Source organism: Sarcophilus harrisii, chromosome 1, assembly GCF_902635505.1.
Source record: "Sarcophilus harrisii chromosome 1, mSarHar1.11, whole genome shotgun sequence".
Classification (NCBI taxonomy): domain Eukaryota; kingdom Metazoa; phylum Chordata; class Mammalia; order Dasyuromorphia; family Dasyuridae; genus Sarcophilus; species Sarcophilus harrisii.
In genome coordinates this window covers 688,833,587-688,886,706 of record NC_045426.1, presented here as the reverse complement: position 1 = coordinate 688,886,706, position 53,120 = coordinate 688,833,587, and the positions used below count along the sequence as shown (strand labels likewise).

Below are 53,120 nucleotides of genomic sequence, written 5' to 3'. Positions count from 1 at the left end.
AACTTTTTATTTTTAAAACATATGCATAAATAGTTTTCAACATTCACCCTTGTAAAACCTTGTATTCCAAATTTTTTTCTACCTCCCTTCCCCATTATCCCCTTCCTTAGACAGCAAGTAATCCAATATATGTTAAACACCAACATCAGTCTTTTGAATTATGGATTATAAGCAATAGAATCTGAGTTCTAGTTCTAGCTCATTTGCATGGGAATTTAGGCAATTCTCTTTCTAGTCTTGTAAGTGATAAAATTAGACTGGATTATGTCTAAGGTCATTCCCAGCTCCAACATTTTATGCTCTGAGTCCTTCCTAGCTGATTCCATCTTCTGAAATCCCCCCCATCTCTGATATTCCATGCTATAAAGTCAAAAGATCTTGATCCAGAAGTAACATTTTATGGTCCTATATCTTCCCTTTCTTATCTTACTGACTAACCCTACATGATATTCCATGTTATAAAGTCAAAAGATCTCGGTCCCAGACATAATATTTTATGGTCCTCCATCTTCCCTTTCTTGTCTTCCTAACTCTGCTCTTCTGATCCAGTACAGAACGATATCACGGAGGCTGACAGCCTTTCTCTTAAACTCACCCTAAACAATTCCTCCTACTTCATTCCTCCCTTCCCATTTTGTCTCCTGATCTCTTCTCTCCTTTGAGGGTGGTACGGCTTGTAGGGAGGGTAGAAGAAGGAGGAAGAAGGAGCGGCAGAGAGGAATATCTCAGTTCCTCTATTGGTGTTCACCTCTGGTCTGAGTTTGAGCCAAAGCAGTCTTTGTGGATGGAAATTCTCCCTGAGACGCCAACCACCCCCACCACTGTCCCCTTCCTTCTCAATCTAAGTCTGTAATTCTGTAACTGGCTGTGGCTGGGCTTTAGAGAGAAGCTAAAGTGGAAGTGGTTAGGGTAGAATGAGCTCAAGAACACAGGGGGAAAGACCTTTGATGATGGGGAGGGGAAGACAGGGAGAGGAGAGAGCTAGACGTTAACGTGCAGAAGATTCTCAGGGAGCCAACCTGGCCAATAGAGCCTTCCCAGATGCTCGAAATCAGACCTTTATCCATAAACCATAAAAGCAATCTTGGCTTCCTCCCAACCTCACCTGTTCCCCCCAAGGACATCTGCTTGGATTTTTGCCCTTTATCACATCAGGAAATCAACCTCAGAGCCTAGCCTCTCAGCCAGCATCGCTCTCAGTCCCAGTTCTAGTAACTGCAGAGACTGAGCAGGGGCTTCAGTCAATAAACGTTTGTTGAATGAATGAATGATTCACTGACTGAATGAATGTAGTTTCAATATCCCCAGCTGGCTACATTGGGAGTCCAGCCAACTTTGCTGGGCAAACTTCCATTTCAGTCTCATTTTCGAGAGTAATAAAACTCATTTGTCTGGGATTTCTTATTTTTACTGGACTTTTGACCTGGTGAAAATATAAAAGACAATAAGACATTTCTTAGTGTTCTAAGAAATGGTGATTTAGCCGGTAGAGGAGAACAAAAGCTCAGGTGACAAATTCACAGATCTGAACGAGAGTCTTCCCTTGGTCATAGGATCAGTTGTGTTTGAAGAGAGTCACTAAGAATTAATTACATGCTCAGGAAAACCTGAATTCAAATCTGGGCTCCAGCACTAGCTGCATGACCCTGACAAGGGACCACCCTGTTTGCCTCAGCTTCCTCATCTACAAAATGGGAATAATGACAAATTTTAAAGTTGCACCACCCAGCTTCTTCCACAGGGTCACTGAGGAAAGGGCTTTGGAAACATGACCTGTGTCATTATTATTCCCTACTGAAGAACATAGGACCACTACGTTGGGACTTGAACCCAACTCCTTCACTTTACAGATAAAAAACCTGACACCTAGGAAAGTAAAGTGATTTGCCCACGTAGGAGGCAGTTAGGGAGCGTCAGAATGCTTAGAGTGTTAAGTTGGAGTCTGGAAGATCTGAGTTCAAATCCAGTCTCAGACACTAGGTGTATGATCCTGGGTAGGTCACTTAATCCAGTTTGCCTTAATTCACTCGAGAAGAATATGGCGGACCACTCCTGTGTCTCTGCCAGAAGACCCCCCCCACAGAGTGTGGGACACAATTAAAAAAACAAAATTATCTTTCTGGGCCTTAGTTTCTTTGCAAAATGAGGGGAGAGAGAGAGAGAGAGAGAGAGAGAGAGAGAGAGTGTGTGTGTGTGTGTGTGTGTGTGTGTGTGTTGGGGGGGAGGTAGACTGGGTCAGCTTCAAATCTGGGATTCTGTGACTTTTATGGGCCTGTTTTCTCATCTGTCAAATAATGGAGATGAACTGAATGAACCCTGAGGTCCCTTCCACCTTGAATTCTTTTGATCCTATGATCTTTGAAGGATGACTATAATGTCAAAAGAAACTGAGCAGGACAGAGATTAGAGACCAATTCAATAATTTATTAAATGGAGAGAAATACTGGGACCACTGGATCCCAGGGCTAGACGAGATTATCATCTCAAAGGGTCTAGCCCCGAGTATCGGGACAGCAAGCCTTTTATGGAATAACATTACAATCACATAATGCAGAGACCTAGGTGGGGATAGCCTCATAGATGGAGGTTACTGATATTCTAATGATATTAAGGAATGTCTATAACACCTTTATCTCAACCTTTAAGAGGGGACGGTCATAACCTTAAGGCAGAATACGAAATAGGACAAATGGAGGAACTGGTCACCCCATTAAAAGTGACCTTTGGCATTATATGACCAAGCACCAAGACAAGTTTCTTAACTATTTTCCAGTGATTTCCCCTTCAAACTCCCTATCGCCTTTTCCTTCCTGCTGCCCAGGACCCAAGCATATGTTCCCTCAGTGGGGCAGGCGGAAGTTGAGGGAAGGAGGGGGTGGGGGAATGAGGAGGAATGGAGAAGAGAAAATTCAGGAAATGAGGATTTTGGTGGAAACTTCAGGAGCCTCTTGGACGGAGAATGTGTCTCACAGAGGAAATGACAAACAAACTCCATCAGTAGAGATCAGGACCAAAAAAACTCTATAAACAGTGACTATAACTATGTACATGAAGACGTTAACAATGAAGTCTCATTATACACAGGAGAAAAGTTCAGAAGGGGGAAAATGAACAGCATGATTTTATTATTACAAAGGCAGTTTTATACATGACTTGAGTGGGGTGTGCCTGTGTGTATTAACATTTTACAAAGTTATTTTAAAAGTTCATGCCTAAAAATCCCCATAAAAACAACAACAACAAATAATAAAATTCTTTCAGAGTTCAAGGAAGCAAGAGAGCTGGAAACTTTCTGTTCTACATTTGCCACCAGCAGGAGGCTGGCTGTGGGAATCAACTAGAGCCCGAGTTCTGAGCTTGAGATCCCAGGGACTCAGTTAACTCTTGTCTCTCATGTGACCCACATGAATGCTTAGGACATGGGAGCAGGAAGGGCAGGTAAGAGAAAGCCTCAGAGACAGATGACTTTTTTTCCCTTCCCCAAAACCCTTTCCTATGCTTTCTTCTGTAAGGCCCTTAATGCTCTCCAAGCCTTCTGAAGTCTGTCCAAACACTACTTTCTCTCTGTGCCTCAGGAGCTGGTCCAGATGATTTCTGAGGGTCCCTTTGGGTTTCCAATTTAGGATCCTGCAGTGGGCTTGTGTTTAAGTCAGTGATTAGCTGCTGTTTCCAACACTGCTAGCTAGGTGAGGTAGGATCACCATACACAATGTGCCTCAATTTCCCATTCTGTAAGATGCAGGGATTAAACAAGGAGACTTCTAAGATTTCTTCCAGCTTTTCACCTGTAATGTCTGAACCCCTATTTTGCACAAGAGGAAATAGAGGCACAGGGAGGTTAAGGTGACCTACCCCCCCCCCCCAATTATACTATGCTAGTGGCAAAGATAAAACTATATTGATAGAACTTCTGAAGGATAGGACAAATTAGGACAAATTCCTGCTTTATATCACTTCAGATCTACAAGCTATGTGCCCCTGACATGTCACTTAACCTTTGCCTGCCTCTGTTTCCTCATCTGTAAAATAGGATAATAATAGCACACACCTTCCAGAGTTGTTGAGGATCAAATGATATATTTGTAAAGTGCTTAGCAAATCTTAAAGTACTCTATAAATGCTTATTAATTGGTTTCCCTACTTTTAGGTTTTCTTCTTTTCACCATCTTTCACTCATCTGCTAAACTAATATTTCCTTTTTTTTTTTTTTTTTTAAATTAAAGCTTTTTGTTTCCAAAACATATGCATGGATAATTTTTCAACATTGACCCTTGCATAGCCTAGTGTTCTAAATTTTTCCCTCCTTCCCCTCTCCCCCCAGATGGCAAACAATCCAATACATGTCAAAGTATATGTTAAATTTAAGATATTAAACTGATATTCCTAAAACACTGATCTGATCATGAAACGTTAATATAAAATACAAACTTCTCAGTCAATCAGGTTCCCACCTCCAGTCTAATTACTCCTTTCCACAAACTCTTCATTTCAATTATCCTGGCCTGCTGGCTAGTATCCAGAGAGGGCCTCTGTCTCTTTGGGCACGCAGGACTCCCCCATGTATGGGATGCACTCCTCTCACTTCCAAGCACTTTTAGCCCAAACATTCCCTCTCCTTCTCCTTCCTTTCCCTCTCCCTCCCCCCAAGCTACAGTCACTAGCTTCTGCCCTCTTGAAATCGTATATAACAGATCAGGAAGCCATCTCATCCAGCTCACTAATTTTACAGATGAAGAAACTGAGGCAAAAAGCTGTGACGACTTGCCCAATAGTTACATAAGTAATGGAGTCAAGTGGGTTCAAGTTCACGTCTGATGTCCGCTTGGGGAAGTTATTTTTCCTCAGTTTTCTGTAAAATGAGGCGGAGGGCCTTTTAGTCCAGCTAGGGCTTCTGAGGTCCCTCCCATCTCTGGATCCAAAGAAGCCGAGTTTTCTCCGACCCGACCCGACCCTCTGCGCGCGGAGCAGAGCCGAGCGGCCGGGCCCACGGTCCCGCCGGTGGTCAAAGGGAGCTTTGCAAGCCGGAGCTTCAAGCTACCTTTCACTGAAGCCGGAAATGAGCGACCGTCCCGTAGTCACATGGCTTGTCTAGCTAAGAAAGGTTGTAGTGGAACTGGACCCCAGCGCCCGGCCGCGGGAGGGGCAGGACTCGGACGCGCAGGGACGGTGCCCTGGCGGCACCCAGGTACTGTTCATTAGGGTCCACGCAGACCCTTGAGTTCAGTCTGGACTTAGAGTTCCGCGGTACCAATGGGCCTCCGGGGCTGGGGTCTCTTTAAGAGCGGAAAGCCCCCTCCCCATTTCCCCGGAGGAGGGGCGGAGAGGAGGCGGAGTCCCCAGAGAGGCTTTCAGGGCGCGCGGAGGGCCGGCCGGGCAGGTAAGAGTTAAAGGGGCGCGCCCGCGGGTCTGTCCGGCCTCCCTCTCCCTCCCTCTGGTAAGGCGCGGGGCGGAGCGGCCACGGTTGCGGAGGGGGCTGGGCCGCGCCGCTGCCACCCGAGCCGAGCTGGGCGAACAAAGCGTCCGTCAGTCCGTGCGTCCTTGCGTCCGTCCCGGGGGCTGGAGCCGCGGCCAAGCGAGGCGTGCTCTGGAGCTCCGGCCGGGGCATGGCCGCGCCCCTCCGGCCGGCCCCAGCCCCAGTCGTGGCCCGGGTCCCAGCCCCAGTCCCAGCCCGGATCCCAGCTCCGGCCGCGGCCCCTGCGCGATCGGGACTTCCCCTTCGGCGGCTCTAGCCGGAGCCGCCTGCCAGGTAAGAGCTTGGGCGAGGGCAGCTCCCCGGGGCCGGCCATTTCCAGCCCAGCTCCTGGCACCCCGGGCCCCGGGCCAGGTGAGCAGGACAGATTCCCCAGCCCGGAGCCCGGAGCGTGGCCTCCCAGTCCCGTGGGGAAGTTGAGAAGGTAAACAGTGCCGAGGGTCCCCGGGCCTAGGCGGCTCGGGTGGGCTTCCCGGCCACCGGGGGACCCGGGGGACTCTCCCGCCGGGCTCCGCGGGCTGCTCTCTATCCGAGATGACACCTGCAGGCCTGGCAGTCTGGAGGAGCCGGGTCAGGAACCATCCATATGTTAAGAGGGAGCGAGAAAGTTTTCCGAGCTCCGTGTTGGGGGGCAGATCCCTCGCGTCCATCGGAGTTCGGGCGGGAACACGAACGCCCCTCTTTTGTTTGGGGAGCACTGGATGCTCGAGCCTTCCAACTTTGTTGCCCTCGACTCTCACGCGGGACAAGGAACAAGGGAAAAAATGAAGTCTACGGGGCTGGTGTGTGGGAAGAGATCGGCTTCGAAACTCCTTCCAGCTCCGAAGGTTGCCAGGATTCTAGGCTGTGGTGCCAGGCCAGGTTCCTCTTCCTTGTCCTGGAAACTGGGGGCTGTTGGTGATCGGCCAGTAGGATATGGGGCAAGGTACAGGTACTTACCTGGCCACTGTGAAGTTCTAGGGATGCCCTGGGACTGTGGTCCCACTTCCTACACAGGGGTGGTGCAGTGGAAAGCCGTCTGTCTGAATTTGGAGCCCGAGGATCTGGAGGTAAAGTGCCTTTTCTCTGTGAATTATCAGCACTCTGGCCCCTCACTTCATCCCCAGTTGTTTGCATGTTCTCAAACATATTCTCCAATGTTTGCATGTCTTTTCCTTCTCTTTGGATCTCAGATCTTCCCGGGTATCTGACCATGTAGTAAGCACTTATACATTTATTGACTGACTGTCTGACTGCCACTTACCATCTTCTTGATCTTGGTCCAGTCATTTCTGCCCAAGAAGTCAGAAGTCACTCTTGGAACCTTAATTTCCTCATTTGTCAAATGAATGGATCACAGCTTCTTCAACTTTTTTCTCTTGTGATCCCTTTTAGCTTGAGAAATTTTTACAAACCCTGGGTATGGTATATAAAATAAGTATACAAATCAGACATTTACTGATAGTAAATCATAATTTTGTGACTGCCACGCTTAGTTATGCAGTCCCACTCCAGGTTAAGAAGCTTTGGATTAGATTAGTTGTTCTCAAGGTCTGGGGTCTCTGTTGTCTATGTATGGACATATGTACAATTTTAAGAGTGTAAAGACCACTTTGGGGCCAAAAGTGTTGAGAACCACTGTATGCAGGTGATAGAATTGTTGAGTTGCAGTGGACTATTCCCTGCATTTGGAGTCAGAGCACCCTTGTCTTACCACCCAAGGGTCTTTAGGCCTCTATTTGTTCCAAGTGATCCAATGTGATCATCCCCTTGTGGGAATTCAGTCCTTGACCCTGGGTTTTAGGGGGAAACTGAAGGCTAGAATAAGTGCCATCTATGTGGAGAATCTTTGACCCTGGAATTGGAGGGACTTGGGAATTCTTAGGTAAAAGGTGCTCCTGTGTTTCAAGCAAAAGGAAACTATAATAATCTCAGGTGAGTGTTGCAGATTTGGCGTTAGATTAAATTGCATTAAATTGTCAACTCCTTGAGGGCAGGAACTTTTTGCCTCTTTTTGCATCCCCAGTGCTTAGTACAAGGCCTGGCCCAGAGTAAGTGCTTGACAAATGTCTGCTTGATTTGGCCCTGGCTCTGTCTTGCTGTGTGACATTAGGCAAATGACATAAATTCTTTGAGTTTTTTTTTTTTTCCTGGAAAGTAGAGTTGGTCAGATAACTTGATCTCTAAGAATTTTACCAATCTAGGGCTGGGATTCTCTGTGATCTTTGCCTCTCTGGCCAGGGTGGCTAATGAATAAGTGAGTACTGAGTAAGGACAGCTCTGGACTTCTTGGAAAATAGTGGGTGACAAACAGGAGCCTCTGAGCCTGTCTTCCCGTCATCCCATCTTCCATCTATCAACTTGACTTCTTCCTGTCTCTGACAAATTATTCCCATTCTCTGGCAAGTGTCTTCCTAAATAGAATAAGAAATCTGTAGATCTAACCATTAAATTGTTCCACTCATTATGTGACCTCAGGCAAGCCATTCCATTTCCTTAGCTGTATAGTGGGGAGAATATTAATTATTTACTCCTCCTACTTACCTCTTGAGACAGCTTGGATCGGCTGTGAGCTTAGTCAGACATGAGGCTGACCCACACTGACTGGGTGACCTTAGCTTATAATAATTATTTCCTTTCTAATTAGGGGAGACGATATGCATGTACTAGATCCTGATCTTCTATTAGCTTCAGGTGTGTGTGTGGGAATATGGTAGAGAGGGGAGGGGAGTTCACCTGTTCCAAAGGAATTATGGAGCTCAGATGGCATGGATTTTCGATGGATCTTTGGCACGCCATAGTGTACAGGTTCTGGACCTGGAAGTGCTGGGAACTCAGGAAGACAGTTTTTGGATGGGACAGATTGCCTCTCTCTGCCTCAGTTTGTTCATCTCTAAAAGGGGATGATAATAGCATCTACCTCCCAAGGTTGATCCCAAGGATCAAATGGGATAACCTTTGTAAGTCACTTTGAAAACTTTAGAACAGTATAGAAATCCTTGCTATTACTGTTAAGTCACCTAACCTTCAGTTTTCCTCATCTGTAAAATGGGAATGATACTAGCATCTCCCTCCCAGGACTATTGCAAAAATCAAGTGAGATGTTTGTCAAGTGTTTTGCTCAGTGCTTAGCATATAACAAGCCCAATATAAATGTTAGCAATTATCATTATGACTACTAGCTGGCTGGCTAACTTCTCCCAATCTCATTTTCCTTACTAGAAAAATAGATATAATATTAGCACCTGCCTTCCAGAATTGTGAGGATAAATTAGATGAGATCTGTAAAGTGCTTTGCAAAAGCTATGTAGAAATGCTAGTTATGATGATGATATAGGGCTGGAAGAGACCCCAGATGTCCTCAAGATAAATCCCCCCATTTTACAAAGGAGAAAACCGAGGCCCACAGAGATGAAGTGCCTTGACCAGAGTCACACTCCTAAATAAGGCTTATTCAAATATAAAACTGGTGCTTTTTGTTTGTATTTTTTTAAGCCAGGCAAAAGAATGTGGCGGTTTCTTTAAGCCACCTGAATAACAGTCTCAATCACTGCCTTTGGTATGAGGAAAATTATTCCCTGGCCAAGTCTTGAGAGGCTTTTAAGTGAATTATAGCTCTTAGGTAGACCTGGTTTCCCAGGATTGTGAGATATAGAAGGACGGGAGATTTTGGAGGCGCCCATCATTTTAGAGGGGGATTTGTGACTGACAGGCTACCAGCTACAGTAATGATAGCTCTCCTTCCCAGAGGCCATCAGGTGTGTGAAACCCTCAGACACATTTACGACTCCCAGCCTCACTTAGGGGGCATGTTGCTGGCTGGGTGGAGTGAGCATTTATTTTCCTCAATTTTATTTTCCGTGCTTCAAATTGTGCTCAAATTTTATCTCACCCAAAAGGGAAGAGGGAAGAAAGGGGGTTTCTTTTTTTTTTTTTTTTTTTTTTAATAGCCTTTAATTTACAGGATATATACATGGGTAACTTTACAGCATTAACAATTGCCAAACCTCTTGTTCCAATTTTTCACCTCTTACCCCCCCCCCCACCCCCTCCCCTAAATGGCAGGATGACCAGTAGATGTTAAATATATTAAAATATAACTTAGATACACAATAAGTATACATGACCAAAACATTATTTTGCTGGTACAAAAAGAATCAGACTCTGAATTATTGTACAATTAGCTTGTGAAGGAAATCAAAGATGCAGGTGTGCATAAATATAGGGACTGGGAATTCAATGTAATGGTTTTTAGTCATCTCCCAGAGTTCTTTTTCTGGGTATAGCTAGTTCAGTTCATTACTGCTCCATTAGAAATGATTTGGTTGATCTCGTTGCTGAGGATGGCCTGATCCATCAGAACTGGTCATCATCTAGTATTGTTGTTGAAGTATATAATGATCTCCTGGTCCTGCTCATTTCACTCAGCATCAGTTCGTGTAAGTCTCTCCAGGCCTTTCTGAAATCATCCTGTTGGTCATTTCTTACAGAACAGTAATATTCCATAATTTTCATATACCACAATTTATTCAGCCATTCTCCAACTGATGGACATCCATTCAGTTTCCAGTTTCTAGCCACTACAAAAAGGGCTGCCACAAACATTCGTGCACATACAGGTCCCTTTCCCTTCTTTATAATCTCTTTGGGATATAATCCCAGTAGTAACACTGCTGGATCAAAGGGTATGCACAGTTTGATAACTTTTTGAGCATAGTTCCAAACTACTCTCCAAAATGGTTGGATTCGTTCACAACTCCACCAACAATGAATCAATGTCCCAGTTTTCCCACATCCCCTCCAACAATCATCATTATTTTTTCCTGTCATCTTAGCCAATCTGACAGGTGTGTAGTGGTATCTTAGAGTTGTCTTAATTTGCATTTCTCTGATTAATAATGACTTGGAGCATCTTTTCATATGACTAGAAATAGTTTCAATTTCTTCATCTGAGAATTGTCTGTTCATATCCTTTGACCATTTTTCAATTGGAGAATGGCTTGATTTTTTATAAATTAGAGTTAATTCTCTATATATTTTGGAAATGAGGCAGAAAGGGGGTTTCTTACACGATCTACCTGGAATAGCTAGGGAATGGACCGGCATCATGGTATTTGACTCTGGAGTCAGAGGCCCTGCGTTCAGATCCCCCCCTTTGCGTTCCTGGATAAGTGCGTTTACCTCTCTGGGCCCCAGTTTCCCCAGGTCTCTTGTAGTTCCCAGAGCTTCGATTAGCTCTGGTCATACCATTAAGAATTCAGATTTCTTTTATTCCCATTTTATAGAGAAGATTGAGACTGTAAATGACAGCTAGTGTCAGAGGCAGAATTTAAACCAGATTTTTCTTGGTTCCCAATGCTTGATGCATAGTAGGTGCTTAACAAATATGGGCCGTTTGAATTCATCTTCATACAAATGGGGCAGTGACTGAGTATGGGCCCAGGAAGCTTCAGCTGAGAGTTCTCAGTATCTGGCCCAGTCCTGGGGCAGCATCCTGAGACCTTCTGAAGTCATTGGGATGCTCAGGGACTCGATGCTGACCCAGTAGTGTTCCTTGGCTCTCTGCCACTGGCCTCCCCCTGGACCTTACATCCTCCTCAGTGCCTGTTTTGTGAGTAGTTGGCCTGGTTTCGAATTCCGTGGCCCTGTGGTTTCCGTGGGAACACAGCAACTTGCTAAAAATAATGTCTAACCAAGGAATGGAAGCCATATCTCCTGCTTGGACCCTCTCAGGGAGGGAGGGTTGGGGAGCGGTCTATTTTGAACTATGGGTTCCTCTGGGATCTAGCTTCCTTTTGAGCTGAGCTAGAAAGCTATGGCTCAAAATCTTCCCTGGATATCCTTCTTTAAAAAAAATTAATTTAACAGTCATTCAGTTGTTTTTTGGTTGTGTCTGACTGTGTGACCCCATTTGGTAGACACTGGAGTAGTTTGCCATTTCCTTCTCTAGCTTATTTTACAGAAGTGGAAACTGAGGCAGACAGGATGACGTGACTTGCCCAGAGTTACACAGCTAGGCCAGATTTAAATTCAGGTCTTCCTGACGCCATACTTTGCGGCTCTAACCACTGTACTACTTAACTACCCAACAAATGTATATAATCAAGCAGAACAAATTCCTTCCTGCTCCATGGCCAAAAGTGTATGGGTCCGTTATCTCTCAGTCATGTGGATCATATGCTTCATTATCTTCTGGTTCTTAGAATCGTGGTTTATCATCATTTGGCATCTTTTGGCCTTTTTGTTTATTTATCATTCTTTTTGAGAATGGCTCTTCCTTTCTTGCTCAGGCCCTTGTTCCCATCATTGATGGTCATGGAAGCTTTAACCTTATTCCTGTTTCCAATCTGGACTCGTTCACTCCTCCTGAGGAGTTTGGGTCACTCTCTTCCCTCCCCATACCCCTAAGCGTGTCTTTTATGAGTTAATTAGTGACACAAGATAGGGGGTGCAGATATTCTTGTTCCCCTTTTATGGATAGTAACTGAGACTCAGTGAGCTGACCTGTCTTGCGTGAGAGCACAGAGCTAGTTTGGACCTGAAGTGGGGTTTGAACCCAGGTCTCTTTTGCAAAATTGTCACGACCTTTTTTATAGTATTGTCACTCTGCCTCTGCTGAGAGGCTCCCTCTCAGCTGTTGGACTTATGGCCCTTGATCCCTTGAGTCCTGTTAGCCCACGCCCACTTAGCATTCGACTCTGGGAAAAGAAAAGTTTTCATGGGCTCGTGGATTGAGAGCCGTACAATGGATGGTGAGAAAGACCAGAGAATGTAGGGGACATTACCAGCATAACACAGGTGCCGTGTGACAGGCCTGGGATAGGAACCAGAGCTGAAAGAGTTAGAGAGAACATAAATCATCTGTAAGTCAATCAATCAGTAAACATTAATGAAGTGCCTACTGTATACCAGGTAGTATGTTAAGCACCAGGGATACAGAAAAATAGTTCCTGCCCTCAAGGAGCTTTCAATCTAATGGTGGAGATCATTCATGAAGACACAAATACACATGCAAAGTGTGTGCAGGAAAAATAGGAAATGATTAAGCAAAGGAAGGGATTGGAATTAAGAGGGGTTGGGGGAAGACTTTCTGGAGGAGGTGGGATTTGATTGGGACTTAAAGGAAACTGGAGAGGTCATTAATTGGAGCAGAGGAGGGAGAGCATGGGGGGCAACCAGAGCAAGAAACGGAGAACTTTGCTCACGGAACAATCAGGAGTCCGGTAGACAAGTATTCACTTAAATACAACTCCCTGGTGTCATGGTCTCCTTCAAGAACAAAGGTCAAACAACAGCAAGTGTGTAGTAAGGTGTAAGAAGACGGGGAAAGTGGATGGGGTTAGATTATGAAGGGCTTTGAATGCCAAACAGCATTTGTATTTGATCCTGGAGGCCATAGGGAGCCATGGGAGCTTATTAATTGGGGAGGTGTGTGAGCTGTATTTTAGGAAAATCTCTTTAGTGGCAGAATGGGGGAGATGAGGCAGCTGCTGCAGTAATGCAGGGGATGAGGGGCCTGCACCTTTGGGATGGCAGCATCCAGAGGGGAAAAGGCGATGCCTTCTAGAGATGTTGCAGAAGTGAAATCAAGAGGCCTTTGCAATAGCTTGAATATGGTGGAGAGTGAGAAATCCAGGGAGATTTCTCCCACGGGGACTGGGAGGAGGCTGCTGCCCTCCGCAGTAATAGGAAGATGGGGGGCGCAGTTAGGAGAAAAAGAAAATAAATTCCCTAACCCTAAATAAATTCCCTTTTGGACATGGTTGAGTTTGAGATGTCTGCTGGACATCCTGTGTAAGATATCTGGAAGGCGGTTAGAGATGGAGATGGGATGGGTAGATTTGAGAATCATCAGCAGAGATAATTAACTCCATGGTTGAGTTTGATGTCTGCTGGACATCCTGTGTAAGATATCCAGAAGGCAACAGAGATGGAGATTAGAAGTCGGCAGAGACGGATATGGGATGGGCAGATTCGAGAATCGTCAGCAGAGATAATTAAATCCATGAGAGTTGATGAGATCCCTGGGTGCAGTACTCCAGAGAGAGGAAGCGCTCTCTATGGTGAGAGCAGATGACCCAGGAGAAATCAGTGACAGTAGGAGGAGACCCAGGAGACAGGGTGGCTTGAAGATCCTGAGAGATCTTGTCCAGGAGGGAAAGAAGGCAAGAATAATGAGAACTGAGAAAAGGCCAGTGGGTTTGGCTACTAAGATCTGGTGCTGAGCTTGGAAGCCAGAACCTAGAGAGAAGGAGAGGTAAGGAAGCGAAGGAAGGCACCCACTGTAGACGGCCTTTTTTAAATTTTAATTTTTATTCTTTTAGTGGGTGAGTAAAACATTTATTTGTTTGTTTGTTTGTTTTGGTAATAGCTTTTTATTTTTCCAAATACACGCAAAGGTAATTTTCAACATTCATTTTTGCAAAGCCTTGTGTTCCAAATTTTTTTCCCTTCTCCCTCCTGTCCCCCTTTCCCTTTCCACTTTGACAGCAGGCAATCCACTATGGATTAAATATGTGCAATTCTTCTAAACATATTTTCATATTTGTCATGCTGTACAAGAAAAATCAGAGCAAAAGGGAAAGGAAAAAAAACACTAGAAAGGAAAAAAAAAAAGCAAGCAAATACCCCCACTACCATCAAAATAAAATGGTGAAAACACTATGTTTTGATCCACACTCAGTCCCCATAATCCTCTTTGGGTGCAGATGACTCTCTCCATCACAAGTCTATTGGAACTGGCTTGAATCACCTGATTGTTGAAAAGAGCCATGTCCTTCAGAGTTGATCATTGCATAATCTTGTTGTTTCTGTGTGTAATGTTGTCTTGGTTCTGCTCACTTCACTCAGCGTTAGTTCTTTTAAGTCTCTCCAGGCCGTTCTGAAATCATCCTGCTGCTCATTTCTTATAGAACAATAACTCAATATTCCATTACCTTCATACTCTGTAACTATTCAGCCATTCCTAGCTGATGGGCCTCCACTCAGTTTCCTTGCTGGAAAAAAAGGCTAAAATAAACATTTTTGCACACGCGAGTCTCCTTCCCTTTATGATCTCTTTGGGCTACAAGCCCAGTAGAGACAGTGCCGGATCAAAGGGAACACACAGTTTTATAGCCCTTTGGGCATAGTTCCATATTGTGTAAGGGCCTGTTCAGTGTTTAGCTACAAAGGGCAGATGACATACCAGATGATAGGTGTCAGGGCTGGAAGGGTCAAGGGAGAGGGGAGATGTGGGTGTGTTTGTGGGCGGCGGGGGAGGAGGCACTGGAGATTAAGAGCCAGTGTAGGAGTGGAGATGACCGAGATTGCCATCCATTCACGGGCCTCTTGGGGAGGCAGCTTTGCACTTGGACCGAAGCTCCTGGGCAGAGACTCCATGGATGGGTGCACATGGCAATCCAGTCCATTTGGCTTTTATTAATTGCCTGTTTGGGCATAATGGACACTAAGGAGAAACAAAATGTTCACTGCCCCTGGGAAGCTGAAAGTTTGCTAGGAAATGGGGATGATACCCAGGTGAGATAATTGGGATGAGAATTGGTGAGAACGGAGGCCAGAGAAGGTGCACTGGAAAGGTGCAGCTGATTTGAGCCTCGAAGGGGGCTGAGGAATCTCAGAGGCAGAGAGGAGGAAGGAGGATGGCTTCTAGGCTAGGGAGCCCCTGGTGGAAGATGGGATGGGGAGATGGAATCCAGAGTTTGGGGAACAATCAGTTTGCCTGAAAAGTAGGAAGGTGTGATCAGAAATTACAGGAAACAAATCTAGCAGAGTCGACGAGAGGCAAATTGGGAAGGGTGCCATGGATTTGGAGACAGGAAAACTTGGTTTCCAAACAGTCACCAGATACCTTGTTATTTAGTCTCCCCGGATCCTACTGTCCAGTGGGGTTTTCTTGGCAAAGGGTTTGTCTAGAGTGGTTTGCCATTTGTTATTTAGTCATTTAGATGTGTCTCTTTGTGACTCTGTGGATCCTATTGTGCAATGGGGTTTTCTTGGCAAAGGGTTTGTCTGGAGTGGTTTGCCATTTCCTTCTTCTCTAGCTTATTTTTACAGATGTGGAAACTGAGGCAAACAGAGTTAAGTGACTTGTCCAGAATCACACAGCTAGGAAATGGGATTTGAACTCTGGTATTCCGGTCTCCAGGACCAGTGCTCTATCCACTGAACCACCTCGATGTGTGATCTAAAGTACGTCAAACTGTCTTTCTGACCCTCAATTTCATCAGCTGTGAGGCAATGTTTGCCAACATCCTTTCTAGTTGTAAGCCTTCTTATCCAAACTGAACAATTCAGATTGTATCCTAGCTGCAATAGGGAGCCAGTGAATCTTCTTGAATAGGATGATTATTTTGTCAGTTATGAGGAGGATGAGTTGAGGGCCTGGAAGTAAGGAGACGAATTTGGAAGCTGTTGCATTAGTCTGAGAGAAAACCTGGACAAAGGGTGGGAACTACACGAAAAGAAAAAGGAGTGAGATAGGAGATAGATGGGGCTTTCTGGGGGAGGGACTGTGCCTCCAGCACCAGGTTCACAAGCTCAGACCTCCACTTTTGTTCCTCCTTTCTTCCTCCCTCTGTTAGCCTCAAGAAGCAGGAGAAGGCTCTCATAAGCTCCAAGGAAGAAGGAAGGAAGGTCTAGAAGGATGGATTGGTCTACACTGTGAAAAGGGAGGAGAGAGAAGAGAAAGGAAGATCACTCATGGGTCAGATCAAGGAGGTTATTGCTGTTTTTGTTGTTTAGGCTTGGAAGACCCAGGCGGGTTTATAGATAGTCAGTGGATAAGGAGAGATACAAAGATGCAAAGAAGAGAGTGAGACCGTCTTTCAGAGGAAGTAGGAGGGCCAGGAATTAAAGCCATAAGTAGGGGGCTAATCTTGGTCAGAGATCAAGGCCATAAGTAGGGGGATAGCCTTGGCCAAGGATCAAGGCCATAAGTAAGGGGCTAGCCTCAGTCAGAGATAAAAGCAGGGGGCTAGCCTCAGTCAGGGAATGAGGCCATAAATAGGGGGCTAACCTCGACCAGGGATGGATATTCTTATCTTAGGGGTTGAACAAAGGAAGATGTTTCTGATTCTGGCTGGTAGAATAAGAAACAAGCAGGTGCTCTGAATACCTCCTGGCTTGTAAGCCAGGCCTTAAGGCCTGTAAGAGGTCAGGTTGTCGGGTCGAGAGGGCAAGCCCAGGCCTCGAGCTGTTCTCCACCTTGCCCTCTACTCTTCTCCCTTCAGTATTTCCCTCTGTGATTTTGGGGTTTCTAATCCCCCTCCCGAGGACCTTTTGGAAGAACTACTCTAACTTTCCTTTGTGGCTTCAGCTGCTGTTCCCATCTCAGCGGTAGGAAGGCCAGCTGGAGTGGAGGAGAGAGTAGTGTTGGAGTTGAAGGCATGTGTTTGTGTGACCTTGGCTAATTGGCCCCCTCTGGGTTCCATTATCTGTCATTATCCATCAAATGTGGAGAATGGGTTTGGAGTCTGATCCTCTAACCTCTCTGGGGGCTAAGTCTCTAACCCTAGTCTCTTTGATTTTATTTGTTTTTCCATATCTTTGGTTTTTACATCACCTTCATTTCTCAATATCTTCCTCCCTATCCCCACTTCCAGAGAGCCTTCCCTCATAACAAAGAACAGGGGATCGTAAATGTGCTGGGAAGGCGCTCTCTGCCCACGTGGGACGACAGCCCCTTCTTGCCTGGAGAACCAAGAGGATAAGGGTTACCCTGTTAATACGCATTAGGGGGTCCTGGCTGGCTGATTTTGTGTCTGCTACACTGTCTCTCAAGGAATCAAAAAGAGAAAAAAAAAACAAAAACAAAACACAGTTCTGTGAAAGTCGTAATTCATCAGCTAAGTCTGACAGTGGAGGCAGAGTCCCACACCCAAAAGCGCCCTCCTCTGAAAGTCATGACCCTTCTGCCCTAATGAAGGACTTGGGAGGGGCGGGAATTGCTTCCCTTTCCTTGTCCAAGGTTCTCTCCATTTTTGCCGCCTCTCCAGGAGTAGCTAAATGTGCTGAAAAGACCATCTACACTGGGTATGTACAGACCCTTTCCTCTCCTTTCCCTCTTTCTTCTGACCTTGGCATCCCACCAGAACCCCTATCTCCAGATCTTTGGAGAAGGTCTCCCTTCTCTGTTTCCCAGAGCCCAGTTTTGTGAGCCAGGGCTTGGCAGTCATGATCAGATCTGATTAAAGATCCTATCCATTCTGTCTCCTAAGATATGGATGGGGCTCGAGGGGCTACGTCCCCACTTTGAAGTTGATTCCCGCCCCCCCTGAAATTTTAAAACTGATATCTCATTCCTGATTGGCCGTTCTGGATGAAGGAAGAGCAAGACTTCGATTTTGTCTTTTAAGATATGGATGGGGCTTGAGGGGCTACATCACCACTTTGAAGCTGGTTACCCCCCCCCCCCAGAAATGTTAAAACTTTTGTCCGACTCCTGACTGGCTGTCCTAGATAAGGGAAGAGCAAGCCGTGTTTCCTTGACAACCCTGATTTACTACGAGAAACCAGAATGCAGATGATGGGATGGATATGGGTGCACTATCCTAGTCCAGGCTCTTATTATCATTCTAATTAGGCAGAGTTTTTTTCAGGTGATAGCTGCTAAATTCTTTTTTATTATTATTTTTAAAACTTTTTCTTTTCAAAACATATGAGAGTTTTCAACATTGACCCGTGGAAAACCTTGTGTTCCAAGTTTTTTCTCCCTCCCTTCTCCCCCTCTCCCCCCTGCCAAACATCAAGTAATGCAATATGTTTTAAACATGTGCAATTCTTCTACACATAGTTCCACCATTATCATGCTGCTCAAGAAAAATCAGATCAAAAAAGGGGAAAAAAACGAGAAAAAAAAAAACCAAAAAGGTGAAAAAGTTGTGATCCACACTTAGGCCTCTCTCTGGGTGCAGATGGCTCTCTCCATCACAAGACCATTGGAACTGGCCTGAATCACCTCGCTTTTGAAAAGATGGCAAATTTTTTTTAAAAGAAAAGGTCTTTTTTTTCAATTAGACTATTGTAATAACTTCTGCTGTATGTCAACTCCAACCTGTCTTTCATGTGCTACCTTGCCAGAAAAGCCTTCCTTAGTTCCTGTGATTATTCTGCTTTGAGATCTTCAGTGGCTCCCCGTTGCCTCCAAAGTAAAATTTTATTTGAAGTTATATATATATATATATATATATATATATATATATGTATAAATTAAATTATAAAATTCTTTTACTGGACATTTGAGGCCTTCTATAACCATTTGCCATCTTGCCTATCTAACCAATTCTGACCTGGCAGCCTAGGAAACACCTGGTCTGGCCTGAACCAAATTAAAATATAATTGGGAAAAACTTGGGAAAATAATAAAAAATCCAACAAAACATAGGTAATGTTATATTTTAAAGTCAAGTCAGTTTTTGGCAGCAGGAGTCCTGCACAGTTTAGAGACCTTGTTTTTATTTGGGTTCGACATCGTAGCTCTGCCTTTTTAAACTATAGTTCACAACCCCATCTTATACATGAATGTGAGGGTTGGGAAATTGTGATTTATTAGCAGGAAAGGTTTGATCTTATTTTATATACTTATATTTCTGGGATGAAATCTTGGGTGAAAAGGGATTGTGAGTGGAAAAGGTTTCAGAGACTCTGGTGTCTGAACTTACCCCTTTTCTCAGTGTGGAATGGCTTTTCTCTCCATCTCGGTCTGGTGGATGTCTCTCCCTCATTTAGACTTGTGCAGGAGCAGCTACGTAGTGCGGTGGATAGAGTCGTGGCTCTGGAGTTCAAATGTGGCCTCAGATACTTATTAGCTGGACAAGTCACTTAATCTCAGTTGCCTTAATTAAAAAAAAAAAAAAAAGACATATGCAAAGGCCACCTCCTCTTGGCAGCCTTCCCAGATCTACCTGGTTGGGAACCCCTTTTTCTCTCCATACCTCCCATGGTTCTTTGTTCTCTCTTCTATTTTTGCTAGGGAATGTCTGTGTCTTAGTTGCCTTCTTGATTGTAAGCATCTTAAGGGCAGGGACCTTCTTGTTCCTCTAACAGGACACTCCATCCACCTTGACGTTCCAGGTTAGTCCCTGGCTGTGCTTCCGTACCTGGGATGCCCTCCCTCCTTATTTCCAGCTTTAGTCAAGTCCCAGCTAAGATCTCACTACTTCCAAGAAGCCTCCCCAAGTCCCTTCTTTCCACAATTATCTTCCCTTTTTCCTGCATAGATCTCTTGTCTGAACAAAGTTCTTTATGCGTCATCCCCACTCAACCCTCTCTGCCCCCATTAGATTGGGAGCTTTCTGAAAGGAAGGACTCACTTTTCCTGTGCCTGGCATATAGTAGATGCTTACTAATTGTTTGCTGCCAGAGATTCTGAGAGATAGGGCTGAGGTGGATGGGCAGAGTCCTGGGCAGAGACTTAAAGGAGAAAGATCAGGGTCAGGAGCTGGGAGGAGGCTGGTTGGAACAGTTGATGAGGAGGAATCGGCCCATAAAGGCAGACTGCATCCAGATGGTGCATTTTTTTGAGAGGCAATAGTGAGCCTTTGTAGCTTCTTAAGGGAGTGGTTGTTTTTTAAGTGCTTAATCCAGGGGAAGCCCTGGTTTCCTGGGCTGGAGCTGGGAGGAGCCCTTTCTTGGAATGTGGGCTTTAAGCAGGTGTAACCTAATGGGAGGCTCCTGGAGGTTGTGAGTTTGAGGAGAGACTGGATGACCAGTCAGTTAACAATAGGATGACCTATTAGTCAGGGTCTGCCACGCCAGAGATACAAAGACAGAAACGTTTGGTCTTCCAAGAAGGTCCGTCCTAACGGGAGGTAACAGCATCTGCAGAAGGAAGGGGCTCGCCCGGGAGGGTCCCAGAGTAAGTGTTACAGGGGTGGGGGCATGTGAGGAGGGGGCCGCAGGCGTGGGGCACTGCCCAGTGATGAGGACCTGCCTGCCGGACCACCAGTCAGTGTGTGGGGGAGAGTTATGTGTTCTAAATAGCCTAGAAGTTGAGGAGTTACAGACCGAGGGGAGGAGATGACTGGGGACCACCAGGACTTCCCACTCTGGGCAGTGTCAGAGCTGGGCTTGTTGGGGGGTAGGCTGCCTTCACCCTCATTGGGCGAGAAGAGTTTTATACTTGACTGAATGTGATACAGGCTGTGGAGAAGAGCAGGAAACTGTAAGAGTGGGGGAGAGCCATGGGGAGAGGGGAGCCCCCTCTCGTTGTGATGTGGGTACTATTATTGACCCATCAGCAAGCATTTATTAAGTACCAACTATTTGCCAACCTCTGGAATGGGAGCAGGGCTCCAAGGAAAAAAATTACTTTTAGGGAGTTCACAATCCATCAGGGGAAATGAGACATGTACACCTGCAAGTGTATATGAAAACTAAAGCTTTTGGTATATTTATTATATTACATTTTCTTATTATATTTATTATATTGCATTACAAATTATTACATATTTATGATATTACATCATATTAAATATTGATTATATGTCACATCCTATTTATTATATTTATCATATTACATTCTATTATATTAATCCTATTTTATATTGTTTCATATTGTAATATATTTGCCTTGTAAATATGATGTTGTTATATTGAACATTTATTACATTTCATGATATATTATAACATATATTTATTGTTACATATTATATTGTACATGTGCTACATATTACATATTTATTATATCCTACCTTATATTGTACATTTGTGAAAAAATTACATTATATCATTTTATGTTATACATTACATTACATATATACATTATATATATATACACCAAGTACATAATATATGCTTATATATTGCATTACATTTTATGTTACATCATATTTGTTCTATTCTATTCTACTATTACATATTACATTATGTTGTATAATTTATCTCTATTTATATGAATATATATTATGTTATTTATCTAAATATAGACATATATATATATATATACATATTACATTACAGTATATATTTTAATCTAAATTTATATTGAAATATATTGACATTATTTATCTAAATATATATTTATATTATTTAATCTAAATGTATATTATATGTTTTTATCCAAATCCATACATTCACTCATTTGCTTCTCACAGTAACCCTGGGAGATGGGGAATCTGAGCAGAGCTTAAGTGACTTGCCTGGGTTTACTTACCTAGTGAATGTGGGAGGCAGAACAACAGTGGCATCCCAGTGAGCTGCCTGATTTTATGGGGGGGCCCCAGTCCCTGCAGGGGTCCAGGGGGTTACTCCAGAAGGTCCCTGCCTTTGAGATATTGCTTGAGCCGAGCTCTGAAAACTCTTCCTAAGGAGCCCGGGTGAGGAGGGAGGGTGGGGGAAGGGAGCTGGCAGAATTCTGGCTCCTGCTTCTTGGGAGTCCAGAATTGGGCCAGTCCCCTCCAGGGAAGGACGGGTGGGGGGCAGGGAGGGAGTGTGACCCCTGTGTAGAAGAGCAAGGGTTTGTTAATTAGCTAGGAGAGACAGACTGCCCCCAGTACCCCCACCCGTTCCTCTGGACTTTGCTGGGGGGTAGGAGGAGGTGCCCCCTGGAAGCCCCAGGGCTCACTTTGCCTTCTCTTGTGTGGCTCCCTGCTCAGGACTAAGGTATCTCAGGTGAGCAGGGAAGCAGGAAGCTGGTGTGGGCCCCCCAAGGGCAGTGGTTGTGCCTAGGGGTCCCTGCCAGGAGCGGAGCATCCCTGGGAAGGGAGGAGGGGCAGGAGCGCCCGAGTCAGGGAGGCCCAAAGGCTCCCTCTGGCTCTGTCCCCGCCTCTCCGGCGACCTTGGGCCTCTGCCCGGCCCTGGGAAACGTTGGAGATAAGTCGACTTGTCTTTGTTGCAATTTCTGTCCCTGCCTACGGTCGGGCAGGAAAGGGGGCTGGCCACAGGGCCGGCACCATGTGAGTCAGTGCCCTCAACAGGTCTGGGAATTCCTGCCATCCCAGGTCGGCCCGGGCCGCCAGGCCCGACTGTCTCATAGGGTCCCCTCCTGGCCTTCTAGAGTTCCACAAGGAGATGGAAAAGAGGGCTTTGTGGCCTGGCAAAGGGAGTGAAGTGCCTGGCCATTCCCTTCTCCAGCCTATTGTACAGATGGGGCACACAGTGTCGCCCAGCTGGGAAGAGTCTGGCTCAGGAAGATGAGAATTCCTGACTCCAGGCCTGGTGCCCTCACCCCTTCACCCCCTGGCTGCCCTGAAAAGGGAGGGGGATATGCCCTAAAGGGTGCTCCCTCTCTTGGGAGCTGGTGGAAAGATTATTAGCTACTTGGGGGAGCCACTTAGCAGCTCCGGGTCTCCGTGTCCTCATCTGTAAAAAGAAGGAGGCTGGACTGGATCGCCGAGAAATCCCTTCTGTCTGTGGAGAGCTGGTTAATATGACAGCTCTCTGGGCCTGGGTCTCCCCAGGGCGTAGCACAGTGCCCGGCACATAGTAGGCCCTCCCTCTGGAACTTAGCCAGGGGTCTTCAAGAGTTCTGGTGGTCCAAAGAGTCATCCCTTAAGTTTGCCGCTGAGCTCAGTGTCTGGCACATAGTAGGCCCTCCCTCTGGAACTTAGCCAGGGGTCTTCAAGAGTTCTGGTGAAACAGAGTCTTTCCTTAGGGTTTGCCGCTGAGCTCAGTGGCACATAGTAGGCACTTAACCGCTCGCTGCTTTGGCCAGCCTAGTCACCGGGTCCTTGGCAGCCCAGACAGACCAGTGCTCAGCCAACGGCTTGTCCCCCTCTGGGCTCACCTTTGGATGTTGGGAGGTCAGGGATGAGACAGTCTGAAATCTGATAAGTGAATGGATAGAAAGTGTCGGATTCAGAGCTTGGATATAAAAAGCGAGGAAGCCCCAGTCCTTGGGGAGCCCCAGGGGAGAGGGTGAGCAGAGGGCGAGGGGGGGAAGCCCCTGGGAGGGGGAGGCAGTTGGCGGGGGGGGGGCGGGGGGGGGGGGATGGTGTGGCTGCTGCAGGACAATGGTCTGCCCCGAGAATAACCAATCCTCTGCTACTTTGCAAAACGCTCTTTGTGTGGGCTCCCATGTGACACTCAGCCTTGGTGCCTTCTCATGCTCATTTTGCAAAGGAGGAAACTGAGACTGAAGTGAACTTGACTTTTCCAGGGTCAGTCAGTTTCTTGATGCTTTATTAAGTTCTGGCTGTGCACGAGACGCTGTGCAAAGTACTGGGCCCGGGGAGAGGCAGGAGCCCACTGCTGCCCTGGGGACTCACGGGGGAGAGCATGGCCCAGCCGGGAGGGCTTCCCGGCTCTCAGCCCAGCATCCTGGGGCGTGTACCAGCGGCCTGCAGGAGGGGGCTCCGCTTTTTTATGGGATTCCTGGAGAAAAAGTCCAGAATAAGTCACCGTCCTGTTATTTTGTGTTTAGTTTTCTGCGGCTGCTCCTTATCAGTGTCCGGGCTTTATTTGTTGAAATGAGTCAGCGGTCTGCTGCCTGGTCTCTCCCCTGAGGCTGTGACTCAGCTGGCCAGGTCTGCAGCGTAGGCCCTTCCTGGCATGAAGCAGGGGCAGGGGCAGGGGCCGGGGATCAGCACTGAATTATGGGGTGCAGAATGTTCTCTCTGATGCTGTTATGTGGGCTCATCTCAAATCCCCAAACAGTGACGGGCCGAAGGCAGTCAGGGTGGGAGGGAGCTTAGAACATAAAATAAAAGGGTTGGGAGAGAGCTTAGAACAGGGAGTATCAGGGTAAGAAGGGACTTAGAACAGGGGATGTCAGGGTGGGAGGGGGCTTAGAACAGGGGATGTCAGGGTGGGAAGGACCACTGCTCCAACCCCCTCATTTCTCCAGGGGGGGCAGCTACCCCCAGAACAGGCTTGGACTTGTATGGCTTCCACAGCATGTCTGTGAAGGAGATGGTCCAGGGCCTGGGTTTCCTGACTCCCAGGAGGATGGTGTGTCCGGCTCCACACAATTTTTAGCCACAGGGGACCTTAAATCCTCTTGTGGCGATCACCCCACTTTCTGGCTGATGGACAGGAGGCATTGAGGGGAAGGTTACACGAGTGACTGAGGAAGCGAGTCAGGATCCGAGCCCAGAGTCAGCTGTGTCCGGGGCTCTGGCCACAGACTGGCTGCCCGCTGCCCCGTGTCACGGCCTCCGCAGACCGTCTTTTCTGCTCTTCTCTCCCCCCACCAGGTTCCGGGCCGCCATGAAGCTGAACGAGCGGAGCCTGGCCTTCTACGCCACCTGTGACTCGCCGGCGGACAACACGGGCTTCCTGTACAAGAAGGGCGAGCGCCACACGGCCTACCACCGGCGCTGGTTTGTGCTCAAGGGGAACATGCTCTTCTACTTTGAGGACCGAGACAGCCGCGAGCCGGTGGGCGTCATCATCCTGGAGGGCTGCACGGTGGAGCTGTGCGAGGCCGCCGAGGACTTTGCCTTCGCCATCCGCTTCGCGGGCTCCCGCTCGCGCACATACATCCTGGCGGCCGACAGCCAGCCGGCCATGGAGGCCTGGGTCAAGGCCCTGTCCCGCGCCAGCTTCGACTACATGCGGCTGGTGGTGCGCGAGCTGGAGCAGCAGCTGGAGCGCATGCGGGCGGGGGCCAGGCCGAAGGCCGAGCCCCTGGTGCCCCCCCGGCGGGAGCGCTCGCTGCCCTCGGGCGGCCTCAGGGAGAACGGCTGCGCCGTCTGGAGTCAGGAAGCGCCCAGTTTGCCCAACGGCTCCCTCCCCAGGACAAGCCATGAGGGAGGCCCCCGGCCCCCCCCGCTCCCACCCCGCCGGAAGCCCTCCCTGGGCAGCAGCCCCGCCCCCCTGCTGGTCCCCGAGACTCCCTTCACCCCAGGGACCACCACTTTCTCTCGGCTCCACGACTGGTACGGCCAGGAGATTCTGGCCCTGAGGAGGGAGTGGCTGCAGAGCCGGGGCCAGCTGTGACCCTGCTGCCAGAAAACTGGGGGGCTGGGAAACTCCGGGTCATCGGCCCCTGTGGCCCACAAAGGCAGGGAAAGCTCTGATGGAAAACTGGGGGGCTGGGCTGGGAAACTCCGGGTCATCAGCCCCCATGGCCCACAAGGGCAGGGACAGCGCTGCCAGAAAGCCCCTAGTCTGAGACCCCCCCGAGAATCCGTCTGTGAGAGCCTTGGCTCGAGGTCGTCCGGATGGAAACATCGCTTCTTCCCCTCTGACTCACTGGGGTCCCTGACCGCTTGTCTGAGGCTGGGCAGGAGGCTGCGGGACCGGGCTGTGGGTGCCATTGGACACTCCATCTAGGAGCCAGCAAGACTAATCTTGTGGGGTCGCCCAGCCCAGCTTCTGCCTGGTCACTCCATCCAGGACTCTGCAGGACTGGCCCTGTAGGGCCACCTAGCCTAGCTTCTGCCCAGGAGGCTGCAGGACTGGCCTGTGGGGCTTCTCAGCCCAGCCCCTGCTTGGCCCTCCATCTAAAAGGCTGCAGGACCAGTCCTGGGGGGGCCGCCCAGCCCAGCCCCTGCCCAGGAGGCTGCAGGACCATCCCTGTGGGGGCCGCCCAGCCCAGCCCCTGCCCAGGAGGCTGCAGGACCATCCCTGTGGGGGCCGCCCAGCCCAGCCCCTGCCCAGGAGGCTGCAGGACCATCCCTGTGAGGGCTGCCCAGCCCAGCCTCTGCCTGGCCACTTGATCCGGGTGAATGAGGGTCATGCTCTGTATGTTGCTCCCTCCACAGCCAGGCTGGGATTGGGCCCAGGGCCCCCCTGTCGCCTGTCCCGGCGGCCTCCATTGTGATTTCCCTTCCTCCTGGCCCTCTTTAAAACCCTTCTAGGTAGGGAAGCAGGGAGGGTGGCTGCGGGCCGGGGACCCCCACTCAAACGGTACAGCGTGTGTGTCTGTGTCTGCGTGTATCCAGTGCGTTGTTTACAAAGCATCCTCACCACTCCCCGAGGGGCCGGGTTTCCAGTTCCCATCCTCTGGTGCATCAGGAATCAGGGACATCATGGGTGGGCGGGTGCTCCCCTCACCCCCTGCTTCTCACTCAGGTCATCTGAGGGGTGTCTGTGTCCCCCCCCCCAATGGGCCACTTCCCCCCTCTCCCAGCATCACTAGGAAAACAGTTCTGTCACTGGACTCCTCCCTCAGCCCATTTTATTGATGTGAAAGTTGAGGCTCAGGGAAGGAGTGATCAGAACTAGAGGAGACCTTTGACCTTTGACGTCACCTAGTCCAAGCTCCCGTTTTACAGCTGGGGGGCTAAGACCCCATCACGAGTCTGGCAGGGCCATAGCTACCATTACTGCAAGACCTTAACAAATATCCGTTATCATGTGATCCTCATGACAATCTTCAAGCTGGGTGCTATTGTCCCACCCATTTTACAGAGGAGTAAACTAAGGCCCGTAGCGGTGGCAGGGCTTGCCGGGGTCGTACAGCCCCCTGACCTCTTACTCTGTTATGCCCCTGGCCCAAAGTCATAAGGAGTAGAGATTCCTGGTCTGATCTCCAAGCCTGTGGTCCCTGTGCCTCAGTTTCCTCCCTTGCTGTTTTCCCTCTGTTCGGTGCTGGTTTTTTCTCCGGCCGGTGAGAGGACAGCAGGTGGTTGGGATGTGCCGGCAGCCTGGGTTAGGTTGTAACAGTAAGGGGGTCCTGAGGAGGGGGAGCCCCGCTCCCTGACTCCGGAGCACAATTCTTTCAGCTCTTTAAAGAGATTAACGTTTCTTCAGCTCCCCTGAAGAAGCCGTATGGGGACTAAGGTAGAGAGGGCCAAAGCTGCCTCTAGAGTCTGAAAGACCTGAATTCAAATCCCGACACACCCACCTCAGTGCCTTCAGGTAAACCTGTAGCTCCTTGTCACTGACCTTCTGGGCTGGGGAGCCCCCGTACTGACCAGCGGCGGCCTCTGACCCTGTGGCCCCCTGCCCTCCTTCGGACCCCGGCAGGCTCCACGATGCTGGGAGAATGCCCGGGGCAGGACCCTGACCTCTCACACCTCAGTCCAGCCCCCTGCCCGGCGGTCAGCTGCCTTTCCTGATGTCCCCCTCGCTGGCCGGTGGAGCCGGGCTCCCTTCTAACCCAAGGCTTGCCTTCCTACCTCCTGCTGTCAGTCTCCGTCATTGTGCCTGCCGCCAGCCTGGGGTTGGGCTCCGGAGCTGGACAGTTCCCGACCTCTGGGCCCTCACCTCAGTCCTTCTCCAGCTGGACGATAGCGGATGGCTGGTTCCTCGTCCTTAGGAGTCAAGGCCAGGGAGATGAGCGGCCGGGGAGCCTCGGGGGCGGTGCCCCAGACTGAGACGCCAGGTGACTTTCTGAGGCAGGGGGACCCCCTCAGCGATGACATTTCAGGTGTGATACAAAAACACAAGGCTTAGGGCTGTGTCATGCATGGACACTGACTTCCCAGGCGGGCCCCGGGGCTGCCCAAAAAAGCCCAACAGGGGGCTTCTGGAGGAGGTGAGTTTTGTCACTGGGGAGGTCGGGCCGGCCTCTGTGGGGAACACGCTGGAGGTTTCTGGGTCAGGTTCAGAGCCAGTGGCTTGGGTCCCAACCATTCAGCTCTCACATGAGTTGGTGAATCCTAACTATGGTTCCCCAGGCCACGGAGTTCAGGGGAGGGACGTTTGTTCTGACTGGATGGTCTGAAAGAGAAGTCTAACCCCCTCCCTTTACAGAAAAGGAGACTGAGGCAGGCAGGGATGAAATAACTTTCTCACAGTCACCCAACCAATAAGTGTTTGAGGTAGGATTTGAACTCAGGATTTTCTAATCCCGATCTAGACCTCGTGATACCTTCATTCAGGAGGTGCTGGGAGGGATGAGCCCCGGACCGGGGTTTGGGGGCAAGGCCCCATAAGAGGCTGGATGCCGTCCCCTCCCCGGGTTTCGTGGTTCTGGCATTGGCAGGGAAGGTCTCCTGCCGGGACTGCTTCCATTCCAGCTCGCCTGCGGAGACCTTCAGGGCCTGGCTCTCCACCATCTCACTGCTGGCCCAGTGGGAATATATGAAGCTTAAATTTTAAGTTTTTTTAAAACAATTTAGGGCTTTCCCAGGTACTTTATGCTTGGTGGGATTTCTTCCCTCTCTGGTCCATGTCCAGTAATTGGCTTTGCAAGGGAATATTGGGGCTGGATCTCCTTAGAGAAATCCTTCTGGGGGGGCATTCATTGGGAAGAAAGGAGTTGCTGAAAGCCCCCCAAATCCTCTTTTTTCTCTTCTAGAGACCTTGGAACAGTGGGGGGGGGGAGCGTTGAATTAGGGGTTCCCCTCTCTCCCTCCAGCTGTCTAACCACAGTTTTCAGGCACTTCAGATATGGACCCCATTTTGCAGATAACTCCCTGAGGCCAGAGAATAAAATTGCCATTCCCTTCTAGGTTTGTAGTCTGTATGAATCCCGTTAGCTTGTGGGACCTCAGTTAAATCCGAGAATTTTGCTTCCTCAGTTTCCTTAATTGAAAACTAGGGGGTGGGGATGGCATGCTCCTAAAGCCCCATTGTGCTCCAGACTAGACGTAGGGTTCCAGGGATGTGTCCTGAGTCCTGGGGTGGGTTAGACAACTCTCTAAAGCTAAGTTGCTCAAGAGGTACTGTCATGGGGAGAGAATTTCCACACCTGGGAGTTCCTGTACAGCTCCAGCCCTCATCCCTATCCCTAGGCTCGAGGGAAGGCTCATGGCCGGTCTCCTGGTACAGAAGCACTGTGCTCCCCAGGGGGTGGGAGCTGGGCTGGGGCTCCCGGCTCTGCCCTCCCAGATACTTCAATGGGAGCACCAGCCGGGAGGAAGTGCCTTCTGGGGACAGGTTGGGTCTGGAGGGGGAACCTGAGGAGGCTGGGAGTTTCCGGAGAGCTGAAATAAAATGACCTGTGTGAAGAAACGCGTTTGTCATCTTTCCATTCAAGCCGCCCTTTTTCCTTTTGGGAAAAATTGATGGTCTGTCTCATATATAGGAACTTGGGAGTGGAGCCACCCATTAGCAAATAAACTTCAGTCATTTCGGTAAACTAAGCACCTGCTGTGTACCAGGCAGAAGACTCTGTCTTCAGGTTGCTTACAATCTAGGGAGAGATAAGCTAAATAATACAAAGCAAGTTTGACACAAGGATGAATTGGAAATAATTTAAGAGGGAAATCCCTGGATTTAGTGGGATTAGGGCCTTCAAATCTGCTTGGAGTCGAGCATTTTTTTTTTTTTTAAAGCTTTTTATTTTCAAAACATGCGAAGATAGTTTTCAATATTCATCGTTGGAAAATTGTGTTCCGATTTTTTTCTCCCCCCTTTCTCTCCATCCCTTCCTCTGGATGGCAGATAATCCAATATATGTTAAATGTGCAATTCTTCTAGACATATTTCCACAATTACCTTGTTTCACAAGAAAAATCAGATCAAAAAAATGAGAAAAAACAAAATGCAAGCAAACAACAATAAAAAGGTGAAAATGCCATGTTTTGATCCACACTCAGTGCCCATGGTCCTCTCTCTGGATGCAGATAGTTCTCTCCATCACAAGACCATTGGAACTGACCTGAATCGCCTCACTATTGAAAAGAACCATGTCCATCCCAGCTGAGCATCATATCATTTTCTTGTTGCTGTGTAATATGTTCTCTTGGTTCTACTCACTTCACTTAGTATCAGTTCATGTAAGTCTTTCCAGCCCTTACTGAAATCAGCCTAATCAAGCATTTATTAAGCACCTACTGAATGCTGGCATTGTAGATACAAAGACAAAAAAAAGGGGTCCTGCCCTCAAGGAGTTTGCAAACTGTTAGGGAAGACCAGAGCATGCTCCTCAACTGTATCTTATAAGTACTTTTTAATTTTCTCATCATCTCGTTAGCATGGCAGCTATGGGGTTCAGTGAATAGAGCTCTGGGCCTGGAGTCAGGAAAGCCTGTATTCTAATTGAGCCTCAGATACTCAATAACTGGGCACTGTGCAATTCACTTTACTCCATGCCTCAGTTTCCTCATCTGTAAAAATGAGAAGAAAATGGCAAACCGCCCCAGTGTCTTTGCCAAGAAAACCCCAAACAGGGTCGCAGAGAGACTGGACTGCACCATGAACAATTAATGATCTCGTTAGACTGGCAGCTCCTTGAGGACAGGCCTTTCTTAGATGAGGCAGCTGGGTATACCAGGGACAGAATATATAGGACCTGGAGTCAGGAAGGCCTGAATTCAAACTTATCCTGGAAAATTGTTTACTTTCTGTTTGCCTCTGTATTCTTCACTGTAAAATCGGGATGATAACCCTTGTAGGATTGTGAGGATCAGATATTTTAATATTTGTACAGTGCTTAGCACAGTGCCTGGCATACAGTAGGCACTCTATAAATGCCCATTTTCTCCTTATCCTTTGTATCCCCAATAATTATCAACAGGGCCAGGCATATAGTAGGTGCTTAATACATGCTTATGGATTGATTGATATTGATTAGTATTTGTATGCTCTATCATAATGCCTGGCTGGTTCATGTTGATTGGTTCTTTGAGAGTGATGACTTTTTTTCCCTTCATTTTCTTGATATCTACTATAAAATCTGGAACACAGTAAGTACTTAATAAATGTTTTGTGAGTAATTAAAGAATGGACTAAACCTTGAAGCTGAAGGCTTTGAAGGCCACAGGTTTTTCTTAACTCCAATTCAAATATATGTCAAGTGCCCTCTGCAACCCTATGCCAAGGGAAAGAGAGTCTCCATTTCTCTATGAACTTGCTCCTGGAGGATAGAATTTGTGCATTGATAAGGAAATATGAGGTAATTGGAAGAGACTGAGAAAAACCCCTAAAAATTGGGAGGGGAAAAGGGAGGTGATGAGGATGGGGGAGTGTTCTGAAGGATTTGGGCAAAGGCATGGAGGCTAGAGATGAGTCTGGGGAAAAGTTAATGAGCTAGTTAAGAAGAACAAAATATGAATGAACGAATGAATGAGAAAACACTTGTTAAGCCCTGAAGACATGGAAGTGAGACAGTTCTTGTCCTCTGGAGTTTTTAGTCTAACTGGAGGCAGCCTACATAAGAAAGAGGGATTTGGGAGTGGAGACTTAAAGGGCAATTGTTTCTGGGAAGCCCCTCATACTCCAGTCTGAACTAGTCAGCAATAGAGTAGAATTTTAAAATAGAGTCCTCTAATTGGTGGAAGAAGTGGAGGGAATAGAGGCTAGGGACCCAGCAGACTAGCCTCTGGAGGCTGGGTCCCGAGGTTGCCCTTCTAGGAGGGGAGTAGGATAAGCTGGCTGATGTGTGATGGGCCAGCTACACATCAGGGATGTGCCATGGGTCGGTGGAGTTTGTTGGGACATGAGTAGGATCGGGTGAAGGAGCTGCCCTTGGAGATGCAACAGGTGTTTATTAAATACCTACTGTGTGCTAAGTACTGGAAATACAAAGGCACACAAAAATAGAGTTGACAGTTTAGCCTCAAAGAGCTTATGTTCTTATAGAGGATTGAGGATGAAAAGGAACTGTTCCAAGGTAACTCACAGCTCCAGATCAGATCTTACCTCTTTTATGTCACAGGTAAAGTGATGCAACTTTATTCTTGGGAATAAACCAGTTTATTCTTGGGAACTGCTAAAATGAGAATCACAATTGGGTCAGTCTCCCAGACTGTTTTGTTAGCATCTTTAAGGACAGTCACAATTTTTGACATAATCCTGATGGGAAATTCAGCTTTCCCAGACTGTCTTTAAGACAGTTTCAACATCTCAATACAAATCCTTGTTACTCCTAGATGCCGCCTCTGGTTCCCTGAAACGTGTACTCTCCAAAATTAAGGCCCCCCCATTCATTCATGACTCTGCATTGTATTTGCTTGAGCTTGGATGTGCCCTGCATGTAATAAAAGCAAAATTTCTCTTATCTGTGATGGGTACCTCTGTCACTCTTGTTCCATGTCATGAACCGAATCTTCATTACACTATTTTTATGTTATAATAATGCTCTCCCAAATCTATTTTATGGTACCATTTCTGTTACCTTTGTTACCACTTCACCTGGAGGGCCGTCATCACCTCTCACCTGGACTTTTGAAATGGCCTCCTAAATGGTCTCCTTGCCTCAAGTCTGTCCCCAAAATGATTTTCTTAAAGTACGTTTTTGATTATGTCAGACCATGCTCCAACTCAATACAGCTTGCTATGAGCTAAGCACTGGAAATACAAATGCATACAAAAAGAAAGACAATGCTTAATCTTAAAGCGCTTATATTCTAATGGATAACTGTAGATGAAAAGGAACTGAAAAAAAATATAAATACTACCTCTCTGATTTTATGGTCCCCTTTGAGAAAAAACAACAGTTATATCTATATGGGTAGCTATATATGTGTGTACACATATATACACACACACATATATATACATATACAATATAAATTGTGCATGCTTTTTAGCATGATATTTTCAGTAATGTTGCCAGATGCTTTCAATGAGGATGAACACGGCATAAAGGTCAGCTAAGGCACTGATGGGAAATTATTAAACTTGAAAAGGCTAAAGACCAAGACTAAAGTGAAGGGAGAGTTGTTTGCAGTTATGGCAGTGATGGAAAATTATTTAACTTGAAAAGGCTACAGTCCAAGTGGAGGGAGAATTGTTTGCAACAAAGACACTGATGGGAAATTATTTAACTTGAAAAGTTAAATAGACCAAGACTAAAGTGGAAGGAGAGTTGGTGCATGGTTTTTGGTTTGCAATTGATTGTGTACTGAATGCAACCTCTGAGGCTGAGATATAACAAAGTATGGATCAATTCTCTGTTGTTTGTGCTAATTTTGACCTAACAACATAAAGAAAACAGTTTCTCCACCAGCCAGAAGCACACCCTCCATACATGAAACCATTGGTTACAACTAATCCATTTGTAGTTAAGTTCATTTGCCTTGGCAGTATACTTTCCAGGGACGTATACATAGGTGATGGGGTTGATCCATGCATTGCCAGATGCATGTTCAGTGTTTGGGAGGCTCTGAAGGGAAGCATGTGAGAGAAGAGATATTAGACTGATCAATAAACTGAAGATCCACAGAGCCATTGTTCTGATCTCATTGTCGAAACCTGGATAGTCTACGGCACTGTCAAAAAATGGAATCGCTTCCATTTGAGTTATCTGGGGAAGATTCTGAAGACCCTTAGGCAGGACAGGGAATGGACAGTGATGGAAGCAGAATTGAGGTAGCTTAAAAGAAACATGAGATGCGTAAATTGAAAGCCATCTCCACTCAAAAATTCATACGGACTATTTGCACCTGAACTGTGGTAGAGACTTTCAAGCTCATGTTGGTCTAATCAGCCACAGTTGGATGGATCCTACCTTGACCCCAACATAGTGGTACCAAGCACAAAGGACAATAACCAACCAATATATATACATCTCCCCTGCTAGATTGAATGTAATCTGGGAGGGAGGCAGAATTTATCTCACTTTTTTTGTATCCCCAATACCTAGCACACAATGGTGGATGTTTAATATGCGTTTGCTGATTCATTGAGAATTATTCAAGAAAGGGGCACAGAATGACTTTGTTACAATCTTATTAAACCTAACATAATAAATCTCAACAGTTGGGCGAGTTAGAGTTGGGGAGGAGGGAATCAGTTGAGTAAATTAAATCACCCTCTCCATTTAAAGGAAATGTCAAGATGCTAAGCCTTGAATACATATGATACGTTTAACATGTGAGAATACATTTGGATTCTTCACTGGATATGAGCAAGACCTACTAGACATTGCCTTGAATCAACCAAAGTATTTCAGTTAATTCTGTTTGTTCAGTTAGTTCAATTAGGTTCTGATTAGGTGAAGGACTGGGTCACACCTGAAGAGCTGATTGTGATGTTGGGGGGGGCGTCATTCAGAACTTAAAGGACTGGAGATTTTTGAGAGCTGGGCAGTGAAAGGAAGGAGCAGGCATACTGAGAGCTGATCCAGAAAGAATCAGCAATGCAAGTGAAACAAGAAGGAAATAGGGAAGAAAAGGGAGAGGTCAAGGAGGGACATGGTCCCTCCCCACAGGAAAGTCAGAGAGGACTACCTGAGCTTGGTACAGTTGGATCATCTCCTTAAGCAGTATGGAAGTTGCTCTATCCACTCTGGTGTCCACCTGTTTGTAGATATGTATTCTGTCACTTCTTTATCAAATATCTCCAGTAATCTGAGTTTTCCCTCAACTACAAAGAGGCCAAAGGCTTTGTCATTCTTGAGTCATTTCAGTTATGTCTTAACCTCTGCCCTAAACCCTATTTGGGGGTTTCTTGGCAGAGATGCTGTAGTGATTTGCCATTTCCTTCTCCAGCTCATTTTATAGATAAAAAAACTGAGGTAAATGGAGTAAACTGACTTTTTTTGTGATTTTATTTGGGAGTTTCTTAGCAGAGATAGTGGAGTGGCTTGCCATTTCCTTCTCCAGCTAAACAGGTAATCTGATGTTTTTGTGATCTTATTTGGCAGTTTCTTGGCAAAGATACTGGAGTGGCTTGTCATTTCCTTCTCTAGCTCATTTTACAGATGAGGAAACTGAGGTAAACAGGGTAAACTGACAGTTTTGTGAGATTATTTGAGGGTTTCTTGGCAGAGAATTTGCTATTTCTTCCAGGTAAACAGGATAAACTGACGTTTTTGTGATCTTATTTGGGGATTTCTTGGCAAAGATACTGGAGTGGCTTGCCATTCCTTCTCCAGCTCATTTTACAGATGAGGAAACTGAGGTAAACAAAATAAACTGATGATTTTATGATCTTATTTGGGGATTTCTTGGCAGAAATACTGGACTGGCTTGCCATTTCCTTCTTCAGCTCATTTTACAGATGAGGAAACTGAGGTAGACAGAGATAAATTGACTTGTCCACAGTCACACAGCCAGTAAATATTGAGGTTCGATTTGAATACAGGTGTTCCTGACTCCAAGCCTAGAACTCTATCTATTGTGCCAATTGTTTCTATTCCTACTTATTTATTTCCTCCCTTTGTTACATTTTCTCCATTTAAAGGATTATAGTTTTTTTTTAAGGAATCATAGAACTAGAACAATTTCAGAGATCATCTAGTACAATCCCTCAGTTTTTCAGAGGAACAAACTAAGGTCCAGAGGTTTGAAGGGACTTGCTTAATAATAAAATAGGAGTATATATTCAACCCAGCTCTTCCAATCCCAAGTCACTGTAGCACACTGAAAAGTTGCAGCCCCATCAAGTGTTAACTTGGGGGGTAGATGACCACTGCCTGTGATGTCCAAGGAGAGCTCTGTTTCCATGGCATTCGTCCCAGCGCTGGAGAAGCTAGCTGATAGTCATTAAAAATAAATTCCCCAGCCTTCTCTCCCTGCACCTTGTAGCAGACAAATAAGCTTAAATTCCTAGTGAACATATAGATTTATTAATTTATCAAGAGTAAAGCCCCAAGCACGGGTGTGGAAACTACAAGCAGCTATACTGTCTGGATCTATGTAAGGTCACTTTTCTCGTTAAGGAAACAAAAGGACGAAAAATGGAAACACTAGGCCGGCTAATCCCCTTCTAAAATGGGAAGTGGGAGTCAATGGCACATGTAACCAGAGAGGTGTATTTAATCCAGAGAAAACTAATTGAATTGTGACTCAAATTTAGAGTTGTCTTCCCATTTCTCCTAATAGTCCCCTTCCTTTCCAGAAGGACTCAGTTTTCCTCATAGGGAAAATGGAGGGGTGGGCAGCAATGGATGTTTACAGAGTGAGGGGGATAGTATTGTTAAGGAATAAATTCTTTGATGGGGAGGTGAGCACTAGAGAAATTATGAGTAGATCATTTTTTTTTTGGTTTGTCTGTTCTTTCTCTTAAGAGGAAATGGATTCAAGATCTGGATTCAAATCATTGATATATGATTTTGGGGACACATCCTTAAAAATTTTTAAGATTCTTCCTCTGAAAAAACAAGGAGATTGGACTAAATGACTTCTAAAATGGCTACCAGTGCTGACATTGTTTTCTATATGTTCTGAAACCCATTCTAGCTCTAACATTCCATATTCTAACATTCTCGAGGGGGTCTCCCAGCTCTAAGTTTTAGCACTCTGTGCATTAAGGCTGACAGGCTCCCATGTTGCCAATGCTGATCAGGGAATCCAGAGATTTCAACAGGAGCATTGAGGGATTAGGAAAAGATGGGGAGGGGGATTAAGCAGAACTGGGCTACCACTGTCCTCAGAGGCAGAGCAAGGTTCCGTATCGTCTCAGAAAAGTTTCTTAGGCTTAAGATTTCAAACCAGCCCTGGGACAGAACTCCTGGATTTATCATTATTAATTATTATCTAGTTTAATTATAATTATTATCCTCAACATCATTATTAATAATGATCATACTTAATATAATTATTAATATCACTCCCTACCATATTGTTAATAATACTCATCATAAATCAGATTATTTGTTATTCATTACACGTTTTTAAGTATCTGCTATGTGCCAGTCACTGTGCTTAGTTCTAGGGATAAAATGACAAAATCGGGATTAGAGATTCTGAGCTGGAAGAACCTTAGAGACCATCTACTGTAATTATATTAGCTAACATTTACACAGTGCTTTATAAGTTACAAAGCACTTTACAAATATTATCTCATTTGAGCCGCACAAAACCCTGCAAGGTGGGTGCTTTTACTATTTCTACTTGCAGCAGAGATGAAGGATCTTGACTAGGGTCACATGGCTTGTAAATACCTGGATCTTCCAGATCTAGCACTATCCACTGCTCCACCCAGCTCCTTTACTCTAATCCCTTTATTTTTACAAGATGTGAAAACTGAGGCCCAGGAAGCAGATCCAGATTCAAAACCATATTGCTTGTACTCTAGCCATCATCAGACAACCTGCTCATCTTCCTCCCTTTCAGGTTCACCTTTCTGGGTTCCCTTATTAGAATGTAAGCTCCCTGAGGACAGGAGCTATGTTTTGATTACTTCTATTTGTATCTCTGGTATCTATCACAGTACCTGGCACATAGGAGATATCTAATAAGTGCTTTATCATTCATTCATTCATTCATTCAAAATTTAGAATCCTTTCTACTGAATTTAAATCTGGCTTCAGACATTCACTAGTTGTGTGATTCTGGGCAAGTCACTTCATCCTGTTTATCTCAGTTTCCTTATCTGTAAAATAAGCTAGCGAAGAAATGGCAAACCACTCCAGTATCTTTGTCAAGAAAACCCCAGATGGAATCATGAAGAATTTGACGTGACTGAAAGGGCTGAACAACTACTGATAAATCTATTGCTTATGATTATTTTTCCAAATCTACCCCTCAATTCAGAACTTGGTCTTTGCTTGGATCTGGGGTTTGATTTTGGGGGTTTGATTTTTCTACAAAGCTTCTCAAGGAGCATGTGTTCTTGAAGGAGGTCAGGAGAGGTGGAGTGAGATTTATTACAAATTGAATATGGATAGGCCATGGAGAATGGATTTTTTTTTGCCTTAAAACATTTGCATTTGTAATAAATCATAGAAAAAAAGTAAGAAAGTGTACTTTTTTTCTTCCAACTTTTCTCGATGCCCCTGAACTCTATACTCTAAAAGACTACAACCTGCCTAGCACCAGATGTAGAATTATTTTGTTTACAATTATTTTCTCTTCAACTTGTTCTGTTGTGCCTTAAAAAGCAGAGCTAATAGATTGGGGAGAAGTTGCAAAGTGACCAATTTAGTATGGCGCTCAGGAACAACTCCCTAGCATTCAGAATTGTCCTACAGTAGAATGGACAGCAAATAACCCAATATACATATATATATATATGTATATTGGGTTATTTGCTGTCTGAGTGAGGGGATGGGAGGAAAGGAAGGAGAAAAAATTTGGAACGCAAGGTTTTGCAAGGATGAATGGTAAAAACTATCTGCATTGGGGCAGCTAGGTGGCACAGTGGATAGAGCACCAGCCCTGAAGTCAGGAGGACCTGAGTTCAAATATGATCCCAGACACTTAATACTTCCTAGCTGTGTGACCCTAGGCAAGTCACTTAACCCCAATTACCTCAGCAAAAAAAAAAAAAGAAAAAAAATCTGCATTTATTTTGAAAATAAAAATCTATTATTTAAAAAATAAAATTATGTAGATACATTTAAGCTTAATCTGTGTTATTAACACTTTCTTAAAGTCTAAAAACAATCCAAAAATAAATCAAGCCCTGAGTTGTAAAAATTTCTTCTATGTAAATAAAAACTCATATTGAAAATTTAACAATTCAGTTCTCATAAGCAATCAGATCTGACTCCAGGTCACCCCACAACATCCTCCCAAACAGGTGATTCAGGATCTGCTTGAATACCCTCCAGCAGAGCATCTGTTCCCTCCCAAAGCAGTCCATTCTACTGTAGGACAATTCTGAATGCTAGGGAGTTGTTCCTGAGCGCCATACTAAATTGGTCACTTTGCAACTTCTCCCCGATCATTGTTAAATATTTACCAGGATACTTCTGTGGATTCCTTCTGGATGGATAAGGTGGATGCTGAGGTCTCTGTCAATGCTTAAAAATTTCTGATTCCCCTGATGTTAGCTCTAAATGTATTCCTTTGGAGGTAAAAGGAGGGAACCAGTTTCTGGAAGATATTTGGCTTGATTGCAATCATTGGTTCCTATTCCTGCTTTATCTTCTGTCTCCAGCTCAGGAGCTTTGCTATCCTGGCCTTTTAAATATGGTTGACTCTTGTCTGCTTCTGAGTGAGAGGTGTGTGTGTGTGTGTGTGTGTGTGTGTGTGTGTGATAATAGAAGCAAAATGGAGTCTTGGAAAGAACACTGGACTTATGATAGAAAGGTAGGGGTCCAGCACATTTGTACAATCAGTTACTATAGACTTTGAGGCTAGTGGATCTCTTGAACTTAGGGGTTCTGAGCCTCAGTGGGCCAAATCATTGTACAGTTGGCAATTCCATTATTTGGGATCAATATATGAGGTCCTGAAATTGAGACCTCCAGATCACCTGTGGGAAGGTGAATGAGTCCACCTAATCAGAAACTCAAGTCAGTGGTAGCTCAGGCCCATAAATGACCCCTGCATTTCTATCTAGAGTGAAATAAGAGACCCAATCTTAAAAAAGATAAGGATTCATTGATACCATCAACATGGAAACTTTCTTGCACGAAATTCCCTCCATCCATATATCCGTACAGACTAACAGCTTATTGGTAACTTCTGGACCTAGAACAGGAGTTCTTAACTTCAAAATTGTGAATTTATTACATTTAAAAATATTTTGATAAATATTTCAATATAATTAATAGTCTTATGTATTTTATGCAGTCAGAAACATTATTTGGAGAAAGAATCCATAGGCTTCATTTAGACAAAGAAGACCATATTACAAAAAAGATTAGAGAGAATTGTCTGGGATGTTAAGGTCCCTTGTTGAAGACCTAGTTGAATGGCTCCCTAACCCTAACTCATGTTTCCTTTGAAACCAGCCTCCAGCTGTTCCATATTTTCTGAATCGTTAATATCACTGTTAAAATATACTCTAGTGTAATATGATCCAATGTTCTAATATAGCCCAAATGATTTATTATCAAAAAACCAATGGCTCATTCAGAGGCAGGATGGTTTAATGGAAAAAGAGCCAAATTTGGGATGCTGGACATAGAGTCACAGGACTAGAGCTCAAATTGCAGTCTTGTCATTTATTAATAAGTTGTGTCACCTTGGGTGAGACATTTTCCCATCTGTAGAAAGAAGGGTTTGGGCTAGGTGACTTCTGAGTTTTTTTCTAGCTTAGATTTGTAATCCTATGATTCTCATCACCCTACCTGTATGACTTTGATGAGATTATATATCATAAGAGGCTTAGTTGAAGGAATTGAGGTATTTAGCATAGACAGAGAGAACATGATAGATGGCTTCAAATATCTGAAGAGAGCCATATAGTAAGTACCAGAGTCAAGGTTTAAACATATGTTTAAATATGTATGGAACTACCTGCCATCTAGGGGAGGGGGTGGAGGGAAGGAGGGGAAAAGTTGGAACAGAGGTTTTAAAAGCAAGGATCAATCTTGAAAAATTACCCGTGTATATGTTTTGTCAATAAAAAGCTATAATAAAAAAAAATAAGTGGAATGCAAGAATAAGCAAGCTTCTGCTGTTATTCATCCTTCATTTTCTAAGAGACCCAATGATATCATGGGGTGATGTCTTGACCTAGGATAGCTACATTTGAAAGGAATAGATAAGTGCTTTAAGGTCACTTGTGATGGGGGTTGAGCCATTCTTTCATCTGAGATATTCTGTTACTCTCAGTTTCACGTTCGAAGATGGATCCAACTGATTCTCTTGGACTGTAGGGGATAGACAGAACTCAGAACAGTGGGTACAAGTGCCAAAGTGGCAAATTTATCCTTGATGTAGAGAAGAAGTCCCCAACAATTCAAGCTGTCCCCAAATGGAATGAGCTCTCTTGGAAGGACCTGGGTTTGCTCCCACTGGAGGTAGTATTCAAGCAAAGGCTGGATAGCCACTTGTAAGGTACATTATAGTGGGAATTCTCCCAAGTATACACTGGACTCAATGGCCACTGCTGTCCTTACAGATGCTGAAATTCTATGGGGAAAAGGTGTAAAATGGAAAGTTTGGGGGATTGGACCAGATGAACTCTAAGGATTCTATAGCTCAAAATTCTATGTTCTTCTTCTTTTTTTTTTTTTTTAAAGTGGAATGCAATTTATACTCTTTTTGTTATTGTTTGCTTGCATTTTTGTTTTTCTTCCCAGGTTATTTTTACCTTCTTTCTAAATCCGATTTTTCTTGTGCAGCAAGACAACTGTATAAATATGTATACATATATTGTATTTAACATATACTTTAACATATTTAACATGTATGGGACTACCTGCCATCTAGGGGAAAGGGTGGAGGGAAGGAGGGGAAAAGTTGGAACGGAAGTTTCTGCAAGGGTCAATGTTGAAAAACTACCCATACATATGTTTTGTATATAAAAAGCTATAATAAAAAAATTAGGTGAGATGCAAGAATAAGCAAGCTTCTGCTGGTGTTCATCCTTCATTTTCTAAAAGACTCAGTGACATCACGGGATGATGTCTTGACCTGGGATAGCTACATTTGGAGGTAATAAATAAGGGCTTCAGGGTCACCTGTGATGGGGGTTGAGCCATTCTTTCATCTGAGATATTCTGTCATTCTATAACAAACCAAACATATCCTTCCAAACTCTGCTCGAATTTCAGTCTTGAACTTCCCATTTCTCTGGCAAATCTCTCTCACTTAAGCATATACTTTAGCTAAGCACTCATAGTTTCCTTTCCTATTTATTTTTTGCCTGTATTTGTCATATTGTTGAGATCATGTCACATGAGGACTGGTGGAAGGCACCTATTTATAGGACTAGGTGCTTCTTAAAGAATCATAACAGAAACTACAGATCTGGAACTATAAAACACACTATAGACCTGAGTCCCTCCTGTTACAGAAAAGGAAACTGAGTTCTAGTAAGGTTAGCCAACTTGACCAAGACCACACCTGTTAATGTCTTGGCAGAGAAGTCCTAGAGAGTTGTCTCTGAGGTAAAGAAGTTAAGGGTGAGAGCCACACATGAAGTACCAGAGTCAAGATTTAAACGGGTGCTTTCTGGACTCCCAGTCCAGCATTCATTTGACTCCCCAACTGTGCCTCTATTCTATATGTGTGTTCTGGGGGGAGGTTCATGTTTATTTCAAAAAACTTTCATTGCTCTTAATTAACCAGTATTTATTAAGACTCTATTACATGCCAGTCACTATACTAAGCATTTTACAAATATTATCTCATTTAATGCTCACCACAAACCTGGGGGATAGATTATTATCCCCATTTTATAGGTGAGGAAACTGGGGCAAAGAGACATCAAGTGATTTACCAAGGTCACACAGCCAGCAAGTGTGTGAGGTCAGATTGGAACTGAGATTTTCCTGACTCCCAATTATCTATGGCGACAACTAGCTGCCTCTAAATACTAAATTGTTAATACGCTATCCTTGCTGCACAAATGTGCGAAAATGGCTGGGCTGGGTTGGGGAGGGAGAGAAGATAATTGGTTCAGGAATTGAACATGATGTATTTTACCCATATTATAGAATGTCAGGGCTGGGAGGGGTCTTGGAACAGGGGATGTCAGAGATGAGAGGGGTCTGCGAACAGGGAATGTCAGGGCTTGTCATCTTGCTCCCTGACTGGCACGGAGCTCTATCAAAGTGTAACTCATCCCAGCCTCACTTTGTCTTGGGGGTCCAGGGGTCCTGAAAATAACACTTACCCATATTCAGGCACCAGGAATCTCCACTGCCATAGCTTCCTGCCTCTCAGTGGGGTCAAGAGCTTGGTTAGCAGGGCTATGGTCCCCCAGCCCCATCTCCCAGCCAAAAGAGAAGCACACAGCCCAAAGTTATTATACAATTCTGTATTTTTAGTGGCTTGTTTACAGAACTTGTTCATTTTTAAAATTTTTAACAAAGTTCGTCAATCTCTCATAGAAACTTTTTTTTTTTTCCGTACAGTACATGAGGCCAACGGAAGGTGTTCACAGGCCCACTAGCTTTGAGTACAACAGGATTTCCATGTTCAAAGACCATACTAAGTGCTTATTCCAATCCCGTTCCACTAAAGCTAAGGCTAGCACTCTATGAAGAGTAGTTTGCATGTATGTCTAGACCTCAGTATAGTGTTGGTTTTGACAGTAAAAATAGGTCCATTTCCATGGTTTGCTTGGTTCTGACGGGGCTATGGTCATGAAACGAAGGTGGTCTCTCTACTCCAGGTTCATTCCTTTTGAAAATCGGTCACTGTTAACTACTGCCAGAATATAAAAATACCTTCATTTGGATAAAAATGTATACAGTGGAAAACTCTTCGATGCATAGCCTGGGTGTGTGGAAAGGTTCGGTTTTCCCCGTCAGGGTTCGCCTGGGCCATTTGGTGCGGAGATTCTGCCTGGATGGCCGAGGGGCCTGTGGCCAGATGTGTTAGAATCATGTTCTCTGGAACAACCTTGTCTTCTTGCATCCTCCCTGTGGCATTCTGGTGCTTTGACAGAGTTCTTTCATTCCCTCCCTCCCCAAAGGCCCTCATCAGTCCTATCTCTTGAAGGCATTCAACTTTCCCTGCCTCTGGCTGTCCTGATTTAACTTTGGATTCAACCAATGGATCAGACAGTCTTTTAATGGAGAGGGAAAAATAATTTAAAAAGAAAATGTCAGTTCCACATGCCACCCATGTGGGGAAAACCCAAAAGAAACCTACAAAGCTTGCCACAGCTAAGAAGTTGGATACCACTCAAGTGGAGATGCTGACTTTGACTTTGATGGTCTTTGAGAGGGAATCTGGGGAGCAGCTCTTGCTTATTTACCCCTCCCCACTCTGGCCTCTGAGATGATGTCACTATCAAGTCACAGAGGAAGGGACCAGTCTATCCTACTTTCTGTGTTCTCCAGATCCAGTTCTCTAGACCTATATTTGAGTTTTGAATGCTGTCCAGCTGCCTCAAAACAAGATAGGTTTTCAGTTTCTTAGTCTAGCCCCAGGGCTAGAAGGATGATGAATTCTGTGGCTTTATTAAAAGATGAGAAAGGAGAGGATGATGGTGTCTCATCCCAGGGAAGGATAGAATTACGGCGGCATCTTACCCTGGGTACGCCCCAACTCTACTGGGGAAAATCTCCCAGATGTCATAACTGGGATTCCAAACTTGTGGGCAAAGACCTGCCTAAGCTTAGGTTTTATCAGTCTCTGTATTGTCTCCCTACTTCCTGCCACCCTCTCCCCCCCTGGGCTGGGATCCAGCCTTCTCTCCAAGCCCTTTGCCCCTTACCCACCTGCACTCATACACGGGGTCGCTCTGGGCATTGGAAAATGTTTTGTCCATGGACGGTGCTTGGCTTCTGTGGATTGCAGGTTTCTAACTAGAGGAAGTGTAAGGATTTTTTTTTTTTTTTTTATGTACCATGCTACATCTCGTTCGGGAAGGACTACTGCCGACATTTCTACAACATATACAACGGCACATGACATTCGGTGTTACAAGGGGTTTCAAAAAACATACCACCAGAACGAAATATATACTCGATGGCATCAAAGTTTGCATTTAGAGTCTTTTGGGACTTTTTTTTTCCTTTTTTTTTTCAACAGTCTTGGAAAGGGCAGTAGTAATGCACTGTCTCACAGACAAATATGGGGGGAAAAAACCCGCGCTTCAGAAGTAACTCCATTTGGTCAGTCTCATAGTGCTTTGTGATGGCTTTGAACAAATGTCTTCTTTAATCTCATCCAGTGGCAAACTACAAGACTTCAGAGACCGCCTGTCTCCGGACAACTGCTACATCGTCCTGACTTATAGCTCTCTTGAATATCAAAGCAGCTTAAACCATTAATAAATTCGAAAGGATCCTTTATTAAAATAGCTAAAAGAGGTCTATAAATATTTTCTTTTTTTTTTTCTTTCTAAAAGAGTTCTGAGTTTTCCCAGCAAGGATGGAATGGGGCTGAGCCCACCGCCACCGCCTGCAGGGACGTTGGTCAGGGTTGAAGAGAAGGCCTGACTCTGAAACTTCCCCCCTCCCCAACCCCCTCAAAATTTCATGGAATTAAAAAAAAAAACCACCCCCACAAATCACAGTCCACAGATAGAGTTTGATAGTTCTACTTCGTCCCCCTCCCCTGATCTCATCTCCCTCGGATGGAGGGCCTTGCCGCCTGAAGGAGTCTCGGGGAGCGGGCTCTGAATTTCAGAATTCCCACTCCATGGCCTCCTCACGGTTGGCGGCCCTCTCCAACCGGTGGATGATGTTGTTCAGATTGGCCATCTTCTCGTGCCGCCGCTGGGTGCTGGGGTTTGGCTTGGTGCCAGGGGGCAAGGCCCCCGCCGTCTCCGCAGAGGGGCTGGAACTCGGCACTTTGGCAAGGGTGGCGCCGGGCGGGGAGGGAGAGATGGGGGCCGAGGAGGAGGGCACAGGTGACACGGACATCAGGAGGCCCGGAGAGGAGGCAGCGGAGGGTGAGTTCAGGGACACCTCAAGGCTACAGCGGGAGGACTCAGAGGTGGATTTAAAGCTGATGGGGTCGGGGTGGAGCCGCTCCCCATCCTCAATCTCTTGGGGCAGGTGGAGGAGGGGGCAGTCTGGGGTGGCGGGTGCCTGGTGCATGCCGTTACCATGCAGGAGGGACCCCGGGGTCCTCTTCGGATCTTCCAGGACTGTGGGTTCTGGCACTTCTTCTTTGAGACTCGGGCCCTGGCTCTGGCCCATTTCTGCCTCCCCCGAGTCCTGAAGCCCCGAGTCCCCCTCTGCTTCCTCCGCCTCCTCCTGTTCCTGCTTGATCACGATCAAGGTCTTGCCCTGGGCAGGGAGAGGGGCAAAGCTGTCGCTGACACCCTGGACCTCAAGCTCCTGCACCGCAGGTTTCTGTTCTTCAGCCTCTGAGTCTGGGCTCGGTGGGGTGGGCCTCTGGTGGGAGTTGCTGGCTGGCGGGAAGCTGGGGCAGCTGCTCTGTTCCAGATCAGTATCGTTGTCCTGGGTGCCCTCCACCAGCATCTCTCGGCGCATCCTGGACCTGTGGCGGAAGCAGAACGTCAGTGGGAGGGGAGGCTGTTAGCCCCCCGGCCTTTCCTTATCATGAGCAACAGAAGTGAGAGGAGCCGGAGGCATTAAGTTAAATCTGCCACTTTCTTCAGCAAATAAGTCAGATGATTAATTATTCTACTATAATTGATTTAAACCAATAAGTACATTTGTAAAAAGCACTTATTAGGTGCCAGGGACTGGGCTAAACTTGGGCCTACAAAGAAAGGCAAAAACATGAATCCTGCTCTCACAAAACTCCCAATATAATGATTTGTACTACAGAACAAGAGGATGGCCAAGCTGGGAGGAGCCTTGTGTTAGAGCTGGGAGGGCACTTAGAACAACTAATGACAGAGCAAGGAGGGGACTTAGAACAGGGGATGTCAGAGCAGGGAGGGGACTTAGAACAAGGAGTGACAGAGCTGGCAGAAGCTTTAGAACAAGAAATGTCAGAACTAGAAGGGACAAGATATTTCAGAGGTGGGATGGGATTTAGAACAGGGGATTTCAGAACTTGCGGGGGAGGGCTATAGAACAGGGGATGTCAGTTAGCGGGGATCTTAGGACAGGGGATGTCAGGGCTGGGAGGGGACTTAGAATATAATATGTTAGAGCAGGAAGTGACTTCAACTTTCTCATCTTACAAGACAATAAACTCAGGCTCAGAAATGAAGGGATGTGACCAAGGTCATTGTGCATGAACACTGTGCAGATGCTGGGCTGGACCCCAGTCTTCTACCCCCCAGTTTGGGGCTCTCTCCACTGCCCTCAAAAGCCATTATAAATTGCCCCCAAATGGGCTGACTGAAACCAGGAACCCTGAGCAGGGGACCATGAGATTGGTCCATCCTTTGCCCATTTCTGCTTAGCTCCCCAGGGGTCTGGGGGAGTATCCTGTACTTGCAGCCAAGTTTTCATCTGGGACCTGTTTCCCTGCCCATCCTGCTCAGATCTGGTCAGGGGATGCAGTATCTTCATATCCTTATGAAGGGCATTCTGCTCCATTTGGAGTCATGGTAGGGGAAAGGCTGGACTTGGGACTGGGCTGACCTGGGCTTGAACACTGCCTGGGTCACTAGAACCCAAGGCAGGCCACTCAGGGTGCTCCTGAGAGAGCGATGGGGGGGGGGCCTCTGAGCTTCCTTCTAGCCCACCACTGCTGCCTCTTCTGACCCAGAAGGTCCCCTTCCGCCTTTCCTTAATGCTGTCTTTGTCCTTTGCCCTTTTAATCAGAAGGATCCCCTGGGATGGGGAGAGAGAATGGCTTAGGTGAAAAGCTTCCAAACTGACTTGGGGGTGGTTGGTTGTCTAAGACTCCCAAACTATAACCCAAGCCCCTTCATTGCCCAAGAAGATGCGAGTACTGTGACCACTTGGACCACTGAGCTAGGGACCAAAAAGTGATCTCAACGGGATGGATCTGATTTCTCAATTACAGGGCCTGTGCTACCTTCTCTGCCTTCCCACCCTCACCCCCCTATTATTATTTATGGGAGAAATCACCAAATCAATCAATCAATTTATTTATTTATTATGAGGCAAGTGGAGTTAAATGACTTGTCCAGAGTTACACAGCTAGTAAGGCTGAATCCAGGACTGATGCTCTATCCACTTTGCCACCTAGTGGTCCCTAGCAAATTAGCAAAGCAAATTAAAACCTCAAAGCCCTGGGCTCAGTAACAGAAGAAAAGAAATCTAGTTCTAATCCTCACTTGACCATCCCATTCATTCTTTTGTCCAATGACCCCAGTTGCCCCCTCCTCCTTTCATTTTTACCTGGCTGCTCCCACTCCCATCCTTCACTTTGTCCCATATATCCATTCTTTCAGCTCTCACTCTCTCATCCTTCCATCCTACGCATAAGCCATCCCACTCGCTCCATTCTCAGGATTTCAGCCTTTCCTTGTTATTCATTTAGACACCCTTCCCCTGCCCCTCTCCTCATCAGAGCCATCTCTCCATGCCCTGACCTACTTTCTCTATCCCAGTCATTCTTTCCTCTTCTGACCCACCCCCCCGACCTCACCTCCCCTCCTCCTCCATCCCTCCAGTCACTTGACCTAAGTTCCCACTTATTTATTCCATCCTCTTTACCCCTTCCTCCTGCTCCCCTTCTTCCATCTCCTGTTCTCAGTTATCTGCTCTTTTCCCCCAACTTTATTCCCCCCCCTCCAGTTCACCCAAATGCCCCTACTCCCTCTGCCCTGTCCATTCTTCTCCTCCTGACCATAACTGGTCTTGCTTTTCCCATATAGAATGCTCCATAGGTTTGCAAAGCCCATAGCTGGTGTTTTATAAACCTTTTAGGTACCTAGGACAGAGGAGCAGTGAGTGAATAGGGGGTTGGACCTGGAAATAATCGGACCTGGCTTCAGATCTACCTCAGACACTATTTATTCCTCCCTCTCCTGAACCCATCACTCTCACTTATCTGGTCCCTCTATTCCCTCCTCTGTCTCAATGACCCCAGTCTTCACTGATTATAACATTGATCCCTGACTCCCATTTTTGGGTCCCCTCCATTTACCTTTATGGCGTACAGCCCTCAGTCTTTCTGGTTCTAATCATCTCCACCCTTTCCAGCATGACCATCCCTCTCTCTCTGACCTCAGCCACCTTTATTCCCTCCTCCCGACAGCGGATGTCCCTCCCCAGCTTCTCCACCCCCTTCAGTGCTGAGATCCCCAAATCACCTATAATTGTGGAACCAGTTGATGACGGTATTGGTTTTGAGGTTAAGCTGGAAAGAGAGCAGCTCGATGGTCTGTTGGGATGGGTAGGGCTCCAGTTGGTAAGCCTTTTTTAGGGCCTCCTTTTCCTCGGGGGCCAGGACCACCCTGGGCTTCTTAATCTGCAGGAGGCTCAGGTCCTGGGGCTGAAGTCCCGGGCTGGGGCACTCGGAGCGCGTGATGGGCGACTCGCTGTCGGAGCCGGTGCTGATGAGTCCGTAGCGGCGTTTCAGGTAGGCTGAGGGAGAAGCCCAGGCCAGGCATGTTGATTACATAGCCATCCTGATCCCCCAGAGCTAATTCTACCTCTAGGGACTCAAGAATATTAAGAATAAAAATAATAAAATGGTTTCTTCCCCCTTTCTCCTTTAAAATGTAAGCTCACTGAGGGCAAGGTCTTTTTGTTTTTGTGTCTCACCTGTGCCTAGCATACAGCAGACACTTAATAAAGGTTGGACTGGTTTTGGGCACTGGACCTGTGATGTCACTGATGGGGGGAGCTGCCAACGAAGAAGATCCATCTAGCATGGCCACCGAGCTGTAATTTACAGGTTGGAGGAGCTGTCCAGGGCCCATATGGCTAGGGAAGGCAAGGGGCAAGCCCTGAACTCGGGTCTTCAGAGGCCAGATTTCCATCCACTGTCTCACTCTGCTTTTCGGATCAGATTGTTATGGATACTGTTTCTTGAACTGAATCAGAACTGGGCTCAAAACTCAAAGGAGGAGAATGGGTAAATTTCCTTTGGGAAAATGAGCAGCGTTCTTAATGACCTTAAATTACTTCCTGAAACAAGAGTAATTTTTTTTTAGAGAACATTTTCACAATCAGGTTGTGAGTCACAGGATATTGCAGTCTCTGAAGGAATTATGAGTCTCCCCAAAGGCAATGGGGGTACCATGGTGGGCCTGAGGACCCAGCAGCAGATATCTCTGTCTCTATCCATCTATGTTTCTATCTGTCTAGTTTACCACTCTATTTGTCTATCCATCCATGCTTCTCTATCCAATCATCTACCTGTCTTTCTATCTATATATACATCATTAATGAATGTATCTATCTCTCTAGTCAATCACCTTTCATCTATGGATCCACCATCAATCAAAGAATCTATCTATTCAAGCCTGTATTATCTTTCTATCCATCATCAGTCAGTGGATCTATCCATCTTCTTTATCCAATTATCCCTATCTATCAATTCACCTGGCTAGCTACTTATCCCTCATCAATGTATCGATAGTCATTTATCCATCTCTCTCATCGTCTACCTACCTATTTATTTATCCATCGTCAATCAATGTATTTATCTCTCTGTCCACTATTAATGCAGTGATCCAATAATTATCAATCAATTATCCAAATCCATTATCAATCAACATGTCTTTCTATCCAGCCATCATCAATGTATTTATAGCTATCCATCTACGCCTCTCTATACAATCAATTAGCAATCCTATCCATAATCCATCAGTGTTTCTCTCTATTCAATCATCTTGCTATCCATCATTAATCAATACATCTATAATTTCTCTATCCAATCATCTATCTATCCATAACCCACCCATCTATCCATCTTCCATTCTCTATTTCAAACAAGATGTGATTTTATCTGCATAGGGATCTTCCTGTGAGCAAACTTCCTCTAACAATATAAATCAGTAGCTGCTCTTCACCTAATCTCCTTAGAGAGCTGTTTGGGCCATGGAGAAAGTTCTGTGACTTGCCCAGATAGAATGGGTCAGAAGCAAGACTAGAAGTAGGCCTTTCTGTGCCCCAAGACTGGCCTTCTCTTCACTGTACCACTCTGCCTTTCCAAAGGTAATCATCAGGAGAATAAACACCTGGAAAGGGAAGGATAATTAAGGGAAGTGTCATGAAGTGTAAGTGAGGTCCAACTGATGTGGAACACTCCTTCCTTCTATCTTGGAATTCTTTGAATATGAAAAGGCCTAGAGAGCAGGGTCCCTTAACCTAGGGTCCTCTAGATTTCAGGAGGTCTGTGAACTTGGATGGAGAACAAAATTACATCTTTATTTTCATTTACCTCTAGCTGAATTTCTATCTTACATTCATTAAAATGAAGACAAGTTATTCTCCTAAGAAGAGACTATTCAGAGGACTCTAAGAAGGGTTCATGATATAAAGAAAATGAAGAAACCCTGGCTTGGGGGGGGGGTGTCAGGTGGAAAAATTGATAGAAAGATGGAAACAAGCACCATACTGGATGTACTGTCAACTGTGTCAGTGTAGGGAGTGGCCCCATTGCTACTATCACAGAATCACTGAAATACTGAAATAATAACAATGATAATGCTAGGAAGAGCTGGATGGGCTGTGAGCTGTATTGGTATAGGGAGTACAGAGAGTAGCCCCATTGCTATGATCATAGAGTCACTGAAATACTGAAATAACAATAATCATAAGGCTGGGAAGGTCCGGATGGGTTGGGAACTGTATTGATGTAGAGAGTGCAGGGAATGGCCCCATTGCTCCTATCTGAAATACTGAAATAACAATAATAACAACAATAATAATAATGGATGGGTTATGAACTCCGTGGTGTAGAGAGTGCAGGGAATGACCCCATTGCTCCTATCTGAAATACTGAAATAACAACAACAACAACAACAACAATAATACTGCTGGGAAGGAATGGAAGGAACTCTGGTGTAGGGAGTGCAGGGAATGGCCCCGTTGCTCCTATCTGAAATACTGAACAACAACAATAATAATAACGCTGGGAAGGTCTGGCTGGGTTGTGAACTCTGTCAGTGTAGGGAGTACAGGGAATGGCTCTATTGCTATGGTCACAGAATCACTGAAATACTGAAATAATAATAATTATGGAAAGGTCTGGATGGTTTGTAAACTGTGGTGTAGGGAGTGCAGGGAATGGCCCCATTGCTATGATCACAGAATCACTGAAATACTGAACTAACAAAAGTAATAATAATCCTGGGGAGGTCTGGATGGGTTGTGAACTCTGTGGTGTAGGGAGTGCAGGGAATGGCCCCGTTGCTCCTATCTGAAAAACTGAACAATAATAATAATAATGCTGGGAAGATCTACATGAGTTGTGAACTCTGTCAGTGTAGGGAGTGCAGGGAATGGCCCCGTTGCTCCTATCTGAAATACTGAACTAACAAAAGTAATAATAAGGCTGGGAAGGTCTGGAAGGAACTCTGTGGTGTAGGGAGTACAGGGAATGGCCCCGTTGCTCCTATCTGAAATACTGAACTAACAAAAGTAATAATAATGCTGAGAAGGTCTGGATGGGTTGTGAACTCTGTCGGTCTAGGGAGTGCAGAGAAAGGTCCCATTGCTACTCTCTGAAATACTGAACAATAATAATAATGATAAAAAGTTTTGACATAATGAACATAAATTTATCCTCAGAGTCAGGAAGGCAAGTTCAAGTCTCATTTCTGACCCACGCTGGAGATGTGTTCCTGTGCAAAGCACTTAACTCCTTAGTAGCTTCAGGCATCTCTCCAGACTAAATTACAGAGCAAATAACAACTTGCATTGATAGAGGGGACCTGTTGCCTGGGGATTCCCTATACCAATGGAATCTTAAGTGTAGTACATTCCCTTTTCAACCTGATACTCCCCCTTCCGTGCCCTGCCAGGTTTTTTGGGTCATAGATCTAGGATCAGAAAGGATCATCTATTCCAGATCTCATTTTACAGAGGAAGAAGTTAAGGTCTGGACAGCTGAAATGCCTTGTCCAGGGTCACACAGGAAGCATGTGGAAGAGCACTGATTCGAACTCAGGTCCTGTTTGGGGTTCTCGGTAGTAAGGAGGATATTTATGAAACAGAATAATACAGCCTATTTCTATATTCTTATCATTGACATCAGTCATTATTATTGTCGGAGCCTAGATCTACTGATTTGATTTGATTCTTGAAGCCCAGAGAAGATAATTTTGGCTTCTGGATCTTTTTTCCCGTTCTGCTAACCGGGTCTCACCTTTCTTTTCCATCTTCTTCATGTCCCGGAGCTTCTCCACATTGTGGGGGTCATTCAGCCACAGCTGCATCCGCACGAAGGGCTCCCTGCCCTTCAGGCTTAGCTTGTGCCACGGTTTGGGGCGAGACAGGAGGTCCGACACCGAGCCCTGTGTCAAGCCCAGAATGCTCTCCCCAAAGAGCCGCTGACCTAGGGGTGGGAAGGAGGACTCCATCAGGGACCTGCAGGGGACTTAGAAGTCCTTTGGCAAAGGGGAGAAGTGCATATTTCAGGGCACCCCTGAAGGCTTCCACCCTCATCTCCAGAATTAATAATAGCAGGTCTGGTCCAATATAAACCCAACTGTCCCAAGTGACTACCCTACTGGACAGAGGGGATGCTAATGAGTATTAATTTAATGATGACTTTTTGTAAAGCTTTTTATAAATTTATAAATCGTTCACAAATAAACAAGCAAATAAATAAATGAACAGACAAATAAATTAATTCTCTAAGGG

General features: G+C 45.8%; 2 protein-coding genes across 2 annotated transcripts in view; one reads left to right on the top strand and one right to left on the bottom strand.

Moving 5' to 3' along the window:
- Positions 1-4,866: 4,866 nt before the first annotated feature.
- On the top strand, positions 4,867-29,233 carry PHETA1 (PH domain containing endocytic trafficking adaptor 1). The gene is made up of 2 exons (XM_031948580.1): positions 4,867-5,746; positions 24,583-29,233. Exon 2 carries the CDS (start codon positions 24,596-24,598, stop codon positions 25,325-25,327), a length of 732 nt encoding a protein of 243 aa, XP_031804440.1. The 5' UTR covers positions 4,867-5,746; positions 24,583-24,595; the 3' UTR covers positions 25,328-29,233.
- A 15,502-nt stretch (positions 29,234-44,735) lies between these two features.
- Positions 44,736-53,120, bottom strand: part of CUX2 (cut like homeobox 2) — a 303,004-nt gene continuing 294,619 nt past the window's right edge. Inside the window, exons 21-23 of the mRNA XM_031948557.1 lie at positions 52,624-52,812; positions 48,617-48,890; positions 44,736-45,912 (exon numbers count right to left, since the gene is read on the bottom strand). Coding sequence (XP_031804417.1) covers positions 45,090-45,912; positions 48,617-48,890; positions 52,624-52,812 — 1,286 coding nt within the window. The 3' untranslated portion in view covers positions 44,736-45,089. The remainder of the gene's footprint in view (positions 45,913-48,616; positions 48,891-52,623; positions 52,813-53,120) is intronic.

What these genes read in the sequence shown, in the direction of transcription:
- PHETA1 (XM_031948580.1), top strand. Translation starts at nt 24,596, where the DNA reads ATGAAGCTGAACGAGCGGAGCCTGGCCTTCTACGCCACCTGTGACTCG.